Consider the following 72089-nt stretch of genomic DNA (forward strand, 5'->3'; position numbering starts at 1 on the left):
AGTCTGCCCAGTGGGTTTCAAGCGTGTGCCACGTTACCTGACTGGGAAGTCCTGACTGGCGATTCAATCGATCGTCACAACCAGGACAGTTACTGGGTCGTCGTTCGATGAGTCGGGCACACCAATCACATCGCTCAAGTGTGAACACGTTGCCTGTTCAGACGTGATAATTCAGATGCGTCCAACGTGCGTTGGTGGTGCGTAGTGGTTACACGCTTGCCTCGCATGTCAGATGTCCGGGGTTCAAATGCCGGCACGGCCATTGGATATGCACTGCTGATGAGCCCTAATAAGGGCGAAACTCAAGTCTATTGCTTTCCTTTGGTGTGGATTCACCGGAATAATTACGCTAAAACAGGAACACGGCCGTTCAAACCAGAGTGGTCTGGCTATGAACAGAAACACCTATCTCGCAAAAACCCCAAAAATTGCAACTTTTGAAAGAGTTGATTCTGGTGAAGCAACAAAAGTTCACGAGCATTCAAGGGACCACTAACTTCTTTCAACCGGTCAAAAACTAATGAGCCCGGGTAACTTACTGTCAGGTCATTATAGGCTGGTCGAATAATTTTTGGATTGTTCGAGGATTCTTCCTAAACGGTTTTATCGCTTCTTGATTTATTCATGTGGAAACCTACTTCATAGGTAAACACAGATGAGTCTAACAACAGTGATCATAGATTCAATTATCCTTCAATGGTTACACCGGACAACCTGGTTGCACCCGAACCAGTAAGATTATTGTGACAGATACGAGCAAGATAGTCATTCATTATTTGTCACTCAGTATACCCGGTAAAGGTTCTTAGGATTCCGTCCCTCATATGATTTCAACGAAGATCCGCTTCTTTTGCTCTATCCGGACGGCATTTTTCATGTATTCAAATGGTATAGACACACCACAAGCGCTATTTCAGTGAACTCATTGTTAATTACCCATTACTTCATGAAGGGTAGCCTTTTTCAAAGATTTGGGAATGCCATTCTTAAAACTGGAAAAAATTGTTCACTACTGTATTCATACACACTTTACAGGAGCCACTATACCAAGTCAGAAATGTGCAGAGGTCCTTAGATAGAGAGATTCAAAATGCACGAACTAATGAAATATGTGCTAAAACCGATATGACTTGGTTAGAATTCTGATGATATCCTCAGACTGAGAGAAGAGCGCACATGTGTTTTTGGAGATCACCCGGTTTGGTATGTTATTGCACGTTGTACACCCACGGAAAATGAGAATTCTATAGAATGATCAAGGATCACTGTCAGTTAAGTTCGCTCGGCGGTTAACGAAGGAAATACTAGGGGTAGCTTAAAATCAACAAAAACCAGCGAAACCGTAGAATTTGCAAATGAATTTGGGCAGAAAACAAGAATACCTTCACAAAAGTTTGACCAGTATTCTGCTATAAATACCATAGATCAACTCAAACAAGAATTCATCTAAATTCCCTCAAAACACCTCCTGTTTTTTCAGTGAGAGATGCTCTGCTGTATGTTTTAGTCATGGAATGAAATAAGATCAAAAACTGTTCTCCAGCGGTATTCTGTGGCACACTTGAGTGTAAATTAGGAACTGTGTTGTTTCAGTAGATAGATGTATAATTTGACTGATGAACTTATAGCATATAACAATCTGAAAAATGCTTTTGTTGATTAATGCGTCAGTAGTACTTCACAAGGCATATATACTCCACGTCGAACGTTACATTATTCGATCCAGTAGAAAGATAAGTTTAACTAAATTTGGCTCTGGATAAGGGTTACCTTCCGAAAACGCGGTCTCCAAGGGTCACATTTCTATGTATTCTACACAGTTGAAGAAAAAACATTACTTGTGCTCTCATTTGAGCAGTCGTCATTTAAGAAATATGGTTGGCTATCTCGGTGCAAATCATCAAACAGTAGGAAACTAGAATGAGAACGTGGTTTCAAAAGTTGCCGCTGATTACGCCTTGAAAAAAACAATTAAACATGACTGATTTTTAAAAAAAATTTGGTACCTAGAACGGCGACGAATACATAAGTATTGTGATCCTCAGCTTCTAGACTTCACAAATAAGAACAAGGATGTATCTATATACGTTATATGCCATTGAATTCTGTCGTTGGTAATTGTGACTTATTGTTACCTTCATTTTTACTCCATCTCCAGTTTCAGCGAACAGTAATGGCCTTGATTATCCAGTCCAAACATCTGGCCTCATCCATTATCTTTTTTACACCATGTTGAGCGCAGGATAATTGCTTGATTAACCTGTAATAATCTTTGAAACAACCGTATGTTTCCATCCCCGCCAAATCTGATTTACTCCGTGCCATGAGAGCCTAGGTTCTCTAACAGCCCGGAGGGCTGACCATTGTTTTGAAACTCATTTACGGAAGAATAATGCAGTGCACACACACAGTTCTACCAGAGGCTCCGCAACACCCAAAAACAATTTCTAGACGTGCCTTAGATAAGTTTCACCTGAAATTATGTATCATATCATAAGATATCTAGACCTGCCCGAGATATGTGGTCAGTGGGGTTCCGTACGTTTGACTTCTGTTTGACGATGTGTCACGGATACTTGTGTTCTTATACTATAAAACGTTTGCATTTTATGGGTCTGTGTGGGTGAATCCTTGATTTCACTCACCATATACCGTCCCTAAGCTAAGTGCATGAATTTGTAGTGGTTTCAATAGTTGAAAAGTGCGTCCCAATAATCCAGCATTGGCTTGGCAACTGTGTATGCACCGCTTGTTCCACCGTCTTTCGTTCAACCAAAGCTGGGTTGATTCAGTAAATAGTCAAAAATGCTTGCTTTTTGTCTGCATATACTTTTATACCGACTATACCCAGTATTTAGCTCACCATCCAGGCCCCTCCTAAGTCAAGTAATCCAAGTTAGGCATCAGGTAGGCTAAGTCGACTTTTGGTGTCCCACACAAGGTATATTTATCAAGCCAAAAATTTGAGTTCTCCTCAGTGTCCGATAAAATGTTGATGTTCTGCATTGTCAGGCACTGAATGGCATTAGTTCATGCTCGATATCTTTTAGAGTACACCCAATGAACTTAGAAAGCTTAAAGAATTCACCAGTGCTACCGGAATACCTTAGAACCCCGTATGTTTGAGACAGTGGAGAATTTAGGAAAGTCTTAGTTGCTTCAAAAGCAACAAATTTGACAGCTAAGCAAACAGGTCCAATAAGTCACATATCTAGTCAAGGACTGATTCCCGCACGATAATATCGTCGTGATAATAATGTTTGCAAAAGTTTCAGCATTGTCACGGAAGAAAGCTAAAACATCAAGCCATATCGAAACCGGTGTTTACATATCGTTCAAATCTTTTGACGGTATTCAGAATGAGCCCACGCTCAAGATCTAAGGAGTCAGTAAGTGTTGACACTTTGCTTGGCTCAATCAGTTGCAGGGCAAATTCGGAAAGTCTAGTACCCGTTTTTTGGGACCAGTGAAGATGGTTTTTTAAGCGCAACATCTATTGATTCTGGCGGTATGATGGACGATTAGATCATGAAAATAGAATTGGCTAGTACTTGTGATATAGGACAGTATTACCTAATGGATGAACACTGTCTCAGTGACCATATTTATCCGGAGAAATTGGTTTGTGTTTATTCAATATGTGACGTTATTCCTTAACACTTATGCTACAACTATATATGTTACCGTTGCTAGCAGTGTGTTTCGGAATCTGGAACGGGTTGTTCCAAAAGCGAATCAATGTGACAGATTTGCTTGCAATTTTATGTACTTATATTCATATGTGCGTTTGAAACTCATAGGTTTATCCAGTCGTTGAGAATATGACGACTTGTGTTATGCCAATTCTATCTCATGGGATGGAACGTTCACTTGTGGAATAGCTCAAAATTATCCACTTGTAGTTACTCGTTTGACTAACTCAGCTACATCGGACCGTGTTGGCTTTCCTTAACAAGCATCAATGCTTCTTGCTATTGTTGCTTATGTCTTTTTCTGCAGCACAAAGTTGAACGGATGCAGCCAGTGCCGCACCTGTTTGAACGTTCGGTACGTATATTAGCTGAGGAACCTATTATTACCCGTCCGTATTAAGATTATTATTATTACTATTAAGATTTGCCTAGACAGCAAAAGTTTTGTCCATCTAGCACAGAGTCAGAGCACAGAGAGTCAGAGATAAAGTGCGGAATACTCTTCGTCTTCAAAAGTGAAGCCTAAGGAATAGTCAGTAATTGTAAGCAAACTATGATGATCAGTTTGTTGCAGTTGTGCTGTGATTTAAACTAAGTAGACGTTTGTTGTCAGTTATCTTCTTCTACAAGAACAAGTGACGGGGTTGGATTAGTTGGTTTTAATAGCCCGATTTTCCGGTGAAGAATTTTTCATCAGAATTCGAAAGTGCAGCTTCCTTCTCCTCCCTGTTCACCAAGCTAAAGACTCGTCCGGCATTTTTTGGTATGGATGTAATGTTCCCAAGGCATTCCGGGCTCATTAGTAGCAATTACTTCGAATTCCCCGATTGTGATTCATTTAATCGGTAGTGTTGCTTTATATGAGCTACACTTGGTCATACGGGGCCTACCAGCCTATCAGTATGAAATTATATTTGTGAGACAGAGTTTGAAGTTTGTGCCAGTGACACCAGAGATAAATTTCGTTAGGTAAAATATGACGTGCAAAGGCGACATTCCTAGTCCATAACCGATATTATACGACCAGTAAACATGAGCGAGTTACTTCGGCACAGTTAGAACGATAATAGTTGGCGAGTAATTGTGCAGTCGATACCTTTACTCCTTCAAACTGATTGGGCTGTAGGCCGATAGATATTGAAGGGAGAGGGGTTAGCCTCGTAACCTTGTGTGAGGCAATTGACACTAAATTTGTTAGAAATTTACGCTATAAAACACCGGACAACAGTAAGACGGACACCAGTATAACCCTCTACGTTTGGTCTTTGCATATGCTGAACCACATTCGAACGCATTATGTGAAGGGGAATCGTATAGAAGCTCACAGTCGATCATCGGAATGCGTACTTGTTCAACGCTAAAGTAGCCCTACGGCGCAGTAATCTTATGGGGAATAATAAATGGTCATTATTTGTTGAGTTGCAACGTCCAATTAACCAGATAAGTAAACATGGTGAAAATAACGTCCCTTGGTTGACACGAAAATTTCATCGTTAGTTGTTGATAAAAAATTCAATATAGGCTTGCTCTGCCCTGGGAGTGGAAGGAAGAACTAGAGTGACTCACTAAATCAGTGGTTTCTAGTACGGGTTCCCGTTTAAATTATTTCAACCACGAGGGCCTCGTTTGCTGTAAGGAGTTCACTGATGTCGGGTTGTGTAGTTTCCAATTCTCCGGAAAATCCGATAATAGCCAAAATTAGTATATTTCTAAAAAAACCGTGTAGTGAAAACCGATTTGACAAATTTTTCTCTGAGTGCAGGAAGAACACTCTTGTGAAGTCGAGGTATCCAACCCAATTGCTCAGGAATAAAACCGCAAACTGAATGCATCCTATTTAAACTTATTGGTTTACCTCTAACGTGCTTCGAATTTATGCGAAAAAAATTGTCTGGTTTTATTTATTATCCACACAATGACTGTTGATTCCGGTTGCAGCTTAGAAAAAAGTGAAACGAATCTTAGATAGACGACAAACTAAGGTTGTAAGGACTAGGATATGATCCCAACCGCGATTTTCGGCGTCGCATAGGAGATTCCGGCACAGAGGGCTGCTGCTGATTCGAACGTGCATTATTAACCAAAATGCTTGACTCATTCAGCTCGTACGCATTTGCCTACTTGTTGGTAGCAGTAGCAAGAAATGCTGGTTGAATTTTGATTCACGGGCGCAAATTGGCTGCCAGCATGCAGGATTTCGCTACATATCGGATTTATTTGCAACCAATTGGTAGAACGATTTCTAGAGGTTTCAGAATTCTTACAGCTGGATACGCACCTTGGATGAATGGAACACAAAAAGCCGTTCACTTTAAGCGATATGTTTCCCAGTTAGAAGAATAGAAGCAATTCAATTAACGGACCGATTTTCGCGGTTTACAAAAGGCATTACGCTTCTTTTCTGAACTTGCCGTTGATAAACTGGGTAATACGCATCCAACTTGTGCGCCAAACACGGTTCGTTGTAAGATGCATTTATTAAGTTTGTTTTTCTAAATTTTGACTTACATTTTTTCCCTGCATATGAACCGACCAGAACAACTCCAACAAAATATTCTAGGTCGGTTTGGAAGTTGAAGATGTCGCTCGTGCGACATTGTTTTGCACACACGGTGCCCTATTCACCTCTAGTCCAAAGCAATCACCTTGCACGCTACACAATACCTTCTACCAGATTACACTTCGGAGAATCAAATTTGCTATGCGGTTTTTTCCTTGATACTTTGAAAGCTCTTTCATAGCATCTACTTATTTATGCTTCTGGCGGATGTTTCAAATAAAATCAGCCAGGTTTTTGCTGCTGAATACGTGATTTTCTGCAGCCAATCTAGGTGTCCCTCCTCCAAAGCTGACTATCCACCTTTTGTACAAAAACATTCGGACTTATGTTTTCTAAATTATTTTTGAATGGTTTTACTTTCTTGCTAGAGAACCAGTCACGACGAATAATCGCTGCTTGGAAGTAAAGGCAGGGCAGGCTCATTGTGAGGAAAAGGCATAAAAGCCGCGTTTAAATGTAAATAAAAGCCAAAATTAGTTAGGTGATTACAGATTGATCACCAATCCAGCTGCTTATGTTGGAGTGGGGAAATTAGTGCATTTTTATTTGCAAACCCTTTTTCACCTACGACGAATACTGGTGACAATACCTAGGCTTTGAGAGCGTCGTTGGGTTATCCGAGAACAGCGCAGAACAGGATGAGTCCCTCCTAAAAGCTCGCTTTGTGGGCCTATCATGTAAGCTCAGGGCCGTTTATGTGATCGGTGGATACATTTTTAAGCAATTTGGATGACTTAGCACGCAAATAACTACTAGAAACTGGAGAGATACATGCCAACTTGCGCATATGTTCAGCCGAACATGAGATCCCCCGCTGGCGCCCGCATGAATGCTTCATGCAGATCTAGCAAAATTATTGTCATATGGTGTCCGAGAATGTAAACCAGCAAGTGAACGATCGGCTCCCACAAAGTAACCAACAATTTGCTTAGAATTAAATCAAGTACAAAACACCCAAAACGACGTGTATGGTAGTGTTCCAAACCATAAGATTTCTTCGACCATAAACTTACGAGTTCATTTTGTATGGGTTATATCTGGATAGGACTCAAAGAGGGCATCTGGACTGAAGCGTGTGGAACTGGTGGTGCGTCCAACTTCAACCTGGGGTAAGTACTTTCCTGTAATTTATTACTTCTCATCAAAAAAAGATATCGAAAATGCTCTGTAAACATAAACCAGATGCTCAGCTTTTCACAACATTTATACGGCAAACGAAATTTCATTAATTTGCTTCGGGGAATTTCCGTGAGAGTGTAGTTACCAACCCACAGTCTATTAAGCACCAGAAATATTATTTACCTTAGTTTTTATTCACTGTGTAGTTCAACGTCTAATACATCCACCATTAATCAATGGATGCAATTTCATCTACGTGCGCATAACTTTTTCTGAGGCACTTTGGAGTGTATTTAACGTTTTAGTATGCAGGCAAATATTTCTTCCTTTCAGAGGACGCCATATGATTTTCATATTTTCAATGTTCATCGAAGTTTGAATTAGCTCCACCTTTAACTGATTCATCTCGATTCAAGATTAATAATGCATCACGCATCTAAAAGTTGGTCCCCTGTTCAACAGGGTTGTCATTTTGTTTGTAAAGAGAAACGGTTGCATTTTATTAGCACCCAGGCATCTATAGGGTGTTCATTGACTGTGTGTTCTCCCCCCCAGATATCAATCAGAAGCCAGTGTTCACACCACAAACCTCTGTTTGGCCGAAACGGGGAATCCTCCGCAATTCAAAATGGTTAGTTTTCCAAATGTCTGTAGAAATGAAAGAGGGCAAGGTCTTTCCGAATACAGCTCTCTAGCTCCGCATACGGGTAACTCTTTTGGCAATTTGAATGATGGCGCTCATACCTACAATAAAAATAGTGAAATTCTACTTTGTGTGGTGAAGCTCACCCCTTTCTGCAACGGATTCAGGCAGACTGGACACTCCGAGTATCGCGGGAATTAATTCCTGCAGTCTCAACATGCAGCCATTTATGTGGCTGCGTATCTGCGTGTCAGCTCACTGTGATATTCGGTGTCTTGCACAAAGCTCGCTCAACCGCACTCTTTATGTAGCACTGACCTGTGTTTCGTTTGGCAGATACTTTTGGCGTTAAACTTATAAGAGAGCTGATAGTGGAGTATTGCAGGTATTCAGAATTTACTGTAAACGAGGGATTGAAATGAGGTTCGAACAATTTGTTCGTTTATACTAACATTCAACTGAGCACCATGCACTCAGGCCACCTTGAACTTCCCTCGGAACGATGTTAGTTGTAGTTACCTGTGTATACATACATAAGCTTGAACATGAGGTTGAGTAAAAATCTTCAACAGCTTTATGCCAATTTGGCCACTGTTAGGGACAATCACCGTAACTTGCTTTGAGAATGGGTGTACAATTCCAGCTGGACATCCTGCAGAACTTGAAACTGATGTGGTCTCTGAAACTATGGCTTCAAGTAGGGAACAACCGACAGTGAGATGTTCAAGGGCTTTCTTCAAACTTGTAAGTGATGTTCTTCGAGGATCAGTGGCTTGTTTCATTTTTATGGGAAAAACTAATCGAAGAGCCTCATGAAACTTCTTGAGGGTTTTGACGCTTCAGCCAGCTAGCATCAAACACTGACAAGCGTGCATACTTTTTAATACTCTCCAATCCCTGGGAAGCGAATCTGCAGCGCTGTCCCTACTAACTTATGAACTGATGAATCCGTAACCTCTTTTGAATATTTTTCGGGCCCTAGATTTTTGTATCAAACCTTTAAAGAGGCGGCCACTGCTAGACAATAGAAACTGAAAAGTTCAATTCTAGTTCCCCTTTTTTATACATTTTAGATGGATTTTTCTCCTCAATTTCGTTAACAATACCTTTCGTACACTTGAAGTGTATACTTCACTTCAAACTGTTTCTTCCCACTACCTGGGCCTTTTGCTCAACTGTGATGATTTTGTACACTTCTGTATTTATTATTCCAGATTTATTGATAATATTCATCACGAACATCTTTTAGAAAATTGTAAAATTTTACCATATCAAATGCAAAAGAAAAATAGCCCAATACTTAAGGGCCAGTTACCTTTCGATTGAAGATATACAACTGTCTCTTTGGAAACATTTGCAATTTTATTGGAGTTTTCCGCTGTTCGTATCATGAAGGCAATCACCCGGTTTTAGCGTTCTCGTTGGATGAAGTCAACACGGAATCTCTACATCAATTTCTTGGTTGGTAGTTTTCCATGGTGAGTACCATATACTGTTCCCAATAGGATCCCGTCTAACGTCATTTGGAGTAAGCCTGTTGTTATTTGGCCTGAAAATGACGCATCCAAATGCGTGTTCAGAATGTAGCCTGAACTCCCTGGCTTCTATAGACTTAGAGCGCCCACTACCTTGTGGTTCCTTATGCGTCAGCTCGTGAGGCTCCAACCCATGAACCTTCTTTCCCTGCCCAACCTAGCACAATCTGTGCCTAGTTTTGGCCGGCCTAACTTCCTTGAGGGCGCAAAAGCATACTTTGAAAGCCAGTCTTCTGACAAGCTAATCTTTGTTCTTCTTTTAAATTTCCCATTTGGGGACCTGTTCAGCTGCACCAAAGATCTTGAGGACGGACCAAAGTAGTTGTATTAGATCAAGGTTACCTGTTACACAACGTGGGCCTAGAGAACAGAAGACTACGAAAAGCCGCGTCTCCATTTCTGCAACAAAGAATTCCAAGCTTCACTCACGAGATGTCCAGCAAAGAATTCCCGTCAGACGGGATATCAGTCATCGTTTGATATCAGTCTAGTGCTCATCATTAAAGTCAAGCTTACCGCGCGGCATGCGAGACGTATGTGCATTCGATAAGAGACGAGTTGGAGCCTTGCCGAATTCGGTTCAAGCCTTGTCAATTTGCTACTATTGAACCGTCGTTGGTGACTGATACTCCTGTATGTCAGATCGTAGTTAAATTCTGGGTTGTTGTCACGAATTCACGACAACTGGTGACTGTTACTAAACTCAGTTACTTTGTTTTGCATCTCAGATGACTGTCTTCCATCACTGTTCTGACTTAAAGGTTGGCACGGACTCGACATAGTAGACCTCTCTGTTAAGTTCGGGCATTTTCATCTCGGAAGCTGCTGACTGCAGGATCATAGGAATACCTGCGCGTCTCGGTCGGTTCGCGTAGTAGACAATGTTGGCCCTCTCGGTTCATTTCGGTTAGATCAAGGTTCAAGTTGCACCTGTATCCATAGAGACCATAATTGGCGACTGTCAGTAAGCTATCGTTCAAGGAAATCTTGTAGTAAACCATAAATCCTGTCGGATACCCTTTTGGATTACGGTAAACTTGTAATGAATATACTCAAGTACGCATCAAGTCGCTGGGCAGCTGAATGTTTATTCCAAATCGACATCAACGCAGATATATATGAGGAATGAAAGTGCAGTGAGTTACCAAAAGAGCGGTTTAAAAGTATGCCACATAAGGTACTCTCTGAAAAAACCTGACAAGGTTGAAAATCCACCATGGAGATTGGTGCATTGCACAAATTCACCCCAGTTTTAACCTGAATGATATGTTTTCGTGAAACCTAACTCGTCGAAAATGCCTGTTATCAGCCATGCTACCGATACAACAGCAGCTGACCGAAGCATTGCTATAAGCTGCATTTTCCGTCTGGTATTTTACCGTTTGATGTGTCACGATAGTCTAAAAAGGTTTTAGGATGGGTCCCAGATCAGTTACCGGAACAGAAGTCAAAGCGAGCTCTCGTCAAGCTGGAGGACGTAGTTGAGCAAACCCTCGAATTGTATCAGGCACTTCGGAGCAGGGTTGCTCACTCCAAGTGTAAGTATTCATAATCGGCTGAGAGTATCTTGACTCGCAGCTGAATAAAGATGTCTGCACCCTGCAAATGGTTGCGAGTTCTGCTCACCTCTAAAGCTGTTTTGACTCTAGTAGCACGCTTGACGGGAAAACAGACCGGAGGACCAAAGAACGCTGCGGCTTCGCAAAACATAAATCGTATCGCCAAAGTCAGGCGTCTATCAAAAGGACCTATTTAAAACGTCTGTGTGCGTTGGTCCTGAACCATACACGCGGGAATTCCCGATCCGTTCATGATTATGTGTGCGTTTACATTATAAGTTCCCTCTGCCAGGAGAGCCGAACAGATACTATCAAATTTTGCTCGTTTTTGTGCAACGGAAAGACCAAGTGAAGTCGAAAGCACAATTATCTGCCAAAACAAGTTTACGGTTTAAAACATATTCTCTGAACAATCTTCAACATTCGTTCCTCAAGACTAGATAGCGACCGAATGAAGCCACACGGAAAAAACAATAAAAAGTGTCCGATAGTGGGTTCACTCTGATTCTTTAGATCATCTTTGGTTACAGATGATATAATCCATTGGATAACTAATCGTTGTCATGCAAAATATTTTTACTGCACCCATTTGCCTGAGAATGAGTCAAACAAAAAAATTCACTGGACTGGATCTACCTCTCATATATTTCAACATTTACGCGGTGAGGTTCCAAAGCATTTGAAGAGTCTCTCTGAGACGTCACCGGCTTTATTCAAACTCATGGAGGTCCAAATGAAAGTAGTAATCCGGCAGATATTGGTGTGGCCAGCAGGGCTGTCAATTATGTGGACGGCTATGTATGACACTGAACAGCTGATAATACCAGCAAATACAGATACTCAGATGTGAGTATTTTATGGAGAAAAATGAACCTAAGATGAATTACTCAAACAAAGTCAATATGTACTACCTTCCATGTATTCAACGTTTCGTCACCATTCGAGGAGACATCTTCAGTGCGCTGTTGGTTGGGTAGTTCCTCTTTTCGTGCCCGCGTTTATATAGTCTACAATGAACAGCCTTTGCGCTGTAACCTGGATTCTGATTGGCCCGTTCTTGATCTGTATTGCGTTGTGGTCGGCTTCTCGGTTGGTTTGTGGCATGCCTCCTATTTTTAGTAGCTTGCTGTTCTATTGATTTCTTCTTTGAGTTCTTGTTCGGCCTCGCGTTCTGTGGTTCTGGATTTCCTTTGTCCTCAGAGGCTGGTAGGCAGGATCAATCTCAATGCGCCTGTTTATTGCTCCATCAGTGGAGTACCACGCCTCCATGAACTAGCGTTCTTTCTTTGTTCTTGCCTGACCCAGTATTCTGACGTTATTCCAATCGAAGTGGTGTCCTTCCCCATCTTCGTGTGCAGAGATGAGAGAGAGTAGGTCGTGTCTCCTGGTGGCGAGTTTGTGTTCGGTGATTCTGGTTGACAGTTTCCTCCGTGTTTGTCCCACGTAGTGTTTTTCACAATCTTTGCATTGAATTCTGTAGACTGCATCTGTCTTTTCCATCGCATTGAGTGTCCCCTTTGGTTTTGATAGTACTCTTCGCAGCGTGTCAGTCGGTCTGTGGGCCACTTTTATGGCATGCTGTCGTTGTTGTGAATACCTCAGTAATAACCTCTGAATTTATTGCAAGCGCACCTCTCATGTTGAAGCGTGTGTGTATACATATAATAATATATTTTATAATCAGGGTGGGAGGTCTGCTTTTACGTGACCTCGTAATTTTTGCTTGATGCTCTTTGAACTTTCCGTCCTATGTAGCCATGCTATTTCCGGTGGCAGCAGGTCTACACAATCTCTTCCAAAATTGTGCACACCTCTCCACTGTGTTCAATGTCACTCACAAGTTGTTTTTACCAATTTCTGCAATCCTGGTCAAATACCGGTCTAAATTTGTCACAGTAGGTGTTTCTTATTACCTGTTTTCTCCATTGATGGCCCTTTTAGCTGCGTCTGGGCATCTGACCAGTTAGTTCACGGAAACTTTAGGTCTAGTTTTTAAAATATAAATAGTCACTGACAATACCTAAATTCCATCATCTACAGAACTTTGCAAGAGAACTCGGTGCATCTAACATTCGCTTGGACAAGGTATTTGCAGAGTTCCGTACTCATCCTTCCTTATATTATGTATTTTAACCCCTCTTGGTGAAACAAACTTTGGAATCACAAACAATTGCAACCATTTTCTCCGTGGGAGAGAAGAACCATGGATGGGATCAAGGGCTTAATGACGGCATCATCCAACATTTCAAGCCAATTTACCAATTAATAGAAACAACCAGCCGGATAGAGACAGTACCATTTGTACCCAAATAGAGCCCTCATCAGCGACAGCATATGTGGAACTCTCTATTGTTTTCACTTATTAGGCTTTGTGGTCCCTTTCACGCATGGTACAATGTCAAAGTAAGTGCAAATTTAAGGTATTTCAGTTGGTCACAAAAGACGCTGCTGCGTCTAAACCAAGCTAACAATCTTTGCAGCAGTTGTGTGATGTGTTTGTAACTTCACATAATATTCTAGAATAAGAAGTGTCATGAGCGACAAGGGTCGTTGCCTGAGGCAGAAATTAGACAATGTAACAAACGGTTGAGACGGGGATTCCCCGCATAACTTTCGGTGGACAAACTTTACGATCCTACAGCTCCCCAATTCTACAATTCACGGTGTTTATTGGGCAAAAATATGTCGATTATTTTGATTTTCTCTCAACCAGGTTCTAGGGAATCCATGTTTATATGGGATTTAATTATTTCAGGTCCCAGATGACAGTAGCTCCTTCACTATGTGTTTGTTTCAGAGAAACGCCAGCACAGAGAAAAATAAAATTTAAGGCAACGTTGATCGCTAGAACTAATCTTTGGTATCGGATAAAGCCAGTTTTTTCTTGTCCCATCGGTTGTCTTCTGCATGGCTGGTACAATGAATCTGGTCTGCTGGAATCGGTATATCCATAAGCGAGGCTACAATAGCCGCAGACGCTTTGAGACCAATGCGGGGACACAACTCATTACGCTGCTGAATATTTGAAGATCCGACCAGGCTAATATAAATTCACGGGAGTACGAATACCTAGCAGATGTTGCAAAACCACCGATACAGTTTCGGATGTAACAATTGGTCGTCTATTTTCACGGATTTGTATCCTGAAACCTTTTTGCAAATGCAACCTCCAACTGTAGGTAGGCTGAAAACTGTATAAAACGTTTTCCTCTTGAAGATATTTTTCTTGAACCGCACAAGCTCTTAGTCTTCACTGAGAATGCAGCCATCTGCATGTGTGTCGTCCTCAAATAATATTTGTCATAAGGGAGTTTTTCTACTGCAACTTTACTGATTTTGGTGCACTCTTGAGGCGTTTTCCAGAACAGTGTTTCCGCAAGCAAGATGTTCGTTAAACAAACAAAGAAACATTATTTTTTCGGCTAATATGGAACAACCTGACCTCATATTATACTCATTTAGTGTAAGGGCACCGCTGGTTTTTATCACTTGAAGGCTTTTGAAATTGGTGTACCGGTTAACCCGGTGGGATCCACGATGCTGCTAATGCTACCTGACAAAATGGGCGGCGAATTGACGGGAGGTATTTTGCAGTACAAAAGCCAAAATTTTCTATGGGTTTGCTAAAGTGTGCCAATTAGCGACATAAGTTAAAGCCAAATCAGAAGAACTAGACCCTAGGCTGGACCCAAACATATGTAGGTTGCTCCACCGGCCCAAAACTTGTTCAGCCGCTCTAACACACTAAGATCCCTTGGCCGACACCCAACAGAGATTTAGCTTGACTTGGCTGATTGGTTCTCCTTCCGCCTTAGATCTCCACCAACCTCGGAACCTAGTCATTTGGCCTGACGAAGCTTTTGTGCCAAAAGCGAAACGTCGCCCGGCAATAAATCTACCGGTTGTCACTAAAGTTTTTCGAAAAGAAGTTGAAACTAGTTTACTATACACAGATTGAAGTTATACTAGCTCATTGTTTTACAGAGGAGAGAAAGGTCTTCCTTCAAGGAAACAAATGGGCGGTTCAAGGAGATACTAGATGTTCTGGAACTGAAGACTAATATTCATCATTGGTGTGATTCGTTATTCTTGCCTCCACTGTATTAGTAATTTAGACAATATTCTTTTGTTATTGTTGGCAAGCGCGCATTTGGACTGCGCGATAAAATCTAGTGACGCGGTATTTCTCTTTGCGCAGTTAAGGTGCTGGTGGCAGTAGTATTCATCCATGTTCCCAATACACAACTTTCAGATTTGAATAGCCGAAATGCAAACCAGTCAGCGTACGTATGCGGTCATATTGCATCAAGTATCTGACAGAAATCTAGCGAAAGCCGAAAATACCTCGCCTATATCCTCTTTACGATCTTTCCCCAGCTGAACGTGATGGAACTATGAAAAGGATCAAATGACTATGAAGGAGTGGTGCATGGTGATCCGCCCGGGGACAAGTAGAATTTCTATTTGCCGCAGACCTATCCCGAAACCAGCTAATGGTTGACTGCTGTATGGGAAAGGTCTATCCGTCATGGAGTATATAAATTTTATTGACCGAAGCGCTGATTTGTTCGTAGGGCTTTCAGTGCAGTCGTTCTTTTTACCTGAAAGACCTGTCTTGCGCGGCATGAAGGCTATTCAAGTTCGACATAATTTAGTCTGCCTAATTATCTGCCCAAAATTCATCTTCTGATAAGTGTTGCATTTTCTTGGAGTCGGTGGTGGGATGGAATTTTATTCCAGTTTCTACCTACGGTGACGAAATTACGATGGAATAAAAGAAACCAACTAGAATCCTGACTTGCTTTCGTCACCCCTCGAGTTCAGTGAAAGATGGTGCACCTTACAGCTTGCGGTACCAAAATCGTCAGTCAAAGCTTTCCAGATCATATCATTCTACTTTGGTTTACTTTGTACGTGCACTGTTAGACATCTTATGGAACGTTTTTCTCATTCATGCCAGCGAACATGCACAATTAACTAAAGCAGTTGAGTGTACTAGTCCTAGAAGCAAAATGCTGAGTGCCTTATATTTTCCAGCTTTTCTAGGTATTCCCCATAACTAGCCAAGAATAACAAGAATATCGAAATTCTGTCAAAATAGTTCAACTTATCTAGTTTTTGTGGCCCTAACACAGTTTTTGACAGCATTTTTCAATACACACAGCTAGCTTACAAGGGAATGGATTGGTTCAGAGGGACTACGACTGATTTATACACATTTCCTTTGGGGCGCTTTTTCTTGTGTTTGAAATGAGTTTTGGATACAGCAAATTATTTGAATTACATTCACTCAAGGCGCCTTCTGCAAGGTATGAAATAATGAATAAGTATGCTAAGTGCTATGATCAACTGTGCCAGGTGGGCTGACTAGTTTCACTTGCGTAACACTTGGGACAAAATATTTTATGAACAGGGCACAGAATGTGAATGCTATGACTGCTTGTCTACCACATATTGGCTGCTTCTTATTTGCTGTACCATTTTTATTGTCACCAACCACAGAGAACCATCAAACATTATCGCAGCACGTGTGTTTTGATCTTTAAGCGATCAGCAGCCGTGAATTACACAAAACATCGAAAGCTTGACCAATGTGCACAAAACAAATTGACCAGATATATTAGAACTTCAACACATGGTCTCTGCAAATTGGTTTTGTATCTCTAACGCAAATCAACGCCAGAAGATAGTATTATAACCACACACTTTTGTACAAAAAGCATGTATTTGGTGGACAATGTGTGTGAGATCAGTTTCTTTGCGGCTTACAAAAGTAGACTTATGTGCTTTTGTACGTTATGCGGGCAATGTGGTTGTCAAGCCGAATTCAATAAATCCGCAAAGATGAATGGAGTTCTCTGTCTGATTCGAAGAATTACGGAACTTCCAAGTTAGCTTGATTAAATTGTGAAGGTAGCCTTCATTCACTCGCTTTGACACGATGATCTAAAATGAATGAATTTACGCACCAGGCTAGAAATAGCACAGTGAACCTTGGACCAAAAGATCTCCAAATCGTACCGAATCTCTACGCAGCTCACTGTGGATATGCTGTGCATTTTAATTCAACTGAGAGTCTAAGTTTACTTTGACTATTTTACTCTGCTTATTGTCAGAGGAGAACATTTTTGTCAAGATGTTTGAAAGTGCTACGTTTGGAAAATATTTTGCCAATAATTCGAGTGAAAGATGTCAATATACACATCTAATGAGGTCCACCAAGATGGAAACAGCTAAATTTGAAACTAACGAGTTTGTGTTCCCAGAACTAACCCCTAGCCGTCATCATGATCACCATTTACATCAACACTATATGAGAATAGCGGTGTTTTTCTGCCATACAGTCAAGCCAATTTTTTAATAAAGCCGTGTAATGGAGAGAGAAAATAATTGGGGCAAAGGGGACCAAGGGCTAGCCTATCACAAACATCCGTGGTGTTCTCAACTGGAACACTCAGTTAGAGTTGAATAGAAACTGACGGCGTTTAGCTGCCATGTCGTTCGTTATATCCAGCAGAACACAAGGAAGGACAGCTAGACCCCATCCTTGAAGGTGAATTGCACCAACGACATCCAGACAGTTCGAAACATCCTTGTGTCCGTCCGCCTCCTGGATTCCACCACTACGAGTTAGGCACAGAATTGTTCTCTACAAGCAGAACTTGGCATGCAAAACACATGGTTCAGAAAACTTAGTTTGTAATCCTGGATGCAATGTTTGTGAAAGATACACTCTGTTTAAGTAGAAACCCATCACCCGATCACTTCATTACAAATTCACAAGTTACAGCCGCTCCCATCCATACTTTCGAGACATCAATGGCCGAAGACCTGAAGCTGTTTCAGATCCGCCACCTGGAGTGGCCAAAATTTGCAGGCGTACACCAATACACTCTGCATTGCACTATTATACACAACTCTTGAAACACAGTAAGGCGCTGGTTTGACTCCAAAGTAGTAAAAATCAGTAGAACGGAATATGGTTCTCGAGATTTAGAGGCATATCCGAACATTGTACATCCTGAAGCAAACTTTACGCTCTACTTGGAATCGTTATTCAACTTTTGAGGAAAAACGTTGACGTTGCTCTTTTGATCCTGGGTAACCTTAGAAATACCGTCCCACACTGAGGTACAAACAAGTTTTCCGCATGTGTATTAGGTGAGTCTTCCCAAAGTAGACCACTTAGTCTTGAATCATTCATCAAACGGCCGCAGTACCTTGAGGTATGGCATCGGTAAATCAACTAATGCGCTTCTTTGGTGGGTAAATTTCTGTTGCAGAAGAAGAAATCTGAAAATACCGGATGCTTGACTACACAGCTTTTGGAATTAATAACCCTGTTTACACCACCCTGGACACAGGCAATCTTCAGAACATAACATTTGTGCTTGTTTTAGCTGAAAAAATCATTCCATATCAGTAGTTTTCAGGAGCAGAATGCAATCAGTTGGTCCTATTTGGTCTTCTTTTGGATGTTACGGTTCCATAAATAATGGCAACAGATACGAATCTCCATGAAGACAGATTGAGTATTAAACACGCGTCTAACAGCCGTTGGCATCTTCTGCAGACTGCATTCTAACATCATCGAGCTACTCACCTTTTAGCGGTGTGCGGTTATTGGAGGAATCTTCTGGTCTCTTCGGACCTGATATTTTGGAGAGGAACAGAACGTTGTGTTCTATTTAGGTTGTTATAAACCATTCAGACCTGACTAAGTAGAGTGCAACAAAGTAACGTCATACGTTCGTTAAGTCTATTTTAGTTGTATGCATGAACCGTGCATGAAAGTATAACAATATTAACTAATCACACATCCAAATTAACCTGTACCCATGACTAGTACAATACCTGAAAAACAAGATGCTGCATGAAAAATAGTTCTCTCAAGGTGAATCTACCCCGGTGAGAACTAGCTCGTTGCCATCTAGCAGGCATTTAGCGTAAACATCCGTTTTGATCTCATCAAAACACATGTTGGCTCCATTGACTTCACGAGGTTGTCATTCCTGATGCAGAGTAACTAGCTAGATAACCCAAGTTTCAACAAAAGTAGCTAAGTAGCATGGCTAATTTTTGATACCAAATGTCGTAGAATTCACCTTATAACTTTAGTTTGAAGTGCCTAGTCTGGTTTTCCGAGCCGAAGCTAGAGAGCTTGCGACGTGTTAATGGCTCAGCATACCTGCCTTCAATTTCGTAGTAAGCCTGTTACCTACCGCCGGCGTACAATCCAATCCGTCTACCCAATCTGTCCGTAGAGTAGGCTACCAGTTCCGTTGCCGTTTAATACAGTCTTACAGGAGTGAATGCGCGGTTGAATGTGCGATAGAACACAACGCAAAGGGCACAATCAAGTTATCGAGAGAACATTCGGGTCAAAAGTGAAATCACAGGTCTGCATTGTCAAAAGGAATACCGTGTTTGTGCTCCTGGATTTGCAGATGGAGATTGCTTGGTTCATTCCAAGAGGTTTGATGAGCTAATCGCAATCCACCTGTCAGTAAGCATCTCAAACTCTACTGCTACTGTCATAGTTTGCACAGTCTTGTGTCAAACTGGTAAGCATAGGGATCCTCTTTTTTCACGAATAACAGGCAAATGCAGTTTGTTTGTACAACCTCTGCTCAGCAAAATTTTGTCATGTGGGTGAGAATAAACTGCTGAAAAGCCATGATGCACTGTTCTACTGTAGCATTCATATTGAAAGTCATCAGCAGTGATCATCTGACGAAACTCGGGAAAGTTTTGGACCTGCACTCTCTTGGAGACCACTGGGAAACTTATTGGTTTGCCATGAGTCTCATGACACTGCAAACTGCTGATGATTCACACTGATGAAGAGGCAGGTGGATAGTCCTTCTTGGCTCATGATTATTAACTAAATAGCAAAATATCTATTGTGAATCTCAAAAGCTCCTTAGGCTACAAACAGTTGGTGGATCCATCTTGAACTATTTCCATTCGGGTAGGCGGATTCCTAGTAGGAATCAATAGTGAATGCTGATGGCATACAGTTGGAGTCCGCATGTGGCATTCCTCCTCGGACGATGAAGACTTTCAGATATTTTCAACATCAATTCAGTCACCAGCATTTTTCCCATAAGATAGTTGTTTCCCCCGAATTTTCATGAAAAGGGTTTTGTGCTTGCGCACAAAATTTTCGCTAGACGATCAGTGCTAATTGCGTAAGTAAAGATTGTGGCGAAAAATCCTTTCCGATACCCGCCAAATCGATACACTGCACATAGGTCGTCACAAATTTAGGTTAGCATAGACTACCGTTATACGACTGCGTCAAGAAAAACACCGGGAAATATATCGACAAAAAAGCATTTGCAAGGTAACTGGAAGCGTTTTAACAGAACTGATAGTGCTGATAGCTACCAATAGATATGACGAAAGGTGCATGATTTATGTTGGACCCACTCAAGACCAAATTTGCCCAACTTACACACTGATTTGCGGGACGCTGTTACGGAGAACGTGCTGAGGGACTATAAAGTTGTCGTGAAAATTGTAAACAAACATATCGATCAAGTGAAAAATTTTGGGAAATTTTGATGTAGGAAATGTTGAATGTTGACTAGTACACCAGTTCTACTCAGAAGTTTCTGCGATTTCGAGAGTCTCTTTTTGAAACCTGATCCCCCCAATTAGAACAGATGGGTGTTTTGTCCACGCTTACAGGTGAATACCGTGATTAAGAGAACTTTTGTACCACAAGCTATTTCTGGCCAAATATTCTACATTCGTAAAGGCTGCTCTGCTCATTTACTGTCACTACCATAAACTGTCTCCAAACGCCAGTGGAGAACAACAGTCACACCTAATTGTCTTAGCTCCGTTCGGATACTGCACTTAAATAAACTGAAAATGGGACATATGCAACCACATCAAAATGTTACAGTTAGTAAAACGGTGACACCAACCAGTAACACAATCAAAATAAAATCTCATTGCAATCAGCTGCGTGAATTTGATGAAGAAAACGTTCCGGATGAGCGGAAACTAAAAAAATAAGCATGCTTTTATAGATTGTACGTTAAATCCTCTGGTTTAAGTGTCATTGCTGAGGGTTTGGAAGTACGAAAATGATATTCGTTTGCACATCCGATCGTTTCAAATTTGTTCTGTAGATATGTAAAAATAAAGATACAGTATTAAAACGGTCAGTGCCCTTCAGGAATTGCAGTTGTTTCCCGTTCAAGTGAACTGACTGGACTTTGCAGTACATGTTTGTGTTCAGCGAAAGGAACCCATCAAGGAAAAACCGCATTAAACTCAGAATGTGCGCACTCAGATCACCTGTCCATCGGCAAATAGATCTCCCAATAAACGGCGGATGCTACTGTAAGCTGAGTAAACCTCTATGAGCTATGTACCCATGAAAATGAGTCAACCAAGAAAAGGGGAAATTATGTGGGGCTAATATATTACCATGAAGCGCACGCAATAGCGGAACTTGGACAACAAAACACAAACTACTCGCATGCTTCATCAGTAGCGTTCACCGTTAAATGGGTAAGACAATTTACGCTGATAGCCTGTATGCAAGCTACAAATGTCCTACCGCTGACTGGCGCACAATCATCACTCAGTTATTGCATAGCGACACATGATATCTAACCTCCTTTGTGTGAATTTAGACGCTCCATCAAGAGGGGCTGCTAAGGGCCTGAGAGCATAAAGATTGCAAGAGCACAAGATAATGTTAATGCAGTCAGACAATTTATTGGAACTGAAAAATGGGTTAACTTTAATTGGAAAATATTAGTTCACATTAGAACGAATCGTTATTTGAATTTTACAACTCTATCAGTTGAAGGCGAAAAAAATGGAACACAAGACCCGAATGACGAATGCGAAGCAGTGGGCGCTAACGTGTACTTGACTACATTTTTAGGTACTTGATCAATTGGTTCAGGGCAAGGCACTTCCATGTGTTATAACTGAAAACTTCAGCACTTATGGCAACATCGCCATTTGACGAATTTGCCTGTGGACTTCCAGGACGGAGAACCAGGTGAATTCCGTTTGCGGTCATTGATGCACTATCACATTTATGTGGATGTAGTGGTGGTAAATTAGCTGAGTTCCACCTGACGTTCTCAGTAAGCCCAACCTAGTTTCCCAATGTTTTAATCATTTGAAAGGAGGAAAATAAATGCCAAGAAACTTAGGTGACTGACCGTCTACAAATTGTGCACAGACGGAATTCATTTCCAAGAACAATCCTGGTTGATAAATACTTACACCGGAGCCCTAGAAAAAACTTCGCCAGAATCAGAACACCGATTTTGGAACGGAACCTCGGAAGAAAATGCAGCCGCTCAGGTCATAAAAAGTGACCTAAAACAAAAGAAATGCTAGGAGATTTGTCCAGTAAATGATGGAAAGTGAAAAACTTCCTCATGCAGAAAGCGGGGCTGGTAAACTCAACCCCAGAATGGAAACCCTGTAGACGTCGAAATCTCGTTGCCTCATATGAACTCGAATCACCAGAATATCCTGGCCCATAAGCAGCTGAATAGTTGCTCCGTCGGATATCGTTTTCTAACCAACAAACAGAGCTTTAACTTTCTGGGAGCTAAGATCTGGCAAGATAATTCCACCTGACTTATGAGGCAATTCAAGCAAATTCCACTCACCTTGGTCGACTACCGAATGATTTCTTTCGATTAACTAGCCAACTGAATCAGATAAATACACCCAAACGGTCAAGGCAGCTCCTTAATTTGAGATTAACATACTACCAATGTAAGGAAGAAAGTCTTCGCTGCGGAGTCGTTTAATTAGGAAAGGCCAACTGACCGGTTACAGACCATTGAACAGGGAAGCAAAACTCTAATCTGCATGTTAGTTACAGAAAAAGTGGACACCGATTTTCTCTCGAACGAGTCTTTAACTTTTCTGGAGATTCATTGACTCCACTTATTCGGAGGTCAAATCCGAGCAAATATCACAAGATGGCTCCACGAGTTCCGCAACAGATCTCCCTTTTTCAATAGACGCAAAGCGGAATTCTGCGAAGAACACATACTACTCGCGCGCCTCCCCATCAATAGTATCACCGTTACACTAAGTCACCGGAACGGCACACGACGTGACACTAAACTTCACAGCATGGTAAGTAAGACTGTAGTTAACAACCTGTGGTGACCTCTCCTGGCAACAACGTGATACACGTTTCTAATAGGCGCCTAGAATACCCAAGAGTGCATCACATTCAGTTCCATAAAGTGTTGACATGATAGTAGGAGGGAGCTGTTCCATACAAGCCTATTGGACACGGTTGCCGTCTGACAGCGTTTCGTCGTTGTCTATCAGGTGGCGTTTGCTTTCTCCGCTGAGCAAGCCCCTAAGCTTAGGAACAATTCGTAACTGTAAGAAAAGACAACTTTAGTGTGCATTTGGGTGGGAATGCTCACCCGAGACTGCTCATGTCCATAACTGTTGATGAGTTCTTTGATAATCCCAACCTATTTTCGGTTTCCTCCAAAGCCACTCTAGAACTCAATTGGCAGTGTACTTCCAGCAATGAACCGTACGTTGGTATGGTTAAGTACAGTGAAAAACAAGAAGAATATTCCGCTCCACAGGTTTCTACGTGGGCCAGAATTGTTGTATAATAGGTCAAATCGGTCCTCGCTCCTACATCTTAGACAGTCCCGCTTGGCACATGCTATATCGCAAGTCAAACAGTTCCTCCTTCAAACAGCTTTTGCAACGCTTGGTTAAACCCAATAGTATCAACCGCGATGCACATAACCAGAACAGTGGCTAACCATAGAAAAATTCGAACCACTTGTGAGCTCGACCGGAAATGATGTTTTGGTAATACCAATTAGGACCTTGAACAGGGAAGCAAAACTCTAATCTGCATGTTAGTTACAGAAAAAGTGGACACCGATTTTCTCTCGAACGAGTCTTTAACTTTTCTGGAGATTCATTGACTCCACTTATTCGGAGGTCAAATCCGAGCAAATATCACAAGATGGCTCCACGAGTTCCGCAACAGATCTCCCTTTTTCAATAGACGCAAAGCGGAATTCTGCGAAGAACACATACTACTCGCGCGCCTCCCCATCAATAGTATCACCGTTACACTAAGTCACCGGAACGGCACACGACGTGACACTAAACTTCACAGCATGGTAAGTAAGACTGTAGTTAACAACCTGTGGTGACCTCTCCTGGCAACAACGTGATACACGTTTCTAATAGGCGCCTAGAATACCCAAGAGTGCATCACATTCAGTTCCATAAAGTGTTGACATGATAGTAGGAGGGAGCTGTTCCATACAAGCCTATTGGACACGGTTGCCGTCTGACAGCGTTTCGTCGTTGTCTATCAGGTGGCGTTTGCTTTCTCCGCTGAGCAAGCCCCTAAGCTTAGGAACAATTCGTAACTGTAAGAAAAGACAACTTTAGTGTGCATTTGGGTGGGAATGCTCACCCGAGACTGCTCATGTCCATAACTGTTGATGAGTTCTTTGATAATCCCAACCTATTTTCGGTTTCCTCCAAAGCCACTCTAGAACTCAATTGGCAGTGTACTTCCAGCAATGAACCGTACGTTGGTATGGTTAAGTACAGTGAAAAACAAGAAGAATATTCCGCTCCACAGGTTTCTACGTGGGCCAGAATTGTTGTATAATAGGTCAAATCGGTCCTCGCTCCTACATCTTAGACAGTCCCGCTTGGCACATGCTATATCGCAAGTGAAAACAGTTCCTCCTTCAAACAGCTTTTGCAACGCTTGGTTAAACCCAATAGTATCAACTGCGATGCACATAACCAGAACAGTGGCTAACCATAGAAAAATTCGAACCACTTGTGAGCTCGACCGGAAATGATGTTTTGGTAATACCAATTAGGACCTATTGGCCACTATTCTACTGTCTATGAACTCTCCGTGCAACATCAACCTCTCGGTATAGATCTATAACTTCAACGGAAACTGTGCCTTTATGTGATACTATGAGCCCACAAATCTCACGCGAATACTCCTCTCAGCGATAACGCCCAAAAGGATAGGTGAAAGGTTGTTTGGTCAGCGAAGAGCTGTTGCAGCTACTTGCTAGCACGCTCTAGGCATGACAACACTTGTTTGGGATTAAGTTCAGTTGGGAATTAGAAATCACCAAATCAGTCATCGGTTTTTAGTCCGATACCTGTAGGCGGTGTAAGTTCAGCTGGATTTTTACGGGCGTCAGCTGGTAAAACCTACATAACGGTTTGCTGATTAGACACAAACCTGATAACTGGAGTAGTTTTTCACAGGACTAAATGGCTTTATCTTCATGTTAACAGTAAATGGGTCACCATTTGTGGTTTTTCACCGAACGGTCAGCGAACAACTCAAACGCCAATAGTAACACAGTGGTGATATTCAGTCCAGTCAAAGAATATAATAACTTGTAATGATGCGATTATAAGTGATTAAGTTCCTAGAATGTGACGCGCATATTTGATTTCGAGTCAGAAAAATACTTTTCCTTACTGACAAACTTGATTAGTTAGTACATAGCTAAGAATATCAAAATAAGCTGAAATTCGAAGTTTTCTCCTATACAGAGCAACGGTAACAGATTTTAATCGCCACAGTTTTCTAAATTCATTCTTCTTCCTTACTTTCATATTCGTTGATCGCTTACAATGAGCCCCTGGTATCCAGTAAAGTGAATGTATGCTGTATCGCACATAAGTTTACAACAAAGCAAATTAGTCCATCCAATATGTCAGGAGTAATGATTGGTTCATTGATTTACATTAAAGTAAGGAATATATATATGTGTATATATATACAAACGAGGTGAAATTCCGGAGAGTCGGATGGCGGCACGTTAAATAACATAAAAGTAAAAGTCACGTTATGCTGGCGTCTGTTGTTGTTTGACCATTAATACTGTGACAATTCTTCACTTTCATCAAAAAATCGGTAGTCCAAAAAACAACTCACAAGTGGATGTGAAATGTAATAACTTTGTTGGTTAACCACGCCTGCACCAGTTGCCCCAACAAAAGTAGGATCGTATGCCACTAACTCCACAAGTCTACCTCGTCTTGATATGGTGTAAATCACGTTAGACTTTTCAAAGTGCCTAAGCTACCCGTTGTGTTTGAATACTGTGGAAACTAGTGCTTCTGCCACTTTTCAGAACACAGTGTTGAAAACGGGCCGTTTTTGCTGTTCCTAATTTAATAACCAAATTTGTAAAACCAAGGCACTATCGCCAAGTCAGTGGAAGCTTTATATAACTTGGGATGGTACGGAATGCGTTTTTCGCATAAATATTTTAAAAGATGTGTGAATAAAGCGAAGTCCGTTTCCCAAATCGACCTCCAATTTTTCCATGCCATTACACAATGTATCCCATTTCTTTTCTGAGAAAGGTGTATTTGGCCTACTTGAGCCTTATGAAATATCACTCCAAATCAACTGGTTGTTGGAATTCGAGATGGAACTCTGGAGGTTACTCAAAATTTCCGCTACTCAATACCAGTGCGTCTGTTCGCAATAGAGGTCAAATACTACAAATGACGCCTGTTTTCTTCCCGCAGCTTGGAAAAGAAACTTCATTTTTAGCGTTTAAGGGAGTTTTCTGGGCATGAATATAACACAGGAATATGCAATTGAATGGGCACGTATGCCTGTAAAACACATGGGTATTTTGAAAATCAAGCACCGGTTTTCACATTATAAGGTTTTCCAAGTGTCCTTAGCATGTCGACTGACGATCGAAACCAACTTATTTTTGGGCTTTACCAGGCAATCTCTCTGCCATTCACCAGGCAAGCTGAGTGTTTCGTGCTAATGCTGCCAGGCTAGCATTACCAAGATCCTCCTGCGTAAAGCCAGGACTAAAGATAACATTATAGATATATATGTATAAATGGAAATTCTTAAGGTCAAAACGACGCGGGGAAATGTTATGTTATAGCGTCCTATTTTAACGCGTTTTTTTTAATAAAAATTTCCAATTATACATCACAAGAGGCTGCATTCCCGTCTAGTTTGCAATCAAATAGAAGTTCAAACTTATAAAGCTTCCTGTATCTTCTGCTACCAAAGCTAACAAGCTAGTGAGTAGAACAACTTCAGGTGGCATTATGGGGCATGTCGATTAATTTTGTGAGCCAAAGAAACAGCGTCAGACTGCGGTTATCCAGTGCCATCTATTTAACGTGTTTTGGCTAACTGTGGTCAGTGGGTACTTCGGGTTGTTAGGTTTCATTCTGCGATCCAGCAAAAACGGCCACGAGTGCGAATGTGCAGCGACTTGAAATTCTTATCCCCATGGTTGTCGAACACAGGCTAATCAATCAAGAGTCGCAGAGGAGCAGCAAACATATCAGCATAGTTGCAAGAGGACTCCATGATTGCAGGTCAACTAAAACATGCGTGGAGTCATTCAGTAACCTGAGGCTTCTTCCAGAGTTAGAATAAAGTGTAATGCTTGGGTGCAATATATCGTATAGCCTCGATACGAACTAGAGTGAGACGGCCGGGTATCCATGGATAATCAGATAGTACAAATTGGATTTGGATATTAGGCTTCACCCGAGAGTTTTTTCATTTTGAGCACCACTTATCTCATTTACGACACATGCAGCTCTCCTAGTCAATTAAGCTAGGAACGCGTCTTGTGGAGTTCATTCGATTTGGCGTTAATCTCACAGAATTAAAAGTGAAAATGAGAAGGATCCTTTGGCAAAACCTTTTACACCATCTTTTGACTACCAGAAGAACTCAAATCTTTGGCGGGGGCTAGTGCATCCGTATGCTCCAAAATACTGGGGTTGGAAACGAAAGCAATGCTAAACTGCTTGAGTCCTTCATTATCCAAAAACTTGTTAGTGCCCCGGACTCGATTGCATGGAATGAAACACGAATGTGGTGGTTGATTATAGTTCAGTGCCTGATTTGAAAGCTGCTTTAAATGTTTTGAAGATGTGTAATTCGGTTTTCTTACTTAGTTCATTACAGGACAGATACAGAACGTCAAATTTGAGCGTTGCACGCTGGATCTCAATCTGCGAACTTACCAGCTAAATAGCGAACTTTTATCTAGGGGTGTTTCTATTTTATGTGGATCACTTTCTTTCAACCACCTGATAACTTATTGAGATATTCATTTTCGTATAGACGATTGATCACCAAGATCTATTCACGTTACCATCGATTCTGATCAAGGACCAAGTAAGCATGAAGCCATTAGCTTGAAAATCTTGACCGCATGTCCTAGTGAAAACGTGATGATATCCCAACGAATGGTGCTTGGAACATTCGGCTGAACAGATGAGTTTCGGTAGGGATAGGTTTTTGGTTTTGTTAGATGTTTCTAATGAACGTTGTTCCTTGTAGATCAAAATCATCCTATGATTCATAGAGTTCCCAGATAGATATTTTCAGATCACACTTTCACCCCTGTTCTGCCGAAGCACGCATCTTAATTCACAAAGCTGAAGTAATGACGGTTCTCAGGATTCCTCCTTTCAATTAAACCAATCGAACCTACACTTAATAGTTTTATTAGATTGTCAATAATCACTTCGGTTCAACTTCGTCTTTTTACGTTGTAACTGACCCGATATTTTTCTGAAACATTTTTGTAATACTGGAACGTATACAAATATAACTGACAACTCACGCTGTTTTGGTTTCCTGCCTTTGAAGACTTGAGAAAGGCCGCATCTGCTGTGCTTATACTGGAGAAGCTTCCCGCTGTGTATGCAAAACAGAACAATGAGAAAATATGTATGCCAAATAGACGGAGTGACCTGCAGAGTAGCCATAAAATTCCATCTCAAGAGCAAGCTTTTTCGTGAATTAACTGTCAGTTGCTTTGCGAAAGGGTATGCAGTAATTTATTTGTGAGTGCGTGACTCCTTCCTCGAGGAAAGGTGACGGGAATAGGTCGATTCCGATTGATTGTTCAGATAATAAAGTTTACTGAATGAACCGTCTGTGTTAGTTCTTACGGAACATAATTTTAAACTCTCGCACGTATACCAGATTAGTTTTCCCTCCCTGTTTTGGGGGTTATAGTGCCACAGGATCTAATAGTCTGGTGATTGGTTACCTGGAGTTATCCCACTTATGCGCTTGTCTCTTACTTTACTAAGTTCATAGACGGGAATCAATTAGAAAAAATAAGTATCCTGATATGATGCACCTCAACGTATGAGATAAAAATTTTATGGACTTATTTCTTTCCAAAACAAACTCAACCGACCATGAAGAGAATTCTAGATAATCATCTCTAGAAGTCATCAGGATATCAGGTTTTGCGGCGGGAGCAACCACATCACCCAAGTTCTCAATACATGGTTTGGGATGCTCAGGCTCGGTTTCAGCCGGACATGTACAAATCACATGGAAAATGAGTCCGAATTTAGCTAAGGAGTGCCGAATTATTAGTTGGCTTTTTCCCGTGTAGCCCACACCATCACTACAGCATTCAAGTTCGTCTATCAGGTCAATCTGTTGGCTTAAGGTCAGTTGAGCGGGGAAGCAGCCAAATGACCCCACAGAAGTAGCCACTGCTAACCACTAATCAACACGGTCCACTCAACGCTGGTTAGGCCATATTTAGAGCTGCTCGAAGCATAGCATCTCGACCAGTCTAGAATTTAAATCCATAGGTGAAAACAGATACATTAAAACAAGATATGATAAAATACAAGTAAATTAAATATGACAACAAATTAACATTTTTATACAGATGTACGTTATGGACGAAAGGCAGAGATTTTGAAACTCAAACCAACTGATTGCGCAGGCGAAACACCGGACTTTTACGAGTTTGTTAGAAGCGCTTTGGATGGAGGCGGGAGCTTTTACCACCAACGCTTTCCAACAAGCACGCGTAACGCTGACGTACCGATTTAGCTATTCGGTTCGCTGCGCACCGATGATGTAAACCCGGCGGAAGCTGACTTTAAAACGGACTGGCCGATTAGAGCTCCCAATTCAACTAATGATTAAGCATTCTACAACATCATACCCTTCAGTATCGTTTTGTGTAACCCAAGTTTATTAAGTAGCTAAAAATTTCCAAAACGAATAAACTTATTTTGACCGCTGGGCAACTGACTTCTTTTGCGAGCTCACAAAAAGGTTCTACGTATCTTTTCAAATTCCTGCCAATGTACTGAACAGGTTATAAATCACATTTTGATGCTTTCACATGGAATAGTAACCAGACGCTGCATGTTATATCACCAATATGTGACGTGAAACATTGTGGGTACAGATCCACTGATGCAATTCAAAGACAAGTACTTCACCTTGGTCGTTAACAGGAATGTTCTGTCGTGTCGCGGCCACCGTAATATCAAGTCACATCGAATAAACGTATTGACGTATTCTATTCGAATCAATTCAAGCGCACAAGGACCCTTGGTCAATCGAAAACAAATCCTAAGATAATAACTTACTGCGCATGTTTACAACTTGCTTGTAGTGTGCAGTGCAGTACGGGACACCATCATGCACTCCATAACGACCAGAACTGTGAGAAAGAAATATTTTTATTCAATTAAAATGAGATAGGAAATTATGCGTTTCAACGAGCCCACCGACTTACTTTAGAACTCGCTGGCACACACCACATTTAAAGCAACTTTTATGGTAAATTCGCTTCATAATACACAGTTGCTCAGCTGAGTGGACTTTGGTTGCACAGCGATAACACTTGCTTGATTCCTGGGTTCCATTTTGCTCGTTCACCTGAGAAAATAATATACATCGTATGGTGAGAACTCAAAACCGCGTAAAACGTGAAAGTCTTATGCTTAGAAGTACACTTGATGCGCAAAAAATCAGCACTAGTTATTGCACGCCAAACAACCTGTGGCCAGTTTCCCTCCCCGTTTTGGTACTTGAATATTCTAAACAAAAAGCTGATTTTTGTGACCTAACTCGGGTTTTGATGCGCATTTTATTTAAAATGGCAGAGTGGTATGAAGTAACCAGTAGCTTTCAATATTATGGTTTCGCCCTAGTAACCAAAAAGAGTCAAGTTTCGTGATAAAATTCACTATCCATTAGACGCAGACGCAGCTTCGAGAAGAACACAGACTATTCGCATGCCTCATCAATATTATCCAAATTTTGTGACTACTCTTTATTCAGAAATAATATTTGGTTCTACCGCGTACTTCACTGTCAGACCAGAGACATAAGATAGTTTTGTTGGTTTTAGTTCAGTGGTGACCGGCTAATGAATCAGCTTCTAACATCTTATTGGGCGTTGCTGGTTAGTGTGGTTTCGGCAAGTAAACTGAGGCCTCGTTTCCTAATAGCTCAACTAGCTTGAAAGGTTTGCGTCTATGCTGTATTTTGTTATGTGTTTTATTGTTTGCGTTTCATTACATACCAGTTTATGATTTCGCACTTCTGCCAGACAGTCACTAATGCTCCTGGTGAAATTATCAGTCGTTATTACTTTTGAATCCCCAGTAGAGGCGGTTAGCTACAAAATTGCGCCTTCCAGAATGATAAAAAAACCGTAACTTTTAGATCAAAATTCTGGTGGAGTCACAGAACATCCTAGCCTGTACTTATTTGGAATATTATTCTTTGTACTGCACACTAAATTGTGGTGGAGTTCGGTGCCAACATGTGGTGTCACAGTGTCTATCTGATATCCTGAGAATATGTAGCGTCAATCCTAAGGTTTTACCTGCATTTCAAAAACTATGAATTCCTAGCAATCACACGCGACCTGATTCAATCGGTTTTGATGGTCTTCATGAAAAAGTCAATCATAGTGATTGTCTCAACTGCACGATGTTACTCGTTACACAGTACACTATGGCGCGTTTATTGAACCATATGAAATCTCACTAAGAGAAATACAAGAGCTCCTTTATTGCGCAAGTATTGGAGGTGAATTATGGCTAGCCTTGTGTATATTTTGAGCTATGTTGTACGGGTCATTTCTGAAAGAACGTGGTTCCGAAAACGATCGCGTGGGAGTCTTCGTGTTGTCCCGGTGAAACTAGAAACTTAAATTAGCGTCATTCTGAGCTACCTTGAGATGTGTAGAACAGTGGGTTTTAATGTTTGAATTTGGTCGCAGTTATGGACAGCGAAACACAGCATCGACTCATTTGCAAACGTTCACTTTGCTACATTCAGATAACGACCAACAAAAGAATCTCACGGAGACGTGCAGTTCTTGTAGGTATAATGTGATGGTGGTTCATATTCGAGAGCATACGCCCAGCTTATCTAGTTCGGCACAAACGGATCACGCTAATTATGCAGAAGCAATAATTTTTGCTTTAGATCACAGGGAGTCATACAAATTTTATATACGTATATATATATGACTCCGACAGTTTTTCGTGTATCATAGTATTGTGACCTGAGTACTTGAGACACATCGCATTACCGCTGAACGAGGAAGTAAAGAGGATTGTGAGGTTATGGCTTACTCATAAAAATATCCAGCAGATACTTCTGTTGTACGAAAAGTATGTTTCCTATTTTTGTGATGAATCCTTGGACTATTAAATCGCAGATTTAATCAGAGCTTTTACATTGTGAACTTCCGATAGAGAATGAGTTGCCTACAGTTCTTAAAAGAATACGCGCTTGCGCAAGTCGTCCAACTATCTTGTTCTTCCAAGTGTAGTTCAATTAGGTATAACGGCAAACAGTTTTCAGCTACACACTTGGTCTGCTTTAATAACTAATCTCTGTGACTGAAGCAGAAAAACCGAACAACTGGTTCGTGAACTCACTGGATGACTGGATACTCGCTGCGCTTTAGGCGGTTTGGATTTCGCCGAATTCGGCAGAGATCCCTTTGGAGGCTTGCCAGCTGGAAAAAGGATTCAAAAATCACTTTTCCAAGTGTCATGTGGAATGAGTGTACCCATTAGAACCATAAAAAATGAATTCAAACTCTCTTACACTGCACCATATAAGCCTGCCTGTAATGAGCGTTGCAATAGGGTACTCCTTCGATAACGCCAAAACGCCCAATACTGAAATAAACAATAAAGGCCAAAAGCATCACGAAAGAGTCATATCGCAATTTCTCGCAGTTTTGCAACACATGCGTGTAGAGTGACTGGCTAGAAAGTGAACTGTATACAACTCTAAAAACACGCCTTATATTTCAAAGTTAAATATTTTGTTATCAGATCTAACCAACCTTAGGCAATGAAGCAATTTTCCCTGATTTGAGACTCTTGAAGTCGGAAATAGCAAACTTACTCTAATTGGTTTTGACAGGTATGGCATCTGAAGCAAGTTCTGTGGTAGGTGCGGTTTAGTATATTCAATTGTTCTGCCGGATACACCTTATTCTCGCATGCATAGCAGAGCGGGTCTTCCCTATGATGCGGCTGAAATATCTGCAATTCAGTTAAAGAGAAATCTTGGAAGAGTAAGCACTGGCAGTGCTTGATATTTTAGGTCTAATAATGACCTACAACTACTGTGATTACTTTCAGCGCTCGACAATATTGATACAGAGTTATCTGCGTGAGTGTTGTGTACATATAAGCATGTGGAATTTTCTCGGCCGTCTTTTGAAGCATGTCATTTTCAAATGCATTTGGTATAATATGTGGTTACCCCCTCCAAGCACCTCAGTATTTTCGAAAGCGGAACAATGAAGACCAGAACATGCAATGCCAAATGCAAAGTATGCAGGATTCTAACAACTGGCACCATTAGCTAAAAAGTTTGTCGCTCTAACAGTTTCGCACTCACTTCCTTTGCTTCAAGTATAATAATTCCCGCTTGTTTGGAAACTGTGGATCACAAATTGTCAATGTATGCTGAAAATACTTCATTTCGTTACGGTTAGTGCCTCTCGTCGGTAGAAATAAATCGACATACTTGACGATTCCCAAGTTGTAGTGATAAAAATGGGAGTTACATCGAGTGTAACGACGCATCAAATTCTATCTCTTTTCCAACGAAAGCGCACTTTGCAGTAATCACCCCTAATCAGAATTTGGGAGAATCCCCTGTGTACAAATAAATGGTCCGTGAGCGGACAGGGTAGAACATACGGAACAAGCAAGTCGATTTTTTTCCCATTGAGCTTGGCCAGTAGTGTGCACACATAGTTTGGTCCATGCAGTGCGATGAAATGCGAATGAAGTCCTATGTGGCTTACAATTTGGGAGCGAAAAATTTGGTCAACCGTTCATATGGTAGCCTTAAAAATGAGGCATCAATGCTTTTGGTGACACGCTGCAGTACTCCGTGCGTTACTTGTTTGCGTGCTGAAAAACACACGGACAAAACTTACTCCAGTTTCGTCTTGAAGCACCGGAGTTTCATGTTGAATTGGTGGCTGTACACAAAGTGACGGAGTCATGTCCACGTGGTGCTCATTTGATTTTGTTGAGACCTTCAGTCCAAATGCAATCAAAACAGATCAACGCAATGAAAGGTTAAGACGGTCACCAACATTTAACAGTTAAAAAATTCATTGATGTTATTTTGGTGATAGCAATACCAGATCTCTCTCTGGGACATATTTCTGACACATTTCAAAGTATAGGTTACACGAGCCATCTTTGAGATCTCAATCGCCTCAGTGTTCCGCTATTCCAGCTTAAAACTCGAGGTAATGAAATACTGTCCTGGATCCAAAGGATGTACGCGGTGATTCAGAGAAACACTCTACGCTGCTTGAACCTACAGTAGCTGGCCTGAATGTCTGACCACCGAAATTTGAGGAAAATATCATGTGGCTTCAGGAAATTATTGGCGACAAATACAGTATAAACAGGCGATTATCAGCAGTAATAAACACTGTTTACTGAGTAGCCTCGTTTCAGATGGCTTGTGTATCCATTTAGGCATAAATTAGAGGGAATGTTTGGCAAAGGAAATAAAATAAAAAGACGTCAAGAATGTTCTTCCTTTGTGTCGAATTTGTCATGTCTACTTACGCTCGTTTTGCGAATGACACGGTCCCACCTTGCTGTCTTAATGTATACTTGATACGTTTGTTGTGTGGCTGGATGTTTTTGACACCTGATTTCCCTATCATTAAGCAGAACATTCAGTACAGTCATCATGGCTGTACGGCTCTGGCTCTAGGTTGCTCGATTTTCGAAGACCACTGCTGATACGTGCGGTTTTAGACTTGGCCGTTAAGATCACATATCATAAAATTGAATCTGGAGAGTCGTTAACCTCCCTGTGAATGCTAATTTCCTGATTACTGGTTGATCGAAATCTCGCCCAACTTGGGAAATTCTCCAAGAACTCAGTACTTTATGAAATCGCGTGCGTAAGTATCCCCTTTTGATTATTTATCATTACGTACGGTGTCGCTACACTGTCGTAAGCATTATCTTTTCTGCAAGTCCCTTTATTTTTTCCTACCGGATGCGAATCTTTTGAGTTTGGGAAAAGATGAAATTACTCCAGGGGAAAATTTAACCATATACACCACCAGATATTCAACAAAAATTGAATTTTTCGGCTTGCGTAGTGCTCTAGCACATCTGTTATACAGCCCTAAGGGTCGCTATGTGTAATTTTGCCCTTTTCCAGTGAAGTTTTTTGGAAGATATTTTTTAAAAATATTAGTCAGCAAATTACCCTGACCGAAGTCGACCACTGTTTCGCATAGTGATGTTAAAACCATTTCATTATGCATCGGTTGTTAGTGGTTACAGAATTTTTTAGAATGCACACCCACATGACTTTAGTTTGAACAATCGTGCTCCTCTCCTCGCGCGATCATCTTAGTGAGTCCACACCAAAAGGAGAAAAAGTGCTGTCCTAGCTTTGCGTTATTATTAGGGTTCGTCGGTAGCGCATGTCCAATGATCGTGATTGGGACTGTAGTCCGCACATGGCGTGCAAGGCGGGCGTTTTAGCACTGCCGCACCACGACATGGTGGACTCATCCGAATCGTTACTTGAACAAGTTCGCGCTTGAGTAATGTGGGTGGAATGCCAGACGTCTTGAACCACGATCCTGTTACATACCTTGGTTTTGCCGATCGAATGGCCCGTTAGTCAGGACTTCTCAGTCAGATTGTGCCACAGACGCTTGAAACCTGCTGGACATATTTTGTTTTAGGTTTTGGTCGTTGCGGGATTCCGTATTATTATGTATTAGCCACCGTACCAGTATGGCGAAGTTGATTACGATCATTCCGGAAAAAATTCCATCCGCGCACAAGTAATTTTGCAGGAAGGCATTTCAAATTAAATACGTTTCTAAGAGCTGGTTCGTAGTTTATGTTCCAATATTCCTAGCAACACCCGAAATTCCACGAAACAATCCTTTGAGCACGCATGATAACATAGATTTTATAGGCTTTTTCTGCAATTATTGACATTTTTTTGGCCTTTTCTTGTGTCTGGGGCTAACGGAATTGTGTACTCATTTCTCAGTCTCATCACCTGCTTTTACGGTGAAACGAATCATTATTCCAGTTGAGGTGAGTCTTCACTTGCGGCTATTCAGTCGAAGACAATTTCGTGTCATGCGTTTGTAAGCGCGCCTTGTCACCTTTGATCTTCATCGTTCTGTTGGCGTTATTTATGTACTTACCGTCAAACCTCCAGGGTCAGTCCAACAGTCAGTTTGTTTTGGTCTCTTGATTCCTGGGTCCTATCAAGGGGTTCACCACTCGATAAACTAGCAGGGTTATTTTCTTGATGAAAGTTTTCGACTTCTGCGAACACCTCAAGTAATTGGGATTTGTGAGGGTCTCATAGAAAGAATACAACGACGTTTAGTCAGAGCAATACTGCTGCACTATCCGGCCATATTATTGGTCAATATGGAACGTGGCCTGGTTTAGCTGTTAAGCCAATGTACGATGCGTGCATCACACAGTTCGTTTGGACGGGTTGCAAGTTTAATACAGATTGAAGGTGATGAAGATGGAGCAATGTACAAACCAATGAACAACAACACAATGACCGCAATATCCAGTGTTTCAGTGAAAGAAGTGTGGTTAAATGTAGGTTCTAGCCAATGTATTCTCTAGGTGATTTTGTTAAATATCTTCTAAAAGGAGCTGTGGGACAGACACTGCACACCAGATTTCTTTACTAGGTACCATAAAAAACTTGGAACGGATGTCTTTCAGCCATGTTATCTGGTATCCCGCATATGGATTGTGGTCACATTAATCCGGTTAGTTTGCCCGTTTGCTAGAATCTCCAATTACATTACGCACAACCCAGATCCAACTGAGGATTTAGCTATTTCCAGAAAACCTAATATCGCACGACTGAGAGTAGAGTGACACCAGTGTATAAATCATGTAAACGCAGCAGTTGGTGTAGCTGCATGGTCAATGTTAACTAACAGTTAAGTCTACTAAAATTATAATGTCAGAATTTCAGATTATTGATTCTGAAAACAAACTAGATACTCACAGTTTCTTTGATCGGAATAAACGGCATCACTGGAATGGCGCGGTCCTCCGTAGTATTTTGTATGCTGAGGTTGACAGCATTTGAACCTGCCGATATGGAAAATCGAAATAAGGAAATTGTACCACCACTCATTTTGAGCTGCAGCTAGTGGCAAAAGGTTCACTCATAGAGAAATCTTTCACCAAAGTCTTCCTTCAAATAGTCTAACTTCCGCGGCATTTCCATTCAGGGGGTTCAACAGACTACGTGTTTTACTGTTCGGTTGCTGGCTGTTTTATAGGGGAGCAAAATAGTATCTTTTCCGGAAATTTTCCGTCTAGAATTTTTTTCATCTAGAAATTTCATCTAGAAATTTTCTTCGCCCCGCATTTCCATTCAGGGGGTTCAACAGACTACGTGTTTTACTGTTCGGTTGCTGGCTGTTTTATAGGGGAGCAAAATAGTATCTTTTCCGGAAATTTTCCGTCTAGAATTTTTTTCATCTAGAAATTTCATCTAGAAATTTCATCTAGAAATTTTTCTTCGCCCCACCTTTCCCCCGAATCGCGCCTAGTTTGACAGCAGATAATAATGCACTGTTCACCAAGAGTTCATCTCTAGCGCTATTCCTATCAGCCCCACACAGACTCACCATCAAATGCGGTAACGACAACAGATTTGAGTGACATTTCCGCAAGTAAAACTTGGACTTTGTAAACAAGAACACGAAATATTTCAACTAAATAGCTCAGCTAAGGTGATTACACAGATCGCTAATTTTCATCTTCCTTTGTATCAAAACAGTGAGGCATCAATTTCTCCTGGCTAGAGACACTCGGCTCTTGGACATCACAGAACGCTTGTTTTTTTCCCGAAGTCTTTTAGAACAGTGAGTTTGTTCCGTACCCGCTGAAATTACCAGCAAGAACCCCACATTCAAGGGTGGAGAGACATTTCGGATGGGTGGCAGTTAAGGTTTGAATCCTCAGGTGAACACAGCAAACAACGGATACGGAAATAATGCCCCGCCACTTTGCTGGGTCTACCAGTTTGAAGTCTATTACTCTGGTAGTTTGAGAGAATAGCCACTAGGAGGCTCGCCGAAGTCCGACAAGTCACTCTAAATTTAATCTTGTTGTTAACCCTTGAAAGTACTAGGCCAAAAATCAGGAAACAAGTAAGTGTGTTTAAGTGGAATGATATGTCGCACAAATTGTGCACATTGTTTCAAGTGCAAGACTTCTCAGAGAAGGAGGAATAACCCATTAGATGTCCATATTACAGTCACAGCCTCATTCTGTCCCTAGGAGAGAATAGTGCTTCAGAGCACACACTAAGCCACGTAAAAATAAGTGAAATATACCTTATAAGACTAAGAACATAAAAGAAGTTGCCACTTTAATGGAAGGACGATTGATGGCTTTTACGTTACTTTAAGTGTCGTAAATTCCCATGGTTCGATTACCAGTACGGATGGTTTAAAAACTTAGAGATAGCTGACCTCCGTACCTTGTTAGTGGCATCTGGTGTGATCGGTTAATCCCATGGTTTTATGAGATCAGACTTTTCGAACTAGAAATGATGTGCCGTGTGCGGTTAATATCACAAAATAAAGGAAGCGAGATTTCTTCAAATGTGTAAAAAGTTTAAAATCCCTGTATTGTTGCGCACTTGTAAAATGGTTAAATCCAACAAAATGTTAAGTGGGTTACTCACTTTGAAGTTCACTTAATTGTTTGTAATGTGGCAAGCAGTAGGGATCCTCTTTAAATATTTGATACCGGCCTCCCCTGACGGCAGAGAAAGAACAAAACACACTTGAGAAAAACAGTAAAACGTATTTATTTAAAACCCCGAGGCTCAAACTGTCGCATTTAGGAATTCAATTCACACCAGCACAAATGTTGGGTATCGGTGTGTTCACGTAGCATAATTTTCAGTCAAGAAAAACGGCCCCTTCATCGCATCAACAGCTATAAAAACCAAGTATAATAGTTATGGCTGCCACAGTTTCTTTCATTGGTGATTTGGGGAGGCGATGCAGATAGCTGCGCACTGGAGCACATAGATGATATATTGTTGCCCGAATACGGGCTTGTCAGTGCACTTTTATTTGGGAAAATCGGGAGGAGGCTGTATATTGAGGGTGATATCCTCGACTCATGCGTAATTGGGGGGCGACTGTGTCATGTCTGACAACGTCGCTAACCAGTGATGCGATCGGCCTCTGGATCCTGAGCAGGGAGACAGCAAGAACCAACGCTGCTGAGTCTGCTTGGAATGACCTTCATATTCCGCTCCAAAGTCATTACTTGACCTCCATTGCCTCGTCTCTTCACTTCATATGGTTAGGCGAAAAGAGCCTTTCAAGGACGTCCGTAGTTTTGCATACGGACCAAGCGGCCAACCAGCATAATCTATGCAGTGACCAATTCATCCACTGTGGGTAAGTTATTTCTTCCAAAATGAACTCGGCGTACTTCAGTACTACTAACTAGTTGCTATCAACGGACCCGGAGAATTCTCCGAGGATATCGGCGGCCAAACATTAAAAGTGTTTAGAAATCACCGGCTAGCAGCGGCTGAGTTTTCGACCCGTGTAACAATATTGTAACAATATTGAGCACACTGAAGCATTGTAAGGTCGACCCATGAAGGATAAGCTCATGTCACACCTACACTACAGGCGATGCAGTTTGACGAATCCTGACCTGGCCTTCCCAAATTGCACGAAAATATCATCCTTCGAGAAATCAAAGGAACTGATACAGCTACCCACGTAGATCGGTTTAACTGCTACATCAATCGGCCCTTCTGAAAGTAGGAGTTCATGGTTTGATTACATCAAGTCTTGCAGAAGAACTTTACGCTTTGCAGGAGTAAAGCGCATACCGAAATATGGGGCAGAATTATTTAGATTATTTTACATTCATATCTAGGAGACTATGTTGTGACGGACAAGCTGAACCGTTTTTTGAAGCGCTCGGCTCATCATTCCAGGCGACATTTTTGCAAGTGAATTAATGAGCCGCCGTTTTCACTTACCGTTTGGCTGACCGCTGCTTCCCTAAGGCCAGTCAATCGTATCAGTTGATATATAGCATAACTGTTTCCGGTAACAAAAGCCTCCTCTATTTCCCGAGCTTCCGATATCCACCATAGCTCTGTCATCCCTAAGGTTGTTCACTATTTAGCCTTTAAGAGATTTGCGTGCGTCGTCGTATTCATTGCCTCCCGCTAGGGATTTCCTGGCATCATTCACGACTTGCGGTCTCGACGATTTCCAGCGATCATTTGGTTTCATTGGAGAGGTCAGACGGACAGGACTGAACTCCGCTAGCACATTTATTCTCACATTCCGCCAAACCTCATCCAAGTTCTCGTCACCAGTACAGCGTCGGTTCGCTGTAGAGAGTTGTTCGGCTAGCTCAAATCGACTCTATTGTACTACCCTACTACTTCGAAGGTGATGGATTAGCAAATTTCGTGCTGGCTTTCGGGGGCCTATAATGAAGCGAATAGCCAAGCGTGCACGCACTATGGTGTACTCAGAACCAAGTCGTGTACTCCAACGTGAACGGCATTTTCAAATATCGTCTCCACCGGTGGCTGACGGCCAAGTTATACAACTGGATCCACGAGTGACTCGCATTTTTGGCCGCCAGGTTACGCCATGGAAAGTTTATGGTAAACGTTTGTACTGGCCAGAAGCAGTTAAGGATTGCCACCCAACATGATGAGTCGTTCTCAGTTTTCTGCGCAACTCCGCATAGACCAAATAGATGTGATTCCAAGGAGGGCATTTACATCGCCAGCAAGGACCGCAACGGCCGTGCTTCTTTCTCGACGAATCGGCCGGATATCTCTTGGTAGCACGTATATTTTTCGGGATGAAAACAGCATTCCGCTGGGACAGAAGTGAACATTACAAACAGACCGCGTTTTTTATGTCGAGGTGTACTGAGCTTCACAACTGAACAAAACGAGGCATCGGACAGTAGGGTTTTATTTCAGGATCATTCCCAGCCCTATATTTCAGTAGCCTGACTTGCTTCGCTGCAGAGTGTAGGCCCAGCCCAAGGGCGCATGAAGTAAGACATTGCTGTCCCACTTCTTAGGCGGATAGGCTTGTCGCCTGAGCGGACGACCAAACTGATTTCATAGTCCTTGATCTGACTGACCCTTTCTGGCCTTCCTGGTCAACCCTGTGAAAGGACGTTTCAGTCAGCCATTGCAGCACCAAAGCCCTTCCACCAAATCAAGGTGACAACGTTAGATCGTGTCCAACCTCTTTGTCATCCTGTGTAAATCATAGACCAAACTAGACTAATTAGCGATAAAATTTAACATCCCCCTTAAAAAATGGCACACAAGTTTGTTGGTGGCGTCAGTCCTGGAGAAAACGTTTTTAATGTCTCCCCAAACTTCTTAAACCAGGTTTTTGCTACAACCGTATCAAGTGAGGCTTTTTGAACCTGCATTCTGTCACATTTTATGCCTGAATCCTTACGTCTGAAACAAGAACTCCAATCTATGTCACTGCAAACTTCTCGTCAGGCTGACTTTACGATGCGTACTAGAGGAAACGAGGATCTTCAGATGCTAAGTTTGACAGAGACCCAGATGGTCTACATGCTTCCTTGTCCAACTGTCTACAAAATATACAATTTTCTTTCGATGCTTTTGCCAGTGTGTACAATTATGGGAATACAAAGTAGTGAGTGACCCAGCTGTGCAATGCTTCCAGGTAAACGTCCAGTCCATATCTTCGAGCATTTAACACTGACAATCGTACATAGTAAAGGATTCTAAATTAACCGCATGGGGACGAATGTAATCATTGTTACTGAATCTGACTGCCAAGAAACAAATGTAAGCACTTCTCAGTTTGAATGCCACCAAATATAGTACTCATTCTTCTAAAAGGATTCAAGCCCCATCGGAGTGCTTTCCCTCAAATACCCATTTCTATAGATGCCTTGTGTTACGTTTTAACTTCAAATATCACGAATCACAGGTTGTGGTGTGTACCGAGGCTTAAATGCTTCGCTTTTCAATTCCCCACTGGACAAACCTCAGTGTGTGTTTTGTTGCTTTATTCTGCATTTACACCTGCCGTCTTTGAAACACACTTGTTAGATATGGTATGGAGCACAATGTATCTGTGTGTGCGGTTCAGAGCATGTAGTAGCAAAGCATGGACGTCTAGACGTGTTTGCTAATTTTGCTGCTCGACTGAACTTTTTGTGATTGGCCCATCACTTATAACAGGTACCAATCTACTGTACTCGTTGCTAATAGCTTAATTCAGTAATGGCTCTATCAGGTAAATATGATAAACAATAACACCTGTTACCTTAACTGGCCACTTCAAACTGAATGCCCCCAAACTAGTGCCTACGGTTCAACCAATTTGGCTGTATCACTCTGCAGGGGGGGGCAAGTTACAGAGGCTGTTACAACCCAACAGTTGTTTGCACAAATAAAGTCTTATCGATGTTAATTTACCGCCACTTCTCCAGCTTTATTGGACGTTCAAATGTGCTGTGCGGACGCGTTAGCATAGTTTGGTGTTCACCATATGAAAGTGATCACTGTAAATGAGTAAACTTCACGCGAGTTAACCGCACATTGGGCCTGGATATTTTGTCGAAACGATACCAAACACGCATTATCAAAGCATGGCATATCAGTCGATGTTTCTACGGCGTTCTCTTTAGCATTGAAAATAAGGTCAATAAGACATTATTGACTGGACGGTAAAAATGAGGAGTCATCAAATACAGCAGCGGGTGTTTAGCAGTTATGCAGAATAAATGGGCAAAATTGCTAGGTGCCTGAAAAAATAAATAACCTTAACAAGCATGGTTCAGAAGTATTCAACATGCACATCGGATGTTCCCATATTTTAGTGCCGAGAGATTGCAAGCTCTTCAAAGAAATATAGATTGTCCCGCGCATCAGAAGCTCTACCTCGAATGACTGAGGACCACTATAGAGGAAGGGATTTCGTGACCAATTTAACTAGAGAGCTCTGCGCCAAGCGTATCTCCAGGAAGCTGCACAGCAAACTATTGCCCTGAAGTATTTTGCGTCCTGGCCAAGCACAGCTCAGTAGCAGAAAGTTTCCAATGTGGGGTTTCGCCCCGTGAATAGTGCTTCGTGTACAAATAGTTACTTATATCCAGTATGACCAATAAAAGGTACAGTGGCAAAACTAAACCTGATCGTACGGAAGTATAGGCTGTAAAACGCTAGTTTTGTGGCAGAAATTTCAGAAGGATTGAGAAATCGACCATGCTTACCCGAGGGGTTTATTGCACGCCTTACATCGAAAGCAGCTCACATGATAAATCCGTTTTAGAATGCTCAAACGCTCCGCTGGATAGACCTTCTTCCCGCATACGTAGCAATTCATTTTTTCAAGCGCCATTGTTTGAATTTCCTAAAAGAAGCAAATGCGAATTCTGAAAACCAGTCAGCTTGTGGCGATGATATACATATTATATCAGATTGAAATTTCCTTACCTCTAGTTTACGTTGCAAGCGCGCAACCCTTTCAGGGTTGGCAACGCAAATCTTGGGATTCTCCGCTGTGTGTCCAGGCTTGCTCAAGCTGACCGAAATGGACCTTGGACGAGGGCTCTAATGTTGAAAATTAAACCAATGAAGCAAAATATTTATGCACTAATGTACTGACATCCGCGAGGCATATAATCTGCCCTTTTATTTAGTTTTATATCGGAGATACAATTTTGTGTTCCACGGCGTTCTATATGCAATGAGTGGTTTAGTAGTTTTCTAGTTCACTTAACAGGTTGCTTTCCCGTAGTAAGATCACTGGACTTAATCGTAGGGACAATACTGCGGGGTCATTCATATTCATATGATCTGAAGCTGTGCATCACCTAAAATCCCACTGCTGATCTTGACAGGTAAAAACATCCATTTTCATTATATCCAGACACCAACCCTTTTATCGCTGAACCAAAGATGCGCTCGCAACATTCATCATTATGGAAATCTGCATGCACACTGAAAAATTATCCATTGGAGCTGAACAGTGCTTTTTAATAGATGTATGACGATTGTTTATTAGACCCTGGGCGTGTTTAGTCTCTGGCCATGTGGTTGCAAAACATTGCCTTCTCTAGGGGCATCTTAACTAGTTACACTACGCGGTTTGTTGTGTAACCATACATATGTACAAGTGGTTCTAGACTTTTCAAAAATTCCGCAATCGAGAACCCATTTTATTGAGGATGTTCGACAGTACAATGGAAGTTTAGCACACAAGTTAGGTTCTTCTAGCAGAATCGACAAAACAGCGAAGCCAGCTTACGGCCGAAAAATACTGACTGTTTTTTTAGACATATTGAAGATTTAGGCAGAGCTTTTGGTTCCGGTATAGATCCGAGGGAAGATCATAATCGCACAAACAGGTATGATATCATAAGGCTCAAATATGGTGCATGTCGTTTATTAATTGCACGATAAGGCTAAGGGATGCATATATAATACCAGTGTACGTACAGTCTAGCACAAAATGTTCCAAAACTCATGTGCATGAAATTCCGTATGAAAACGGGAGACAAGCAATTTTACTTTTAAAATAGCGTTCAGTCATGGAAATTTTGGGTGACGTACCGGTGTCCGTCTAAGTGATAGATAACGAGGTGAAGCAGGTTCAGATGGCACTTTCGGGGACCCTGTTGAATAGGTTGCAAAGTACGTCTTCAACCCATACATACAAGACATACACGCTACAAAAAAAATTCGAAAAGTATTTTGAGTGTCTTTAAAAATGCCCTGGAGAGAGTGGTTGGTTGAGTTGTTTTTTTTCGAAACAATGTTTGCCTGTTGATATGAGNAAGATGAATATGTTTAAAGAGTTTTTGCACTGTTTTCATAAAGATGTAGTCGGTGCATTTTCTGCAGTTTTGCAAATGTTGTTCTACAAAAAAACAGAATCGTCCACTTGGGAAAGTTTTGGTAATATGCTTTTCTGCAGGCAAGAAGATTCAGAGAATTAATAACGTCAGAAATATGTTCTGATCGTACATTCCGTACAGTGTAGCATCATGCTGTCGCAAGTAATAGCTGTTTTAATATATGTGCAGAGGAGACATTTTCATCGATAACCCTCCGACTTAAACCGTACAATGATATCTGTCCTGTGACAATCGCCCGGTCCCTACAACCCATGGGATTTCTTCAATAATTAGCTACAAACTGTGCGTACTTAGGCTCGCCTATAGAGGAAACCAACGTAAAAGGCACGGGGTTTCTTCAGTTTGGCTTTAAAATCTACGATACATATGCATTATTTTTTCACTGCCGAATGGCTGGTTTCATGTGATGTAAACGCTGGAGAATAGAATGTGTGGTTTTCCTTTCCAATGTTTACTCGATCCCGCCATATTTTGTCCAATTTTCTAAAGATATTGGGAATAAGAGAGCGTGTCACACTCATATTCATGCATGTTCTTAAATTCCGACATCACGTTTTACGTGGCACAAGTTAAGAAAAACTGAGTAAAGAAACAAAACGTGCAACTTGTAAAATATCTATACGGATACGTCTCAGACATGACTGCGGCGTTCTCCGGTACAGGGTGTAACCTTTCTGTCCAAGACTGAAAAGATTTGTTACCAACCTTCCTCATAATTTGTGGAGAGCGGATATAAAACCAGACCCTTCGACCGTAAGACAGCCACAGTTAATGAAATTTTTCTGGACCCAAATCTCTAACTCCATGTTCTCTTACAAGCAAAAATTAAAAAAAAAACAAATATTACTACGTTTCACACAGAAGCAATGTCAGCTGTGTTGTGTTTGCCATGGTCTTATTAAAACCCCTAGAATGGGCAAACAGATAAATATTGGAGGTATTTATCAATCGGTTAATAGTAATATCATGTTATCCGTCAGTTTATCAGCTTAAAAGAAACTGGGGTGCCAAATAATGTTTATGCATTATGTAATTCAGCAAATTTCGGAAAAAACCACATCGCATTCTTTTGCACTGATTTCTGTAATAACATCACTATCCTGTCTTATTGGTTACCGATTTCTCGTTCAGGTTTGGAAATGTAACAGCGGTAATTAAGAACACGACATGACAATATGTCACTCAAACATCTTATTAGTTTTAGTATGATTCCTACTCACTACGGGTTTCACATGTGCTGGTTGTCCCATTTTGTCTAGCACGTCTCACGCCATAGTACCAGCCATCAGCGGGATACTTTGCAGTCTGACACCAAAAGTATCACAAAAGTGTCTTTTTTAAGCATAAAAACAGCGCCCTGCATACTACGTTGACGTCTGTGGACTTCGTAAGTATGGCTTGCTTGGTTTCACAGCCGAACCGTTACGGTGTCATTTGAATTGTCCTAAATTTTATCGACATCGTTAGAACAAGCAGATATTTTTCCAAAATAACGATTTCCGTTTCCCGCGAGATAAACAAAGCAGCAAAGTTCAATATCCTAACAAATGCGGTCAGGTTCAATACGATGTCCTCATAGACAGTCGCAAATGTGCACTTAGAATACGACTTAACTTTAGGTATGAAAATCTTTGTGGTTTGAGACCTCGGTGTATTAAGCCCTATATTTAGTGCAAATGATGTTATGAGGAAATTTGAAGTAGAAGAATACATAGATTTTTCGTCGCCCGAATTGTCCTGGGCAGTCACATGGCCCTAGCAAATGTCATACGAAAACAAACTTGGGCACAAACGGTGTTTTGTTGCTGTTCTGGTGGGCTTAGATGAGAACATCAAGATTATTAGCTAATTTTCGTGTTCGGGCTCTAGACCCCGAAAGCTCTATATCTGTAAAATTCTGACATTCACTTTGTTCGTAATACGTTCGTGATAGGTAGACATGCTTTTGGCATTCAAACTGCATGTAGATTCTGGATTTGTCGGATTCATACTGACATCGCTGTCTAAATCTCTACCCTCAAAGTTACGAAGTGGAAGCATAAATTAGAAGACATTATTGTCTTACATGTCGCCTCCCGTTCCATACGGCAATCAGGAATGCAACAAGGAAAGTCTTCGATGGCTTTGTACTGAGATTCACTGAAACGGCAAAGACACTATTTATTAAAAAATCAGCAGGTTTATTTTGCAATTAAGTCATTTCTTGAAAGCTTGGATTTACTGACAGAAAAGCAAAAGGCCATTGGTCATTTTGTTAAGAAAATCAACTTTCTGCAGAGTATTTGTGACTGTTTAATTAAATGCGTTCTTCAACCGATGCAAATCGTTTGATTATTCTAGCGGGCGACAACATCAGCTCAATTTTCAGAGTTCCGCCACAATAGAAAATGGCCTTTACGGAAAAGCAGGAAGTAATCAGGTAACATATGTGTGCCAAACATTCTGGATGCAGTCGCTATTAAAAATCGACACAGATGGCCACTTAATAACGGATTACTGCATATATACATGCCAGAAGTTGACAGTGGATAACAGATTATAAAGGTAATTGTTGTAAAAAATAAACATGAAGTCATTTGCGTCAACAATAAACCTAGCAAAGGTTTGAAGTCGCATGTAGCTGCTCAAAAGAATCACCGAAAGCAACAACTCCTAGTGCTAATTGACGTTCTTAAAAACAGAAAAACTGCTCGCTCCTTTACTTTTCAAAACAACAAAATCTCATAAAATGCCGAATCTCAACCATTGTGTGAATTGAATGCAATTCAGATGTGACCACAGGTGAATCATTTTTTTAAGTTACTGGTTTCGTCAACAACATTATCATTGCTCACCAACTCGGAATGAAATGGATATATGTCCCAACGTGTACCCGTTTACTTTCTTCTTGTATTGTTTTTCCGGTGGTTTCGTCGACAAACGTGAGGTGTGGACACCGAAAGCTTGGATTTCTCGTTGGGTTGCAAATTTAAGCCTCTGCGTTCTACGTGTGGTTACTATTGTGGCATCTGACCATAATTGTTTTGGTTTAATTTTTACATGCTACTTATAAACTGTATTTATCATATGATCTCAAAAAACCATGGAAATATTCCGAACGTTCTTCCGCCGGTTTAGTAAATCAAAAATCTAGCTGGTCGTTGTCTTGGTCGGTTGCTGGGCAAATTTGGTTGCAAACGTTTCATCACCAATCGAGGTGATATCATCAGTGCGTAGTTGTGCGTAGCGGTGGGTTAGTAGTTGTGCGTTCAGTAGTGTTACGTGTGTGTTGATATACGTGATGGTAGCCGGGGATGACCTTTGACCGCGATGTCACCTCGATTGGTGATGAAAGGTTTGCAACCCAGCTCAGCAAACAAGCCAACGACCATCTACGCTACGTAAGCTGCCGACGTTCTCCTCTATAGAAAAATTTAGCTTCTTGCATTTTGTGAACATTTCTCCCGATTCTATGAATAACAACGTGTTTAAATATGCCGTCTTTAACAAATTCAGAGCCCCAGTAAGGACAACAACCGTTTAGCACACGATTCTTGGTAATTTTATCTGTATTGAATACTCACTAGAAATGGCAGCGAGTACTCATTCCTAACGCATTTATTCTCACTATTTGATACCAAAGGAGAATAGATGACCCTTCAGCAATGCATCTCTTTGGCTGGAACGCAGGAATTCAAACTAAAAAATCAGAGGGCGGAGGGGAGTTTGTCACGATCAGCTCATCAGCAGCCAAAGCATGCACCAAAATATGCTACCGATTTGTCCAGCAGAAAGGTAACCTTGGAATATGACGCACATATTTCCATCCGCTCAGGGATGATATGCCCTTACAAGCTGTTCAGTTACAAATTGCAAACTCAACCTACTTTTAAATTTTATGGGTATTACTTGTATGAATGTTCTCATATTTAAAAAGAGTAAACTATGTAGAAATAATATTTCAGCTTACTGCACTTACAGAAGCACACGATTGCAATGACGGCAACTCAGACATTCCCTGTGGTAGTTTCTGTCCAACGCGGTAACATATTCATTAGATCCGATTTCCAGGAGACATTTGGGGCATTTCTGAATGAGCTTTGACCGGTGAGCAGGCATCTGATGCAAAAGCAAATGTATTCCAATTTAGATCCGCTACGTCAGCTCTAGATAAGTTAACTCACCACCAGGAATGTTATTTAATTACAGATTAAGACAACCCGGTACGACGTCACCAGTTCTCCAGAAATCCTTGAGATTTTGGGATTAAGCTAGAAAATGGCAAATGGTCCTTGAAGCTTTCAGCACATTGTTTTAATGAAGTACTAAGTAGATATAGCCTACACTAATGGGTAGTCCATTTCGCATTTTACATGTCACCCTCTTTATTATATTCCTCCTCATTTTCATCAGTGAACAACGGGTCTTCCAGGGCTGGCAAATTCCAAGTTAAGATCTCAAGTGCCCCCAGTTGCTTAGTGTTATTTCTCCGTCAACTAGGATGGTCATATGTGTTGTGTAGGGTATTTCTACCTAAAGGACGAGGAATGCTCCAAAGATTGGTTTTGGCATTCTTTTACTTCTAAAGCCACACAGTGTGCTTTTCTTTAGCATGGTTTAATTATTTGAAACCTGAATATCGTTTGGCAAGTTTTTACAAAAAGCTCCCTGCCAGAGCACCAGACACTGAAATGCAAACATTTCGTGTTTGCTTTTCCAAATTTCAACATTCCAAACGGAAGGCATTTCACATAAAATTTATGGTAACGCTAGTGCGTCAAAATGTGATATACAATCTTGGCAGTTACACTCAGCTCAAGCTATAGGATCATATCTATCCAGAATTGAGAAGCAAATAAAGTAGGCTCAAGACAAGATACAAAACGATCACGCTGAAATAAGTGGAGCATCTGCCGTATTATAATAAATATGTGAGGAAATCCAGAACATGAACTGTACCCGGTTTCTTCGTTACTTAAATAAGGTAATAATGTACTTATTTAGCAGGAAATACTTCGAGACTACCAGTAACAAAAACGTGAGTGTGGATGACAGTCAAGGAAATAATTGACGTTGGGGGTACAACTCTTTCGTGATAAAAATAACGAACCAGATTAAGGTCAGAAACTCCTGGTTTCTATGGCATTCCCACCGGCAGGAATTACTGTAATATATATATCCAAAGAAGAATAAAACGGCAATTCGATCAACTTTTCTAAGTGTGCAACAAATTGTCAACATGTTGATGGCATTCGACCAGGTTATTTTTGGCTATCGAGTTATCGTGGTTATCGTGAGGCTGTGTAAAATTCCTACCTTCTCCTTGGAATAACGTTCTTTCTTGAAAGCATCGATTTTTTGTGCAACATCATCTGTTGTTAGAACGAGAAAGGATGAGTTCTTATCAGTTAGGCCGCGTAGAAAAGGAACAAAATACTCTCGAATTCGATGCTATCCCTCGGGCAAACAGTTACACAGCTAGACAGTGAACGGAATAAACCTGAGAGAATTCGCTTTTTAATATGCCTCGAAACATAAACGCACGCAACGTTTCCATATACTACAAAATTACAAAACTCCTGATATATAAATGTTATTGTAAACAGCTTCCAGGCTTATTGCGTTTTTTCACCTAAATGCATACAAACTTATGAAACAAATTATACAATAAGCATGCTTGCCAAGCCTCTTGTTAAGCTTAGGTAAAACGCCTGTTCAGGCCCGAATACACTGTATCGAACAAGAAAAAATTGTGAACCATGAGGGATAACACGCAATTCATACACTGCATTACTACAAGTGTATTAAAATATACGTAAACCACAAATTCGTGACACTTATTTTTCTATTTCGATCTTTAGAGGCATCCGTTGTCAAGCCCATAAACGAGATCCACAGATTTACTGGTCTGGTAAGAGAAAAATGCCTTTCGGTTGCAATGGTATCTGACAGACAAATCGCGTATATTGACTCACTGTGTCCATTCATATAGGCTTCGCAATTTGGCTCGCAGTACAATTTCGCTTGGATTACTTTGTATCGATCGTAGCTTTAAAAGTGATAACAGCGGATAAAGAATTAGTTAGGCGAGTTGCTCTGAGCAATGACTCATCTTACTCAAAGTGATCAGTAATGGAAGCTTTTTATCTACCGGTGATGTTTTCAACTATTATAAGGCCGGAAATTTAATAATAAGGCAATGCTCAAAGTACATTAGCATAAGAATTTACTGAACTAATGGATGGGATTGCTACATGACCATAATCAATACTGTATCAGTCGGGAAACCCGGTGTTCTGTGGTGAGGACTCGTGAACTCATTGCCCCAGAAGTTTTTGATACCTCAAGTGATTTCTCGATTTCCACTGTGATTTGCTACCACTTATCACTCGGTTACACATTCCCCTCACCCTACCATTTTTTGCTGCGTAGAGCTCATGTTTTCCGAAATATCATGCACTGAAATTTTGTTCCTACCATCAGTTAATTCATCTCTTTGGTGAAGTATCTCAGCTCATTCGAGTAAGCCGATGGTCGGTTCACATGACCATATCAGCTGATCTGATGCGAATAAGATCCACTTGACTGATTTTTTTCTCCTAAAGCTCCGCATTCAGCATCTTACTTTTTTTTAGTTTGCTCAAAGATAGTTTGTTGTGGACTGTATAACCGTACAAATTAAATAATGAGAGCAATTTCAACTGGTGTTTTTGTGCTTTGCATTTGGTTCCCTAACATTGCTCACACATTTATTTGTGGTAAAACGACACTTGGATAATTTCTCGATTGAGTGGTTGGAACCGATGTATAACTGAGGAAAACTCAGGTCTGCTGGAGAGCTAGGACATTTGAGTTTTATAACTTAAAATCCAAACTAGATAAAATGTCACTTGTAAATAAGGAGTACAGCTATTTCATTAGAATTACCATTGACGATTACTCAGGGTCTGTTTTCATATGCATCGCCTACACACACCAATTCGATACATTATACTATAGCTCTTATCTCATGGAAATTTCTTTGTATTGTTTCTAGCAATATCTCAACAATACCCCAATGTATGACGCCATATGTAGGTTCACTCGTGACTGCTTTGACAACACAAACCCTTGAAAAACACTTAGAGAAACATTGCCAAATGAATCCAGTATTCTTCAAATGAAAACATCATTATGGCTGTCATGGACTTTTAAGGCCCATTTGTGCAGATAAAGGACTCTGTTTTTTTTTAAAAAAATATGCTAAGCTCTCCAAATTTTAGGTGGACTCTTAATTTGGATGTACGTATCAGTACCACATTTAGGATGAAAAAAAATACGAGTGCTAAAATTCAGCCATTTCATCTATTGCAATTATTCTCAAATAAATTACCTTAAAATTCTCCGACACCCATTGCATCGGAAGCACCCCCCATGGTACGTGCCACAAGGACCCGTCAACGGCTCCGGTTCATCCACTGGTCGATCGCATATAAAGCATACCGACTACAAAAAGACAAACACTACATCCAAGATATCAAGTAACATGAAAGCATTATTCTGGTATGTCGCTGTATACTTTTCCGTAATCATCACCGCGTACAACATCGGCTTCAGGATAGGCATTGCTTGTTATGAATCTTGGATATTGTTCAAAAACAAGATATAGGTTCTAGCAAGATTTCGTCTTCTGTCACCTGGGCTTTCTGTTTCCGTGTTTGGTATCATTTGAGCATTCTACCTGTCGGAATCCAGCTTTACCTATTGCGCAAAAGAAGAACAAGTTCTGGTTTCTCGACCTTTACAGTTGAACTGGTGAAGAAAATGTCCTGCTACTAAAACGAGCCAGGGAATTTTGATAATTTTGGTTCGATCACTTCCTGGTTGAATGAGCTTTTCCCGAAAATTGAAATGAAGAAAAAGCTCCGCTTGTTGTCTGCACTTATCATTTCTGATACTGTCCAGTGAGCATACCATCTAGGATTTGCAAGCAAAAAAAAACAGTTCTATAGCTTATTAGTAAAACGCTGTCTTAATATTTGCGATGGAGCCTAAATGCGCTGGTGGTTAACCGTGGTTTTTTAGTGAATGCCAAGAACATTTCAGAGAGTTGTCACACTCCCAGCTCAATATATGCTCAGTTTTGTCAGCTGTTCTAAGCCATTAAAAAAACACAAATTATCGTACTGCCAAGGATCGAATATTGATCATTAATATCAGTCAAAGGGACATCATGGATACTGCTCAAAAGTTGTTTTGCTGTTGAAAGCTGTCAACGTAACCAAAAAGAGGAACATTTATTACAATATGTTTCCGTAATTAAAGTGGGCTCATCTCAGCATCTGAAGCTCTGAATTCACACTTTATTGTCTCCAAGATTCTTATCTGGTTAACAACCAGTCACCAGTGATGATCCACAGGTTGTGGAATAGTCAACACATGCTTTTTTTCTCAGGCAGAATCAAGAACGGTTGTGGAATAGTCAACACATGCTTTTTTCTCAGGCAGAATCAAGAACCAAGTGTGTGCATTTCCAATCGCCATACCAAAACAACAATTTCGTACCTTCATTGTCTTTGGGATACTGTGACCACTTTGTCGGTTATAATTGGTACCTTCAGACTGACCGAGTGAATCAGGCATGTGACGAACTACGGGTTTTCGTTTGGATACGGAGATGTTGGCACCCTTGCGTTTCATCATTTAGGGTCGAGAACCACCATAGCCACCCACCTGAGCTCCAACAGGTCGAAGTTGAGTGAATCCAAAGTTGAGTATTATCACAAGGTGAGATGTCATCGATCATCAGGTCTATGATAGACTACTAGCTTTGCTGAAGAACACATAAAACAGGCAGCCAGTCAGGTATGCCATATTTTGTTAATCACGTGAAATAGGCAGTACCGTGCATTCTCACGGCCAAACACTACACATGAACATACTGGATCCATGCAGCGCAACAGAATTATTCATCATGCGAGTTTACGTCGATATTCTGTGATTTTCGAATGCATGGTGTCTCTTGTGAAGCATGTAAACCGATCTTTAATATTCTGCAGTCGTGTTTCTAAACTGATCTTATGCTCATCTATTTATGCGCAAAGTTTCAGAGACAGAAACGACCTGGAATCAAAGTGTAAAAGCTGTCTTCAAAAAAATTAAAATCGGATAGCCAAATGCAATTAATCATATCAGATGTTTTAAGACAGTTACATTCACATTTATATATTGTGAAATAAATACGATGTAACCCTTACTTGCCCCGTTGTTTTGCGCTTCTTTTCTGTATATAGGGAATTAATAGAATCGGTATTTATCCCTGGGGAGTGAATACAATTCGTCGCAAACTTTCTCTACACTTTCGTTCACGCTGTCAGCTTGAACATTACAAAATGTCATTAGTTTAAGTAGTATAACACAATCTTAATCTAACAGTGAGGCCCTTGGCTTCATATTCCTCAACCATTATGCCTTTTTCAATGAAACCAAGTTTGTCTACATAATGAACAACTGAAAGCTCAACATCTTTCATTGAATTATAAGGAACGTATTTGTCATGATATCTACGATACTACTAAGTAAACGATTACCAAACAGGAAGTTTGTCTCCCTGGTTATCTCTATCATTATCAGTGAATAAGTGACACGACGTTAAGCCATCCAGTGGGCAGCCAGTTCACAATATCATTTACAGTATAAAGGACGTCTAGTTATGCCATAATATCTGACTTATGTTGTGATTTAACTAAAATTTTAAATTCGACTTACCCAAAACAGCTGGGAATTTTGGGTGATGTCTTTTGCAGTACATGTCGCCAAGTACTATGCAGAACATTTTGGGACTGAGGATGGAGGAAAGATTAGTCTGAATGGATTTCAGTGTGTTTTTGGCTGTCTCTTTTGATGTTTGCGGTAGCGCAACACAATATGCTCAGTTACCATGGTTCGCACAATGTAAAGAAACACACCGTAGTAATACAAGATAAAAATACTTTTTGGCTGGGAAAACTTGTGCATACTCAAGCATGTGTTCTACTCAGAGTTCACCCGAGCTCTTTCAAGATGCCCGTTTGCAATGAAGTCATCAAACGGATCACAACCCATCGAACTAAAATGAATGTATTTTCCTCAAACGTCACCTATGAATTAGTTTTGCTTGCAAACTGACCGCTAGAAGTATACAATCAGCAAACAAGAAAACATTACAAGTGAACTAACCCTAATTGTGGATAAGGATGTACTAGGATTTAACCGAAATAGTTTTCCCGCAATGTAAATTCAACACCTGGGCAGACATTTGAAGACCCACTGGCCCGTTTCATATATTTACTTATGGCGTATTTGTGTCCCGGTAGCTTTAGGGGAGCAGAATCAAGTTGATCTAAATATTGTCACTCTGTTACTCTATTAGGAACCAGCTTACAGCAGTTTTCTACGATCCAGAGGCTCCAAAAAACACACGTTCAGATCTATTGATGGCGTCATGTGCAAGCAAGGTTGAAATTCAACCTGTACATTTGCCCAGAATGCCGTTGTCCTTCTCAGAGGCTTGATACGAATGCGCCATTTCCTATCATTGGTGTATATCAGTGACTAGCTCACAAGGTCAGAGAAGTATTTACTCAAGGCAACCTGGGTCAAATAGCAGAGCTGAAAGCAAACTTTCCAGTCTTCCGCTCGTCCTCGGTTGTTCATCGTAGTCCGGATCCTATGGTTAGCTGGATTGCTTCCCGGAGGTTTGACCTGCACATCGTATTGGATTGGCCGACTTCATTGATGCAGCTGCATAAGGTATTCAACTATCAGATGCCATCCACTTTTACTCAATTCCTCGAGCATGCGGTATAAAGTATATCTGCACTGAGTTCCCATCTTACTGGTTTTTCACTTCACCCACCTACTAAAGCCCTCTGATAGCTCCGATATTTGCTCAGTCAGTTATTACAGGGTGGAAGCATTAAATGGGCTTCGCTGGTTGTGTTAAAGGTTGAAGATCGCAACGGGTTACTCGAGGTAGTTACATTAGCTGTAGATGCGTTAACAAGATCGACCTCTCGTCTTGAAGATCGACACTTTGTCTGTCATACAACCAGACTTGAACCAAGTTGTTGAGCAAACGACCTCTTTTTTTCGGTCAATGTGCTCCGACGATAATTCGTAACAATGCTTAGTCCAATTACGAATGACCTCGTCTAGTCCAGTAGAACGTCATCTTCAACAGCTTCACCGTTCTTGATGTACAGACTTGGAGAAAATAGGCCAAACTGTACGAGGATGGTGCATATCTTGTCCCTATGAGTTACTGAGCACATAATTGACCGTGTCACACGCGTCTGTCGAACCACGGAGGTTTGCCTTCTAAAAGTAAAAGCGCTGATTTTTTTCTTTAATCCTGAGTGCCACAAGGCCCAAAGTTTGAGATGGCGTGGAGAGCATAAGCAGTTTTATCAACACATGCGATAATGGCGGCTTCAACAGGGTACTAGGAGTGGAGATATTTTGACATTTGTCGCTTTCGAACTGCACATGTTCCTGGCGCCCTCACTGATACTTATGTAGTGGTCGATATCTCTGTTTCGCCCGTTACTTTATCCACTTTAGAAAACTTATTTTCATTTTTCTGACGTTTAGTTTAATGGTTTGGATGCTCAAAAATGATTCTGAATTTCCCGGATTGCGGGTTATTTTCGAAATAAACAAACCGAAATAAGCAAACGTATGACCTGACCAACTATTGTTTTCACCAATATTTTACCGGATCATACACTCTTCCAACTATTATCTCATACGTTTTTTCTAATGACTGTGTCATTCTTTGTAATCGAAAGCTCTTTAGTTATTTTGGATCTGTCACGCTTAGGATGTCGGAGACGTAAGAAGTTTTGGTCATCTGCAATAGATACTTGGTTTCCCACGTGAATCCACTCGGCTAGTAGTTTAACCACAACCGTTAGTCCACCAGAAACCAATCAACAGCATCAGTAATTCACAGCAAAATAGGTCTTGATAAACGTTTATCGCGGTACTTGGTGTACTGACAAGACATTTTCGAACAGTAAATAACCTATTCACCTAGCTTGCAGATCTCATTATGTTACAGACCAACAGCGGTTGAAAATATCTTGCACAATGTCAGATGCTGAAGTGGTAACCGTTCACATTGGTGATGAAAAAACTGAACCCGTCATGGCATTTCCACATGGCTGCACGGCGGTTTTCTTAAAAATGATTGATTGGAAACTATATACACTCTTGTAGTACGGTCGGTAACTTTGGTTTCCCTCCGTACAAAGCATAAATACATATGCCTGGGTATGCCTCTACCCATCCTACTCGGGGGTTACAAAAAAGCACGCCAACCCATCAGAGGCGACTCATTCAGTGTTACGAATTCTTTGTCCGATGACTCGAAAAAGGCAGGAAGACTTGCACTGACCTCGTTATCGTGTTCAAATTGGCATCAAAATATGAGACATCAGATGATCCGGTCAAATCTGTCGCAATCAAGTATCACCCTGGTACAGCAAATCTGTTGCTAGAACGATATTTGGATCCCAGAATGCACAAACCTGGAAGCTTGCAACCGTTTATTGGCAGATGCACCAAGGCAGACTTGTTAAGCTGATGTGACCTACATACAAAACAGTCACCGTTAGTAAATTCGTACACTAGACCAATGTCATTATTTTGCTAGCACTATAGATGCTGCGTAAAATCCCACTAAAACGCAGTCTTAGTGACGGTCTGCAGTCTGTACGATTATTTCCATAACTACAATCAGCGGTTCCGTATACGCACTGTGGTGAGATAAAATGCACGTCAACAGTGACTTTTTACACTAGTATTCCAGTTGGTACTTTATTAGGGCTTCAAAACTGTTATCACAAAATTGGCAATGACACTATTATTTGGCCGAGAACCAAGTTGCATTTCGTCGGATAGACTTACCTTAACGGCTGCTGGCAGGTGAAGCATCTGAAACATTCCTCGTGGCATACGCGGTTGACGATGCGGAGCGCTTCGCAAGGAAGTACCGGCTCTCGGCAGGCAAAACAATGTGCGTTCCCACCACGCATTGCTGGTATTCACTGTAATATCAGTTCACACATTTAGGTGTTTAACTGTTTGTAATCACTTTACGTTTGAAAGCTAGACACAACTGCACAGACACACCTGATATTTTCGTGTCATAAATTGATTTTCGAATGTTGGTCTGCAGTAGCCACTGCATTTCAAGCAAGACGAAACTGTGGGCTATTAAATCAGATTTCATTTTACGGTTGCTGAGACGACGGTATTCATTAGTCACTTTCTAGAACATTCCAGCAGATGTTTGAATGTTTCTCAATGCTTTTTAGTCAGCATTCTTGCATAGTCAGCATGCTGCTCAAAGTTTTACTCGGTAAAGTAATCATTAACCAGACGACCACCTAGTCTTTAATATGAAGGAAATTATCCAAAATAACTTAGACCATAAACTCGGGTAAAAGATTTGTCTGATAGTTTAAGTGCAGGTTTCAGAAGTATGTTCCTAGTTTTTGGTTCTGAAACCTAAACCGGCACAAGCATTTACAGAGTCCAGGCAACATATATCTTGGAAAAAGACTTTATGAGATTTCTGAGACCATAGCAACCTCTCTCCTTCCTCTGGTGCCTCATATCAAGTTTGCTGCTTTGACTCTGATGAAAAACTTAGCACAAAGCACAACTTTTTCTGACGCATTGCACCCTATTGAAAGTAATTCACTCAAAGTAGCCTAGCCGAAGCAATTTCGATCTGTGTACGACGGAGGTTTTTGCATCTCGACAAATATTTGTTATTTACTGTATATAAAAGAGCATTCAGTAACAGCCAATACTATCCGTAATGTCACGTCACTTTCTACTTAGATGGAAAATTCGACAGCTTTTGTCCCTTTGTGCACATCTTAAGCCAACTCTTTAGAGAGCACAAGGATAGCCGTGTAAAAAAATCAGTATTTGCGGCTAAAAAACACCAGGTATGTATATCTGCAACATGTGGTAACTAACGTCTTCGGTCTACTGAGATTTGCTAAACGTTTTCTCTTTTGTTATACTTTACTGATCTATTTTTGCATAGCCTGATATGGATTTGAATTGATGTTAACATATATAGCCTACTTGCAACATGGGGAGCTCTAACGCTAGTAATGACAATTTTGGCACAGCAGGACTCAAATATAAGCCTTTTTATCGTCATGAAGGAAAACTCTTATTTCCGGAACTGCGCTTTCCTTCAGTTAAATTATCACACAGCGTGTAATATTCTGTTATAAACCACATAAAATCATACTCTTTAGAGGAGCATATCATTGCAAGAGGCCGAGAACGCGCACTAAGGACGTGAAGACATCTCGGTATACAAGTGGGCAGACGTTTAGCATCCTCGTTACACTCATTGTATGGTGACCGCTAAAGTAAAAAAGCGCAGTCGAGCTTGAGATATCTTCGAGGAGAATAACACACAAGTAGTCTGTCCGCGTGTGGAGATCAGTTTCGCATTTGCGTTTCTCACTTGTTAAAGTACCAATGAATTGCCAGGATGTTTCGGCTGAGCAGAAATCTGTCCACGGGGACGATCTGGATACCATGTACAAAGAACTGGGACACCAAAAGCATGCCGATCACTATTAAGCCCATTTTACAGGGCCAGTTTAAAAAAAACTAGAATAACCTCCACTACTAAAGCAAACGCTCTGCTGTGTGACATGCCCGACCACAAGGGGGCATTTCAACAGCTGTGCTACAACAGAAAATAGAAGCTGAGGAATGTCTACCATCTGCCTAAGATGAAAAAGCGGATCTCACAACAAAAGCTCATTTTGCGTACTACGGTAAGCGAATGAAGAAAGCCATCGAAAGTCAATAGGCCTCGCAACTTAATTGTTGAAGAAGCATATCTTGGCAATTTAACCTCATTTTTCTTTAGTGAAAGGGAAAGAGTTGGCGCATTTACGGAGGTGCTCATTTGTAGGATGCATCGCATATATTTCATCATAAACGCCGGAGAGAATTGTAAGCCTTGATGCAAACGCAGCAATGTGGATTTGTTAGGTAGGCTTCCTTATCATAAACAGGAATAAATTACATCAAACAAACCCGTAAATCAGCATTGTTCTAGCGGCATCAAGTCTATATCAGAGGAGTAAATCGGTCGTCTTTAACATTAGGCTGTCAATCGGACAACCAGGACCCAGAGTTTTAACAAAAGTTAGACAGACTGACTAACTCCCTAGTTATCACAGCGATCACCAAAGCCATTGATTGCAATTAGGTTACTCCGGAGTACCATTCACGAAAACTGGACGCATTGTAGCACTAAAGAGCACAAGCTCGCACAAGAAAACTGCTGTCGTAAGTTTTTTCAGAGAACAGAACACCCAAGAAATCCAGTGAAGCAAGACTTCTGAAATGCCGAATTGTTCAAGCCAACACCAAAACAAGGAATAAAACGAGTCATATTCTCGTACGTAAAGTACGTTTCTGAAATGAATGGTAGATTGTCATGTCAACACAATGCAGTATTGGTCCGCAAACCTACGAAAACTGCGGAGAAACACCGCAAAACAAGCGGGGAACTTGGACACACTGATGAAGACCAATGATGCAGGCAAGCTTCAACGTGATAGCTGCAAGGAACTGCATGTGGGAGAGACGTAGAACAGCTTACGCTTTGACCTCAAAGAAATTAACGTGTTACCACAAAAACCATCAAATACTGCTGGCCTGCTTGGATGATTGGATAGGGCACGAGCTAGACTGGGAAAACGTTTATTCAAGGACCCAGGTAAGAATCAATGGAAGCATGATCCTCATTCGGATAATTACCGAAGAATGTAGGTTAGAAGCTGCATACAAAACTTTGCTTTCTAGAGATCTAAGAAGTAGCGTTAAAGCGCTTTGATTATTGTTGATCAGAAAAGATGGTTTACAGGCAAAAAGAAAGTTTGAGAGCCACTATATAGTTGGGGATGTCTAGAACTGCCTACTTCATGAAATATGGTCAACGTTTTGCTATTGAAAATTGTTCTTCTGTTCAATGGAAATGCAGTAGGAAAACGACAAATACGCGCAGTGCTGTCAGACCAGAGAAAATCAGAATGACGCGGATTGCTTATAGATTAGAATACTTTTGTAGGTAGTTTGTTCCCAGTGTGAGAATAAAATGTTTTGACTCTACAGAACAAAACAACGGAGTGTGATATCTTTCTACGTTTTCACAGACCAAGCCTTTCTGCGTTAGAAGATGAGACATCTATTAATTGACATTACCTGGAAGAAGTAGACATCCGTTCTTCTGGGCAGAGTTATAGAAAATTCAACCAAAATAAGAATATCTGAAGTCATTAGGTTAAAAGAGGAAAACGGCGGCTTTAAGAAATTAGTTGCCTTAATTGCCGTTTTCCAGTATTAGAGCAAAGAAATCCAAAATGAAAGCAAACTTCAAGCTTCCAGAACAGAATGATATATTCTTCTGCATTCGTTGCATTAGAGCCAGAGGTCCGTAGGTTCCACCAGCATTCCAGACAGGCCCTTAACTTTAAGATGTTGTGCCTCGATAAAATTTTGTTGAATTCTTTTACGTGCTTGACTCAAGCGTCACATGCAACCAGATATTCAGTGTTTGCACAAAACACAAGGGTTGGTTAAAAAACATTTATGTGTGATCCCACCGGTTAGTTCATAAACCAAGTACCCAAAACCTTAAATAAGTAGGGGTGCAAGACCGATGCAATAATTTTGCTCGATATAGTACAAAGACCATTGTACAAATATTTCAAAAGTAAGGGGTAAAAATGATGGAACAGAAATTACATCTGTCCAATACGAAAAGCTTGATGGTAATGTGAAAATTATGCGGCGATTGGTTAAAAATGTAAGCATACAGTAGACCTGTGGATTTTTCATGGTGCGCACGAGTATTTTAGGCAGCCATGAACAGGTGCACGCAGTCTGTGCAGGCGTAAATAAGGAACGCATCGCCTGATTTTTTTCGCTGTTCACTGATGGCGTCGAACGAATTTGTCACAGGATTGCTGGTCATCCAATATTGTTGACCTGCTAGGATGCAAGGATTTCTTCCGTTAGACAAGCTATGAAAAATGCAGTTAACATACGCATCATAAATGCGCGTTAAATGTTCAGCATAACTGAGTTTCAAAATGCTTCGTTGGCACTGTCAGTCTGCTGAATGCCTTAGAAACAGTGGATTCTATTGCTGCGTGTTGTTTGGTGTAAGTACCATGTCAACATGACGAAGTACTAAACCGCATGCAAACTATGCAACAAACCCTAAGGTCCATCAACGGAATTTGTTGAATTAGGCATAAGGGACATCCACTTTTGGCTTGATCAGGTGCCAGTACATCACTAACATTCTAGACGATTTTAAAGTAATTTTTTGAGTGCTTGCACCAAAGAAGTAAGGCCTAATGTAATGAATTTATGCGAATACGTATGAGAAAAACTGTTCTACACATAATGGCTTTGGTGAATACCGAGTTCACCTTTCCTTACTGATCCGCCTGGTAATAGGTTGTCCATACAAGTTCTACCTTAGACTGTAGAAACACCGGGCTGGTGATCATTTTGCAGACAAGAAATCAGATCATGTACATATGGAGGCAGTAACTCTTAATTAAATATTATTCAGTTTCATTTTGAACGGCACAATTCACGTTACTCTTGTAAAAAGAATAAAACAAGATCGACGATCCACTTTTGAAAATAGTCCCCTCACTCGTTTGGGTATTTGCACGCGTTTGTAAGTCATCCGTTTTGAGGATGTTCTGAAGGTTTTCCTCTCCAAAGAACGCTTACTACCACTGAAATCTTTTGCGCTGCTGGCTGGAGTAGAATCAACGGCAAAACTCGATCCTGCGTACCTGGTGGATCAAGATGCTAGTGTTGCTTGCACCTCTGATCCTTTTACACTCAGTGGATCCGGGTGTACAAACATTCTACTCCCCAGTTAGCTGGTTTCCTACTGAAACATTTTTGTTCAAGAAGATCTTCTGTGAAACCTGAACAGATCTATCGGTTAGAAAATTTCTCACCACAGAACGAATTTTCCATAGCGAATTGTTTTGGATATCAAATTATTTTTCCAAAACATACAGTGACGCACTGGATTTCAGTCCCATTCTACAGAAGTACTAAAGGTGAGAAGCCGGCTTATGTCTGAAAGATTTCTTTTTTGAAGCCATTTCAAATGGATATTCCGCTATCCCGAGTCCCATTTGGATACGAAATTGAAGAAAAAATTTGAGCGCATTTGCTCTAATCAAGGTCAGTTTATAAAAATGATTTCAGGGGCTAATCACAAATTCAGTCACATGAATCACGATTACTTGGCCCTAAAATACATTGACCTGAATCAATTAGGAAAAACTGTCCAGCCAAGTTGAGGATTACCTTGTTTAAATTGGTTGTTGACTGGACTAAGATTAAGATTAGTACCCAGTCAATAATACTCTCTATATTAGAAGCGCAGTCAAATATAAAATGAGAATTCACCACCTCAAAAGTCCTACAAGTTGGTCTTCGAAGATTGTGATGGGAAGGATTCAAGAAGAGCCTCTTGGAGATGCCGAGCAAAAAGATTTGAGGCGTGTTTCGTCACTCCACTGCTCAAATTGTTCAATGGGCTTATCAAAGAGTAGCGTTTGAGTCCGAAAAAGTTTCATCAGTATTTTATCTTGCTTTGTTGCAATTTTTGCGATGACAATTAGAGCACATAATTTTGCAGTTCTTTTGGAGAACTTTAGTTTTCGAATTGGAACTAATTCCTGGTGAACTGACGAATGATTTGGTTGATGAAACTTCAAGTCACATAACCCCCGTTCGCATTATTTTAGTTTTTTGAAGCTGTAGAAGTTCCCACTTGATTTTTCAGTTTGTCATCTTCCGTTTAGTTTAAATCAACTGAAAATTATTCGACTGTCTAACGGGCTTATTGGAATTAGTTTTGATATAAAAAATTACATTCTGAATCACGGAGCCCTTTAGTCCGTTATAGAGCCTACTTAGCTTGAATACCACTAACGTCACGCTAAAATAACACTAGAAGCCCTTTGCACAAAGAATATGAAAGGCGTCATGCTGTTATTCGATACACTGGGTATTTTTTGGAATGGAAAAATCACATAAACAAATGAAATGGAGCAAGAGTTTTTGCCAGAAGAATGACGAAAACAAGCCAATCTTTGAGGTAAATCCTGCGTTGTGATGCATTCCTCTTGGCTTCTGGCTTCCAGTAGTAACAGACTCAAAGAACTATGCCGCATTACCATTGATAATGCTGTATACAGTGCAAACAGAAGAAGTACTCCATATTGCAGTCAAATTTCTTCTGAGTGGCCTTGTTTCGGCACCCTAGCAAACATACTCCTTTCTGGTTCAGCCTGCTGCTACGGGCGTTTGATAAAATTATACTAGTACTTCGTGCGGTAGCATGGTTGTCTATGCTGTGTTCACATTTGTAACGGAAGGCTTAAGGGGATTCTGCGCAAAAATCTGATTTGCAAAAGCAGAAACACGGTCGCGTGCGTTTGACTATTCGTTTTCAATGAACATTTCCCTAAATTTTTCAATGTATTTCACCATCTACCCGTGAAGTATCGATTTTCTTCCCTCCGAACTTTTTATTTGTTTGCCGTTAGTCTTTTCGTTGGGGCTTAAGAGAATTTGCTTTCTACAAGAAAACCGAGACAAAAGGCATCGCTAAAGAAGACTTTGTACAACTGGTGAAGCACGAACTTGAATGAACATGATGTTCGTAGACCGGCTTCATTTGGGTAATCTTAAGATATTTAGACATAACATTTCGGTCTCTTTCAATAATTTTATTATCAAAATTTTCCCTATGATGCCGTCTAAATTTGAAACACTTATAGATCCGACCATATCGAATTATTTTGAATTTAAATGGAGTTGCTTGCGAAATTCATTAGGATCCGAGCTTTTGGTGCATTCCATTTTTTAGCTGTGGTACTATTTGTCTTGGCCCCAAATCCTAGTCACGGCCTAACACTACCAGCGAACCGTAAATAATCCACACTCCTCTACTCAAATTTACAGGTCGCTGGACTACGCCTAGTCATTTGTTTTAAATGAAAGAATCATGCAAAAGCAAGCCATACTTTTGAGCATTCAAGCAAGATATATCGATACTTGCACTGCGACTGGATGTTTTTGGTGGTGTATTAGTGGATATAAGCAAAGTATGCCGACGGAAACTTCGTATACACAAGAATACATCAGCTTCACCTGCGCTTATATTATGGCATACACCAAGAAGAAAAGACACCATCTTCAAGCCTCAATTTGAGTAAAGTGACAAAGCAAACAACACGTTTTGTAAGATTTAAAAAACTAATTATATTCATGTATTTACGTTCCCACACCTATTTTTGATGTTGAGTATGCTGTCCAGAAAATGATGGATAATAAAAAGCCCTTGGGATTTTCTGAGCTCAAATCATCCATAAAATGTTAAAATGAGGTTAGGTTTAGTTGTCTGTTCTCGGCTCGGCATGTCCAGAGCAACCTGCGTTGTGCCTTTTCGGAGTCCACGCCTTCAAAGATGCTTTATAATTTTGGCAAAAATTGATTTTTTTTAAGAATGGTTGCTTTACAGAGCATTTGGAAGGCAAGTACTTCCTAGTTTTTACTTTACTGGAACAAATATAGTGACGCAGAAAATGTTTTAAAATATTCCGCCAAAGTATGTCATCAAAATTAATAATTGTTCGTGCAGCCGTCGGTATTAGACAAAAGAAAGCAGAGAAAGTGTAAAGAAAGTGCTTGGCTTACCGGCAGATTATTGCGACGGTTAAGTTAGAATCCACTTTATTCTTTAAAGCGCGAACAGCATTTCTAATTAGTCTGCATCCTATTAGTGGTATTACGACAAAAAGTAAACCCAAATTAACACCTTTGTGTGAAAATGCGCCTGATAATTATCGATTATTTCTGGATCGCGCTGAATAGTCGCACATGTGTACTATGCTTATTAGTGACCACTCTGCTACAATCAGCGAAACAAAGATGCACATCGTATCGTTTAATACCTCAGAAAGGCAATGACTGGAAGCGCTTTTAAAAGACCAGACACGTGGAGATCAAAAAAATATTTCAGAACTATTTCAGGTCTACCTGAGAACCTTCAGTGACTGAATGTGGTTGAAAAAGCATGTGGTGTTTTTTTTACTTACGTCAAGAAGTGTTATATTTCACACGGTAAAATTGGCGATTTACCTGTTACGGTTAAGTCATTTGCAGTAATCAATTTTCAGTTTGCCCACTGTGGCAAGAAGGCGTTATGATCCCACTACCTGAATAGTAGTTACCGAAGTTTCATTACCAGCCGACACTTAATTTTACTTACTAGCTGAAAATAGTTTTTGTCATTTACCAACAGGAATTGAACAGTAAAAGTTTAAGGTTAGTGTTTATTGTTTTGGATAGATAACCCGGTTTCTTGATCTAGTAATTATTGAAATTATCTTTTCATCCAGACGGTTCTCAAGATCTCTGCACTACGATTCGCCTCCTTTCACATGCATCCAAGTGGCTAATTCGGGGCAAACAAGAGACTATTAAACAAGTAATCTCTTCTCTAAAGCAAATAAAAAAGAATATTTGTTCTTTTCGACAAGTATTGTTTGCTATCGCTATGTTTTTCTCTCCAAACCAAGTATATTTGAGCAACCTCGATGGAAACTTAAGTGCACATCAGAAACTAAAACAGGGCTTAATAGAAATGATATGATCTTGTTCCTCGACAGCTAGAAATAATTACACTATCATCCTTTTGTTCTGCTTGTGACATATAACTTACGTGAACAACACATCGTTCATGCAGTATCAACAAAAGCGTTTCCAAATATTCAGTGGCAAAGCTTAAATTTTCAGATACACAAAGTTACCAGGTCAAGGTATTCCATGAGATTTTAAACAGCCTAATTTCGTCCTAGGATTTTTTGTGCATTTTTTATCCGGAATGCACCAGCTTGCTATATTTTTCACGCAAATTTTCCCTGGTTTTCTTTATACGGTTACCCTAAATTTTTTTGGTAAGGAACGTAAAATTCCAATCTGAAGTATTTGGCTCAGATATGACTTGGATTCACACTCCATGTGTACGAAACACTAAACATTTAAACTGTTCCATATTGAACGAGGATGATCTGATTTATTACTTTTACCAACGCATCTGGGTGTCTAAGAATCGTAACACACACTTTCACCTACAAATTTTCCTACTTGCTTCATGTAGAAGCTGATGTATTAAGGTAGTTGTATGGATCTTAAGAATTGTAAAACTTTGAATAAATTATTGTATAACCAATATATATACTACGTTCCAAATTTTATTATCTAAACTTTTTCTTTGTAGTCAGCTCTTAACAGGTCAATCACACTAACAACCAAACTTATTTGCAGGAACGGTTTTACAATAGAGTTTAACGGCGCCATGGCAGTGAATGTTGCTCGGAGCTTTTCTTCGCTTTCAACTGCCACAAGAAGAGTTTGGTTTCAGTTGACTTATTGTGTCATAGAAATTATCATCAAATATCCAGATGTTTGTTCCATTTAAGTTGAACGATTTAAGATGAACCAGGCGATAGTTTATAGTAAGCTTTCAAAGAGCCACAAAGCCCTACACCCTTGCATTCGTATTTCATGACTAAAATATGGCATAGGTAGTTTTGTAACCCAAATATGTTCATATAGTTACTTTAGTTTTGTTCCCTACATTTCCACCAAAATTATTCACCAGTAAAGTGCTAGGGATTATGCCATTCATCTCAGGACTGGAGCTTGCCAGAGCTTAATGTTTTTGGAAACCTCAAGGTAGACTTTGTGCAGTTTCTTTAAGTAGAAATAGCCAAGACATTTGATCCTTGTAAATCATCGCTATCAGAAACTGCGTTAAACGTTTTATACTCATCGTATATAGATCGTATGCTTTGTCAGCTCTCATTTTGTAAGCGTGGGATGTGTTATCTTACCTGAAATCACCAGGTGATCTATGAAAGACCCTGGCAAACTGGCGATATTTATTCCGCATTAGGATGGTTATGAATGGTGTGCACAATTTAGTGACCATTCCAACAGGCAACTGGGTAGATTTTTGCACGAGTTGTTCTGGCTTTGAACAGATAATACTGCTTTGAGGGCGCTGTGGTCCTGATGGATGAGCAAGACTAAGCAAAACTGCCGCGCTACCGACGGCGGCTGAATTATGCTCTAACGAGACAACAAAGAAATGCTGGAAGAATGAAATGCTCGATTGTTACTTTTGGCCACTTATACGTGTAATTTCATCAGACAGTACGCTTCCTCCTCCTTACTTTTGTGAATGGTGAGTACGAAATTGTCTTTGGAGATCTGGTGTGTTTCGACTAATGCTGAGGTGCAAGCACCTGGATGGAACTTTTTGAATAGACCAGCTAACTACTGACTACTTTTAAGATTGCGTACTGATTTTCCAGACTTCAGCTACTAGTTGATTTAATCAGCTGTTCGACACATTACGAAACAGGCTGACAGTGGCATTTGGGTTGCTGCAATTTTAGTTTGCAAATGCTATCAGGTTAAATCCAACTGCTTTCAAATCTCCCTCTTGTATAAACTGCCCCCAAGCAACTGAAGAGCAAACTGATCACAAAAATTACACATCCGCAAATGCGGATATCCGCCCCTATGCAGCGAGTGCTATGAAAAAAAAGACAACAAAATGTGCGCTAAACAACTGAACGCCATTTGCTATCCTGTTTCTAATGGATACAGTAAACGATTAACGGCGAATATGTCGGTGAATTTTCTCAAGACTAAACGCTAGGTAACAGTGCGCAAAATGGCATTGTTCCATATTAGATATCAGATATCATACATCAATGTCCCATGGAGTTGTTACAACAATCCAAGCGACAGCTTACGATTTCGTCTCTCAAAAATTGCTCTGATTTAGGTTGCTTCACATAAGATCACGGTTGAGTGATACGCCCAGCTAAATTCCAGCTCCACGATAGCCTGTTACCATAAACGTGGGGGTGGAAAACATTCAAGTCCGACTAACAGCACATTTTCCATAATTGCACTGTTGAGTTGCGTTGTGCAAAGTACGCGACCAAACTATGGGCAGCCAAAGCGAGTCACCTCGTCAGTCTTTTCCTAAGGTCATTGTGCACATCCGTGTAAAATATCCTCACATAACTGCTCTCCTGATTGTGCATCTACCAGCTTCTCGATCATTTCAGCTGCGTTTGTGAATGTGTTAAATGCGAAAACTTGAAGTTAAAATGCCAAAGGACTGTTTCGCTGCCCGTTGTAAGCCATGCAATGTTGGCCCTACCACCAATGACATTGGCGAGTGTAAAAAACACGCCCCAAGCTGTCTGAAATACTTATTTCCGATTCCCTACAAACTAAAAGAAAGCCATCAAGCCATCCCACAATCATCACTTATATCGTTGAATTCTAAGAGGTTTTTATCATCTCGGTGGCAGAACTAAAACGGTAGTCGAAGGTCTTCACTCACTTGTCCTGAGTATTTTCTTGTTCGTTAGGTTCTCTCATTTCAACCAGTAAGTTCTTACGGAAGGTCCAAAACTCGTAATAAGCAACTTTTTGAAGAACATTTATATCGTAACTGAGAATCAGGCAACACTTGGACATTTCTCTGAAGAACAAATCTTTAGCTTATTGGGTTATACGTTTGCATTCACATACCATTTTGAAAAGAAGTTTCTGCACCTCAAGAAAAAAATCCTCGAAACTGATTTTGAAATGCTTGGACATGCTATCGAATATTGGTAAACTAAAACCGAGTAGTACTAAGACGTTAACACGAAGACAGTAACTCGTTATTCGTGTTTGCAGTGGTCACCTAACTGCATTCCGCGCACCTATTGTACCCAAAGTTTGGATACATTAATAATTTTTCCTTCAGCTTTAACCTCAGTGACATACAAAGTAGATCTAAGAATTTGATCGTCTGAGTTAAAAACCTACCGGAATCGCCTAACTAACCGGATGGTCACGTCACAAAACAATTCCGATTTCTAAACACTTCGGAACATTGAATACAAAAGGCTCCAGTAAGCCACAAGCCACGCATTTTCCTTCTTGCAGAAAGTAAGCAGTAAATAACAGCGAATGACATCGTGAGTTACCTGTGCATCAGCATTTTGCACGAGGCCCAAACTTTCTGGAGCACTCTCAAACAAGAAACATGAGAAAAAACATGAGGACAACTAAAATTTTGCTCTCATTTAAAAGAGCATTTTCTATTGTTTTCCGATTAAAGGAAACGCCAGTCATACTATTCCCAATGTTGAATAAGAACGAGGCCGATAAAAAGAGCGTGTTTGTTAAACTCCAAAAAAGTCAAGTAAAAAATGATGGAAAGTTTGGTGGAATTTCAGTCAAACCAACATTGCATCTTGTGGTGGTTCTGAAAAACAGAAAGCAAAACGGTAAATGCTATGTGCTAAGAAACATAAGATTTGCTGTTTAGAACCAAAAACGAGCACACGCTGGTGCCAAAATTCACATTAATTATGGTTAATTTAGGTTAGCTTCATTACCACTAAGAATGTTCAAGGAAACCATCTTCAGCCCGAAAAATAGACCGCCGACAAATGTAGATGTGTATTATGTATGTTTACGGTAAGGTACACTAAAACATATCTGTGTCTGACGAAATATTCTACCACTATTCACATATTGGAACACGGATATTTTACAGGCCAACCAACCTAAACGCTGGTTGGATTTCAAAGTGGTAGAAATACGGCGAAAAGTTTCAATAAACTATGATAGCTTTTAACACAGAGTTCCTTATTAAAAGATGTTAATATATGTTGAAAAGCCTAGAATCTCTGAATTGGTGCTTTGTCGTTGTTAGAAATCAACGGAACTGCACAACTCACGGATATCTCTGAAGATCCCGAAATGAAAAATAGAAGCCCTATGTACAAACTAACATGCAGAACGTAAATTCAAACAAGATATGCTGGTATCCTTAACGCTTGACAAACCGAAGTAGTTCTGTCTAGGAATTATTGCATATACTTCGAAGTCGTAATTGTCATTGCGGAAGGCATCCAACATCGGATCAGGTGCCACCTGTTAGATTGGGGGTTGGTGAGATCAAGTATTAAATGCAGTTTGGACCAAACACTACTAGCCCGGTGTTTTTTAGAACCAACCAAAAGTCGCCAGTCCCCAACAGGAATTGTGTTCTGTAGCTAAAGCTCACCTATGTCAAACTTACGAAATTCAAGAGAGGTTTAGACCTGTGACCTTCTGGTCAGTATTTGAACACTGAACAGTTCGGATACGAGCAGCTAATCAGCAGGGTGATTAGCTCTAACTCAGGGTGGGTATACTATCCTTCAGTCAGGGAAGCCGTACCACATGGTTACGTACTGATTAACTTCCCTAGTGACGAGCTCCCAAGAGGATGTTTCACTCATCCTATGAAGTGGGCCTTCCTCTGAGCTCCAGATTGTGGTGTTGAATGGGATGGTTTATTGATACATAGGAGAGTTTCGAGCCTCATTCTCTTCCATTTGCTAGCTCTTCACACTGTCACCCGTCGTCGTATGGTTTATGTCCAAAATGAGTATTCGAAAGGGCATTCATTTTCGGGGCATTCGCATTACT

The 72089-nt window shown here is 40.7% G+C and overlaps 3 protein-coding genes across 3 annotated transcripts in view; all 3 read right to left on the minus strand.

The window, feature by feature from the left end:
- Nucleotides 1–30558: 30558 nt before the first annotated feature.
- T265_13878 (hypothetical protein) lies at nucleotides 30559–40372 on the minus strand (the record flags this gene model as incomplete). The annotated part of the gene is made up of 10 exons (XM_009170946.1): nucleotides 30559–30631; nucleotides 30707–30849; nucleotides 32802–32933; nucleotides 33050–33116; nucleotides 33349–33488; nucleotides 34397–34498; nucleotides 37504–37589; nucleotides 39199–39272; nucleotides 40167–40296; nucleotides 40351–40372. Coding segments are annotated over 10 exons (969 nt in total), but the record flags the coding sequence as incomplete, so codon positions are not given.
- Nucleotides 40373–40672: 300 nt separating this feature from the next.
- Nucleotides 40673–52898, minus strand: T265_13879 (hypothetical protein; the record flags this gene model as incomplete). Its single annotated transcript, XM_009170947.1, is given in 11 exon segments — nucleotides 40673–40921; nucleotides 40934–41048; nucleotides 41056–41237; nucleotides 43829–43927; nucleotides 44011–44127; nucleotides 45130–45245; nucleotides 47500–47573; nucleotides 49393–49532; nucleotides 50730–50785; nucleotides 51389–51462; nucleotides 52786–52898. Coding segments are annotated over 11 exon segments (1335 nt in total), but the record flags the coding sequence as incomplete, so codon positions are not given.
- Nucleotides 52899–70846: 17948 nt separating this feature from the next.
- T265_13880 (hypothetical protein) overlaps nucleotides 70847–72089 on the minus strand; it is a gene marked incomplete at both ends in the record, with an annotated part of 28404 nt that continues 27161 nt past the window's right edge. Inside the window, one exon of the mRNA XM_009170948.1 lies at nucleotides 70847–70875. Within this exon, the coding sequence (XP_009169212.1) occupies nucleotides 70847–70875 (29 nt within the window). The remainder of the gene's footprint in view (nucleotides 70876–72089) is intronic.

This window comes from Opisthorchis viverrini (genome assembly GCF_000715545.1).
Source record: "Opisthorchis viverrini unplaced genomic scaffold opera_v5_112, whole genome shotgun sequence".
Taxonomy (NCBI): Eukaryota; Metazoa; Platyhelminthes; class Trematoda; order Opisthorchiida; family Opisthorchiidae; genus Opisthorchis; species Opisthorchis viverrini.